Source organism: Solenopsis invicta, chromosome 9 (assembly GCF_016802725.1).
Source record: "Solenopsis invicta isolate M01_SB chromosome 9, UNIL_Sinv_3.0, whole genome shotgun sequence".
Taxonomy (NCBI): Eukaryota; Metazoa; Arthropoda; class Insecta; order Hymenoptera; family Formicidae; genus Solenopsis; species Solenopsis invicta.
This window is the reverse complement of record NC_052672.1, coordinates 4453331-4525419: the sequence shown is the minus strand read 5'-3', so window position 1 is coordinate 4525419 and position 72089 is coordinate 4453331. Positions and strand designations below refer to the sequence as shown.

The window sequence follows — 72089 nt, the reverse complement described above, 5'->3', positions numbered from 1 at the left end:
GATCCGAATAGATTCCACATCGTTAACAAATCGATTGGAACAATTGAGACAATATCTACAAAAAACAAAAAGTATGTGCCACTTTTTTGCAGTCGCAAATAAAGATACATGTCAAAATCTATACGAGAGTACAAAAGATGACTATGAAGAAATAAATAAAGAGCTAATAAAAATAAATTCCATGTGCGAATCGTCAGAAATAAGAAAAAGAGGCCTAGTTGACGGAATAGGCACAATAGCCAAGTCTTTATTTGGCACAATGGATTCCAACGATGAAAAAATTATTAACGAACAATTAACCGCATTACATGACGAACAACAAAAGGCACAACATGCAGTAAAAAATCAAATTAAAATACTGCAACAAACAATAGCTCATATGGATAATACGGAAGAAATAATACAAAAAAACGAAAATCTCGCAAACGCGACAAAAAATCTAAGGGAACACCTAATAACCAATGAACGTCAAAGTAATATTCACGAACATTTTATCACAATCAACGCGATCGTAGCAGACTTAAACCGCGACATAAAAGATACACTAGATTATTTAACCACAATAAAACAAGGGATCTTACATCCCAGATTAGCACCGATAAAAAATATAATAGAAAATCTAAAAGAAGCGAGCTTATAATTGCCGGAAGGACTCTACTTCCCATTCCGCATTAACAAAAATAAATGGTTCGAGATAGAAAAAGTAATAACTATAAGCGCGTACTGCGACACTAACAATATATTCTCGATATTAGAATTTCCATTAATATCACATCCAAAATATAAAATATTAAATATAATTTCGTTACCTGTACCGGAAAGCGAAAATATATCTACGATCATCAAGATAAAGAATCCATTAATAGCGATAAGCTCCGAGCAACGCGCGTACATAACACTTTCGCATAATGATCTACAAGCGTGTAAACTTACTAACACTGATTATTTATGCAAACAAAATTTCCAAATACAAAGAATAAATAACAACCCAATTTGTGAGGTAAACATATATATAGAAAATAAAATTCAAAAAAAAAATTGCGAGATAAAGCAAATCATAACAAGTAACATCATGTGGATACCTCTAAAAAATCCACATGCATGGTTATACTCATCGCCAACGAAACAATATATTAATATAAATTGTAAAGACCACGGACAAATAAAACAAGAAATTGAAAATACTGGTAAAATAAAATTAAGAAATAATTGTGAAATTATAAGTCATGAAATAATACTAAAATCACCAAAAGTAATGAATGAAACGAGAATAGAATCATATCTACCAGAATACAATATCTCACTACCAAGAGATAATTTAAATATATCTCAAGCGATACAAATACAGAAAATCAATACAAAACATTCAGAATTGAAAAATCTACAAACAGATTTACAAGAATTGAATGATGACATGAATAAAAATAATAATACGTATTTTCAATCAAAACATTTTATTTATCCAATGGCAACCAGTGGCTCTACCATGATAATAGTCACAATAATTGTTATAAGCCTAATAATATACGTTATAAGGAAAAAGAAACGGAGTAACTCCGAGAAACGTGTAACAATAGAATTAAAAGATAACGATGAACCAAAATCAATTTTCAAACGTAACAGAAGTGCACGTTTCTAACTTAATAATTTTGCCTCTTTTTTAGAAAACTCCGTTTTCTTTTCTGACGGGGGAGGGGTATACAGAAAAACTCCTTTCCTTCGTTTTTCTTTCCCAACGGGGGAAGAGTGTTGTAGCCTAAGCTAACACCAGTGCATAGCAACAAAAAGCGATTTCGTTGCTATGCATATATTCGCTAAACGCGAAAGTAACGGATCGTCTTTCGAGACTTCCTCTCGAAAGACGTGCAGAAAACGCGACAACGACGGAAGACAAGATAGTCTTTCGCCGGATGCCGCACCGCCGCCGATTCAGCATATAGCCGACCTGCATTTTAGCGTCAGCAATATTGGAGGATAAAAAGGGCCTCCGAATCGGGAAACGGCGGAGAATAATTCGAACAACCGCTAGAGCAACATCACGGCCGTGCGTAACTTATACGTCGAGCCGTGAAGCGATAAGAAGATACCGCGCACCGCAGCCCGTAGTAACAGGGCATCTAAGTGTAAGCAACCACTGTATAAGAAGAAGTATTGAGAATAAATCTACATTATATTGCGACAAGAAAGGTGTTTCTTGATTGGCAACCCGTCTGAGCTGCTGCCTTCCCGTGAGTTCTAACTCTTTGGGCAAAAGCGAATCCCGAAATACCTACCGACGTGCCTGGACCACCACCGGGCACAACAATATGAAAATAAAAAAAAAGGAAGTGATTGTAGAATACCATTTTGTTTGTGCAATGTTAAAAGCAATAAGAAACCACGTAAATTATTCAATTGCCGGTGATATTAGGGTAGCATTTATATGACTTATTAATGCAATTAAAAACAAACAATGATATTGCCAATGTAATTTAACATTTAATGTGATTTTAAGCTTACCTTATCAACACATTTTCTGCAATGCTTTGACATGAATCTAAAAGATGATTTTAAATAATCCATAATGCAAAAAAAGAAATAAAAAAGTTATATTAAGGAGTATATTAAAGTTATCACAAATAAAATTATTTTGTAAAAAGTTTTTTATTAATTGTTAATGTTTTCTTTATTACAAATTCTTTTTATTTTTTTATATTTTTTTTATGCACATTATTTTCTACGATATCTTTATTCATTTTTCTTAGTCTTATATTTGTGTACGTACCAAGCACGCGATTACAGCATTAAGAAAAATATAATTTATTTTCTGTAATATTATATTGGTTAATTTGTCGAATATTCTATCTTCCTTACTAAAGAAATTGCCATGAAATTTTAAAAATTCTTCCATAATTTGTGCTGCTTTTAAAAAATCTGTAGATGGATAGATGAGATTTCCTCTGGATAATGTTCCTATCCAATCATTAGATACTGAAGGTAATTCTGATAAATCTTTTGTTGGAACTCCTAAATTAGTATAACTATTTCTAAATTTATGTGCTACATGGCCAGTTATGTACAACAATGCATTTTTTTTCTATAATTTCTTGATTTACAGCTTGTTCAAAATCGTCGAATAATTATAACTCCTCATAATTACTTAAGTCATGTGTTAAAATAAGGAATAATTAATAATTAATAAATTAGATTTTTATTCAGCTCTGAGAGCTTTCAGAAAGGTTTTAACTTTTCACATTTCATGTGCAGCACTTCTGGAAAGATTCTGCAACATTTTATATGAAATGTTGCAACAAAAATGTTTCTATCAGTAAATTTTAAAATTAATCAAGCTTTTTAAAATTTCACTGATAAATTTTTCTGATAATATTTCAGATTTGAAATATTTTCGGTAACCTTTCCATATATTTCTGCAAGATTTCAAGTGGAAATTTTCCTATTCCAGAAATCTTTCTAAAACTTTGTAGAGATGTTTTGAAACTTTTCTGAAATATTAAATTTTTTTCAAGTGTGAAAAAAATTCAAAAATTTAGAAATTTAGAAATACAGAAATTCTGAAATTTCTGAGACATCTGTGAAATATTTTAGTGCTGTATGGATCTATTCGTGTTGCTACAAAAATTTTTGCACTTTAAAGAAATTAAAGAAATTTAATGTTGAATGCAAATGCGGTTTACAACATTTGAAAGCGTAAATCTTTACCTTTAATTTGCGTTTTTGTTGAGCGTTGTACGATTTTTTTTCACTGAGTTATTCAGCACTAAAGCATTCAGTTTCTTTTTTCAATTTTGAATAATTTGGTGAATAAAAAGCGTACAATGCTCAACAAGTACGCAGATTAAAGATGAAGATTCACGCTTTCGAGCGCATTTGTGTGCAATTTTTAATTCATAAATATTGTGTGCTATCTGGGTACTTAAAACGTGAAAATTTGCTTTTTATGAGCTGGTGTATTATATAAAATATATATAAATAAAATAATAAATATACCAATTATATGAACTAACCTGAATCAATTTTAAAAGAATTGTCATCTTGTTTACCGATGGCATCAAGCCACTGTTGTTTACATGTAATGTTTTTTTGGAAATCCAAAGAATGTTACTCCTTTCGTGCAGGGTCGGATTAGCTCCCAAGCCTAATTTAGGCTATTGTCTAGGGGCGGCAAATTTAGAAGGACGGCATTTTGTAAAACAGTTTTTTTTAAACTTATTTTGTAGTGGCTGACGCAATCAACTAAAATTTTTTACATAAAATAATATAAGAAGAAAGCAGAATTTGCAGAATATAAAATTTGATTAATTTAAGTTACACTTGAGGCTTGAATAAAAACAGCAAAGATTTAATCTAGGAGATGTCTAGTGCGGCATAAGTCTTAATTCGCCCTTGCTTTCATGTTACTTTTATAAGTGCGATTTATACAATTTTTTACACAACACGATGGCATAGTTACTGTAAATGAAGAATAATATGTAGCAAATATATATATATATATATATTGCGACCGCACTCACGAGCGTGGTGCAACTATGTTAATTACTCGTGACGCTGTTTAGGTAGCAAAGGGGTTCGCAAAGCCGCTCACATCAAATGCGCGAGATTAGACGGTACGATTGGGCGCCAAGCACGAGCGAGCGTGCCACTCTTATTTGACGACGTTACCGATTTACAGATCCCGGTAGGGTGGAACGCGAAAATACTCGTTACGGGCAATAACGGGCTGTCTTAACCGATAGCTCAGTCACGGAATTGGCAGAGGGGGTGGTTCGCTGCGGGCGGGACGTTAGCAGAGAGAGCAAGGGAGCTTAAATAGAACACACCAATGGTACAGAAAAATTAATCATATATTTCGGCCAATATCTGACATCGACTCACTGAGTCCCGCAACAATGTCTCGCGATCCGAGCGCGGTCGGAAAGTCCCACGCGGTCGTCGGTACGAGCTCTCCGAACGGAGAGAGTCAAAACTCCATTCTAATTAGCGGCGGACAACACGCCGTGCACACTCGAAACTCTACACACGCACTCTCAGTTCACGCAAAATTAGGTGGCGATTCGGTACGAAACATGCGGTCGGAAATACGCGATCGCCAAGCAGAAACACATACAAACGCTACGACGGATGACACACAAGAATCTTACACAATTAGCGCGACTTAGCTGTGGTGTCGGCGACGCTCTCAATAAACGGAACCGAAAAGACTCAAGACGCGACTTGATCGGATGAGGCGCACGACGACTGAGCACGCAGACAGCACGCGATCACAGGCGTGTTCCCATTCCGGCGGAAAATTTTACGGCGACCGTTAACTAATGCAGCTACCGCACGCGCGACTTATCCGACCGGCGAAATCGGTGGCTTTACACCAGTCTCGTTCGTCTCACCACGGCTGGCCTTGCTCCCAAACTCGTCCTCACGCGGGGGTGCAACTCGTCTTCGAAGACTTCCGTCGTCTCGGCTCGGGATGGTGCACACGCGACGATCCACAGCAAAGTGATCGATAGCGCGAGGAAATTCGGCAGGCGGCACGCAGGATCTCTCGCCCCACGCACGGGGGTTCGTCGCGCCGTGCTATTGGTTCTGCTTCATTACGCGGTCCTCGCGACCCTCTAATTAGGCTGTCGCGCCGCGACGCGCGATTTGAGGTAGGTCGGTGTCTTTGGGCAGCTCGCGATTTTTCCCGAGGCCGGACGGCTATCCCTACGGACTCTTCGGTGTCCGGCGCTTCCGCACTCGGGACCAAGTCGGGAACATTTTCTCGCAGCTCCTCGTTCGGGGTCTCCCACGCGATGATCTGCGGGGAGTGTCGACGTCCCCTACGTCGGACCTTTCCTCTTTGCGTCCTGTAATATTCAGCGGCCTTACTGTTGCGCGACGATACGGAGAATGTAACTAAATGAAGCGAGATCACTTGTCGTGCGCGCTACTGCGATCCTGCGCACGGTCCGGAAGATTTCAAGTGGCGGTAGGTCCTCCTCCTTGCAGTCTGCTGGCCGGGTGAGACTTCGTCGATACAAAAAAATGAATATCCGCTAGCCGCCGATCCGCAAAACGTCGCTAAAATTAACGACGGACAAACACACGCACGCAAAACAGAGACGCGAAATTATAAGCGCACGCGCCGACACGTTCGTCTCTGAGCCGAGAGGACGTAGAGCCGCAGCGTGCGCTCCTCGTTCAGATCTTATGATCCCTGTGACGGACAGCCAAACGGGATGTCACGTCACAATATATATATATATATATATATATATATATACATACACAGGGTGTCCGGGAATTAGGGAACCTACCGCTTTGAGAATATAGAGGAGATGGAAAGGGACAAAAAAGCCTTATACCATTTTGCGATATTCGCAATAACTATCGAGTTATAAAATAAAATGTCTAAACCAATGTGCAGTGACACCGCGCCATCGCGCCTAACTCGTAGGCAACGGCGCGCGGCGGGACAGATAACGCGTTGTTGTTTGAATTTGCACGGCGCGACGGTCTGAATCCGCCGCACCGCGTGTACATACACTGCAAAAATCAAATGTGTTATTTATCAAATGTGTAAGGAAAAGCTTCAGCTAAAATAACACATTTGATTTTTGCAGTGTATGTACATGCGGTGAGACGAATTCAGACCGTCACGTCGTGCCAATTCAGACAATAACGCGTCACTTTTACCGCCGCACGCCGTTACCTACGAGCTAGGCGCGATGGCGTGGCATCACCGCACATTGGCTTAGACGTTTTATTTTATAAATCAATAATTATAGCGAATATCGCAAAATGGTATAAGATTGTTTTGTCCCTTTTATCTCCTTTATATTCTCAAAGTGGTAGGTTTCCTAATTTCCGGACACACTGTATATATATGTATATATATGTATGCATATATATATATATATGTGTGTGTGTGTGTGTGTGTGTGTGTGTGTGTGTGTATATTGATATGCTAATTTGCATATACACTTAGATACACTTACAAGTAATAAAAACAATTATTGCAAAAATTATTGCAATATTGCACGAGAGCGGTCTTCTAACCAAAATAAAAAAAAAATTATAATATTTGTATCTCATGAAAATAGCCATTAATAGCTATATTGCTTTCCGCATTTCGGGCAACTCTTTGATTGATCGAAAAGCAGGTTTTATTTTCGTTCACTGCGCATCTCGGGAATGCTTCACTTTGTATTCTTACATCATGGTTCTATCCATTTAGATGCATCGGAAAAATCGGGGAAAGTTAAACAAATTATAAACATTGAAAAAAAAAACAAAAGCGACGGCGGCAGGCTCCACGGCTACGCGGCAACGTGCGACATGACACGACAAGACGACACGCAACACGGAACCATGGCGACGCAAATAACAAAAAAAGAAGTAAATTAAATACGTCATGCCTTGACCACAACTACGAAAAGACTTTTTAAACAGTTTTAGTGGTCCTTACAAATAAAATTTACTGACAAGTTTGCGATGAATGTTACAACGCGGAGCACGCATTAGGACGGATAGATTATTATTAAAAATTTCTAGTTAGCAACAATTCGGGAAATTACACATTTAATAGTACGATATCTGAAGAACATTTTAATATAATATTTATGGAAGTCCTAATTTTTTTGAAGATCGATACAGTGTGGCAAGTGATCTTGGCAAATAATTTTTTTCAATAAGTTACAGATAGTATTAAATTCCGATACGCATATTTTAGTAGTAGGATGTCTAGCAATCAGTTTAGTATACGATTTAGAATTTATTGCTAACTGTAACTTGTTGAAAATAATAAATTTGTGCGTGGAAACCGCGCGCCGCGCATAAAAAGATAGCTTTTTACAAGTTACGATTAGCAACAAATTCGGAAACGCATTTATTTTAGTAGTAGGATTTCTGATTATATCATTTGAATATATAATACATGCAAGCACCAAATTATTTAGAGATCAGATGACGGATGATATAGCGCGGCCGCGCGTGCTCCATACATAATGATATTTATGAAACAATTTTATATTTTGTATTTATTTTGATCTTATATAAGAGCAATAAATTAGGACAAAATTCCAGTATACTTGTTTTTTTCTAGAGGCTACTGTATATTTTTTTAGGTATGGGGGAGTTTAGTTTGCTATTAAACTGCACCCCCTCATTTTTTTTTATTGTTGCTAAACGACTTGAGCAAAAATATCCTGACTAGGGTAACAAATTAGCACCTCTATTAAGAGATAAATTTATTGCATTCTCTTATGTTTGGAACACAATAAAATACATTAAATAATACTTTTAACACATTTAAATAACGAAAATGGCAATACCGGTCAAAAAGTTTATAGTGCTAAATGATTTTTTAGGTAAATTTATAAATTTTTCCAATTGCGCGCAATATATTTATTAGAAAATACAGTTTTTGAGAAGAACTCTGAATATATCACCAAATTGAATTGCTAATCAATTTAATAATTTTTTATGCTTACATGTATACGATCTCCTCTTATCTCGAAAAATTATGTAGCTTGCAGTTTGAGGAAGCTTATAAATTTTTATAAATTAGAAATATTATAAACATAAACATTTATTTTACTTAAAGAATTATTAGTGAGCACTAAGAACTCTCTACTAGTATTGCCATTTTTGTTATTTCAAAGTGTTGATACACTTTCATTAGATTTGTTTGTACAATACTTTTAGTTTTTTAAATTTAGAATATAATTATATTAATATTATTATATCAATATATATTATTACATCAGTTTATATATCATATAAACAAATGATTATAGCAAAAATAAATTATATTTAAATTGAACAAGACTGTCTTCTACGATTACAGCTAGGTATTCGTATTTGTATTGTTTGTGTATGTAAAAGCACACAAACAATACAAGCACGAAGATTTAGCTGTGACCATAGAAGGTATTCTTGTTCAACTTGTATTGATACAGCAACAATCAAAATATCTCTCTACTTTAAAAGTCACGCTGCCTTGGAAAGCGTTTTAACTCATAGTTGATTATTGCGAGAAATACTCGTATCATCACAGCCTCAGTGGTTGAGTTGGCTAAGACACCCGTACCGGAGATTCGAGAGGTCCCAGGTTTGAACCCTGGCTGAGGTGATATTTTTCTTTATCGTCCCATTTCAATGTTTCCAGATAGGTTTTAACGACCTGAGCAACATGTGGCCGAGCGTTGTCGTGCAGCAACATCACTTTTTCGTGTCTTTGCTCGTATTGTGGCCGTTTTTCCTGCAATGCTCGGCTCAAACGCATTAGTTGTGTTCGGTAGCGAGCTCCTGTGATGGTTTCACCCGGTTGCAACAGCTCATAATAAATCACGCCGAGCTGGTCCCACCAAATACACAGCATGAGCTTCGAGTCATGGATGTTTGGCTTGGCCGTCGATGTTGATGCATGGCCCCACGATTTTTTTCGCTTTGGATTATCATAATGGATCCACTTTTCATCGCCGGTTACAATACGATGCAGAAAACCCTTCCGTTTTTGCCGTTGGAGCAGCTGTTCGCACGCGAAAAAACGCCGTTCGACGTTTCTCGGCTTTAATTCGTATGGCACCCAGTGTCCATGCTTTTGGATCATTCCCATGGTTTTCAAACGATGTGAAATAGCTTGTTGAGTCACGCCCAATGAATCTGCAAGCTCCTGTTGCGTTTGAGATGAATCTTCATTCAGTAATGTTTCCAATTGTGCGTCTTCAAACTTTTTCACCTGTCCGGGACGCTCCTTGTCTTCTACGCCGAAATCACCACTTTTGAAGCGTTGGAACCATTCTCGACACGTTCTTTCACTAATGGAAGCCTCACCATAAGTTTTTACAATCATTCGACGCGCCTCAGCCGCAGATTTTTTCGAATTGAAGGCAAAAAGCAAAACTTCCCGCAAATGACGCTTATTGGGCACAAATTTCGACATTTTCGATCACAAAAAATATATAATGCCGATAAAAATTCACAACTGCAATGATAAGGAATTGTTGCCAGATGCCCAACCTTACATTTAAAATTTTTGATCTAACGTTTGGCGCCAGCATTTACCGCTGGCGCCATCTACTGGAAAACGGCTGTTTTCAATTTGTACTCCTAATATTATGTATTTTCTGCAATCCTAACATATACAGTAGATTGATAAAAAAGATCTGTTTTAAAAGATCTATGTTGTGCAAGGAATCTAATACAGCATTCGTTTCTGCCAATTCACGGTATTGTACAATTTTTTTATTTGTATGAAGTACAATTTTCTCTAGCCGGAAATTTTTGACTACAATAGTAAACTCCATGCTTGGAATGGAATTTAGTATTTCTCGTTATCTCATTTAGATCTGATATAAAATTTGATTTACGATCTTGTCGATCTAGCAGTCTTTTCATAACCTTCATATATCATGACGTCCATTGTATCCCCGAATGATACTCGGTTTTCGACTATGTTAAGAAATATCTGCACTTCCAAAACTTAGTCTTCCCCGTTCTCGCGGTCTCGGAACTTTTTGTTGATCTTCACTATCACTTAAAAAAATAAATTTTTTAAATAAACTTGAAATAAATATTAAATAAAATTCAATCAAATGGAAATATTGTAAAAATATCCTATGGCCCTTTGTCCTTATCTCTGTTTGATTTTCATTTCAACTTGGTACTTTGTTTGATTCAAGTGCGTGCGTTTTGTTCGGATTTCAAATTTGTTTGTGATTCCAAAATATCTTCCTCGAAAGGTGAATTATTTGTTTTATCCGTTGTATTTTAAGTATTGTTTGTTGTGTTTTAAGTATTGTTTTCATTGATGTAATATTCCGTAAATTACACATTATCATTTTTCTGCGCATAAAAAAATTTAATATCTACATTTTACCGAGCCATACCCTTTTTATACACTGAGAAAAAAAGTTAACTTAAAAAAATATCAATTCATTCAATTAAATTCAGCGGTCACGGGCTGTCAAGTAAACATTTGTTGATTCAAAGAAATGCGTGTTGAGATAAGTACAGATATTCATTCGAATTATTACCGTGTATTTGACTCAAGTAAATAATACTTGAATTAAATAATTGATAAACAACTAAACGCATTTAGTTCAGTTAACAACTTTTTTTCTTAATGTACATACGTATAGCCTGGCAAGGAACAGTCGTGTAGAGAAACTTGACATTGAGGTATTCCCCGAGATTTTATGCGCTTGGATTCATGCTCGAAGCGTTTACTACTATTTTATCTTTATCATTTATTGGGCAAAAACAAAGATAAAATGATGCTAATAGCGTTTTGAACACGAATTGGACCGTAAGTCACTGGACTTAACTAATACGTAAATGTTTAAAACGTAGGAGGTATAACGTAATAAAATCCCAATCCTGTATAATGAAGTTGCTTGATAATACGATATATCGTAGATAACAACTTTGATCCTTAGATATCTTCGCAGGGCTATTAGTTTTGCAAGAAAAAGAGAAAACAGAACACAAACAAATTTTAATAAATACGTAAGTGCGATAAAACTGCTACATTCAGATAATTTTTATGCGAGAACAAAGCATACAAGATGCAAAGTATAAATTTGTTAAAGAAATCATGAAAAGAAAAATAATATACTTGGAAAACGCTAAAACAATAAAAATTCTTCAACGACTCACTAGAAACAGCTTCCACGCGGAGATGTAAGTGTATCTCGATTCTCGCGTGATCTCTTGCGGCACACTTTGACTCGTTTTGACTCGGCTTCTTAACTTCCACGAGGTCGAAACTGGTCGAAATCAAACTCAAAATGGCGATTGAAAAAATTGCATCACGCCGTAAAGAGCTTCGCACATGAAATGCATAACAGCGTAAGCGTAGCATAAGGCTTCTGAACCAATGGGAATTTTATGTAAATCAATGGCGACTTTATGCTGCATGCTGGTCCATCGCACATAATGGTGCGAGAACCTTAAGGGTCTAAGGATAAGGACAAAAAAAAATGATTCTATCTAAATAGATCACATTATACATATTTTTATATAATATGTGTACATAATTAGACACAATTATATATTTTTATACATAAGTTGATCAAATTTTTAATGAGTTTATTTTTGTGATAAATATGAAAAATCCATTTATATTTTTATGAATGGAAGATTATTTATTTATAACATTTTATTAGATTACATAAACAATATTATACAGGGTGTCCCATTTTAAAAAACGCACCTCGATAATTCTTCAATGAAGCATTTTCAGTAAAAATGTTTCAGGCAAAAGTTGCATGGTTTCGAGAGGGACATAAGATGGTGTCATTAATTTAACCTTGAATAGTTGCTTGAAGTTCACGTGAAGGTCACTTTCAATTTTTTTAATAGAACTGCCTATTTTTTGACATATTCTTGTAGCTTATCTCGAGGCTTTTCTAAAATACTATAATTAAATGTTTTTTCGTTAAGTATTTTTCGAGTTATAGGACTTGAAAGTTACAGTACCGTCAGCATTAGCATTACTCAAGGTGTACCACGTGGAGGTAGCTCGGTCGGATTTACACCTCTTTTGTGTTTGAAGAAAGATCGGAGAATGATTTAACCAGTCAAGATAAGATTGATCCGTGATCCAACCAGTCAAGGTAAGATCGGTGATCCAGTCAAGACAAGATTGATCGGTGATCCAACCAGTCAAGGTAAGATCGGAACTTGTCTGATTTGGAGATCTGAGGCACCATTCAACATGTCTTCCAAGTCCAATAAACTTACGTGGGAAGAGACGGTGTAGAAACTGTCGGACTCTCCAACTCTTATGAGGTAGTGCGCCATCATGTTGGAACATGCGTTGTCTTGTCATTAGGTCTACGTCTTCCAAGAGGCCTGGCAATTTATGTTCAAGGAATGCAAATAGTTCGCTGAATTAACGTTTTCGTCAAAAAAGAAGTGTCCAATTAAGTAACCATTTACAATACCACACCACACTACAAGACTCCAACGATGTTGGTGATCAATTGGACGATGCCAATGTGGGTTAGGACCAATAATGATTGTTGTGTTGGTCGGTTTAGTTGGCCTGTATTATGGAAAGTAGCTTCATCTGAGAATATAATAAATCTAAAAAATTGTTGATCCTGCCGTAACATAGCCTGAGTCCAATTACAAAATTCAAGTCTTCGACGATAATCATTAGGTGTCAGTATCTGAGTCAATGTTATGTGATATGGATGGAATGTATGCAAGGTCAAAAATCTCTGAGCTGTGCTTCTTGGAATACCAAATTGTTTTTCAATATCTTGTAGTGGATTACGTGGATTCAAATGTACCACAGCTAACACAAAAAGGGCTTGGGGGTCATCACGCTTAGGGACATTAATACGACGTCGTTGTCTTTTTACATTAGGACGCTGTGTTTCACGTTTGATATCGGCAATCACTCGATCATTAGGATGACATCTATCGATGGAAGGAAAACGATTATGATACATTCGAGCAGCTGCGACAATAACTGCGACGACATTCTCCAAGAATTAAGAGAATATCAACAATTTCGTTCCTTGTGTAGTCTGGCATTGCTGAAGTTACGAAATAAATGAAGAATTTTTTCTAAGTTCAATTTTCACTGAATTTGTGCTGTTAGAAGGGAGAGCCCAGATTCAATTTGAAGAGATATTATGACTTCTATGGATTATTGTTCCACACTGAGGTAACAACATTAGTTATTTGAATAGTAACCCCTTATTTCGACAGCGAGAATGGGAAGACAAATTTTGCATTCAAATATATAATTAACTTCTACGATACAACACAATAAACAACTGGGCAATCTCCACGTGGTACACCTTGAGTAATGCTATGCCGGCGCGGCGGTCCTTTTGCCTCTCACTATTTTCTGTGTGTCAGAACACGATTCATTGTTAGAACGCTTATGTACCGGCGGGTCCCGATAGCGCACATCCCGATAGCACACAAACAATAGCACACTCACAATGGCAGATGCCTAGAGATTTTCCGTAGATTGGTTAGATAGGTCAAGATGATTGGTTGGTGTGCTATCGGGATGTGTGCTATCGAAACCCTCCCCTTATGTACAGGTAACGAAAGATTTTTTTTTATTATTTCAATTTTATTTTTTTTTTGCTGTTTTAATTTAATTTTGTTGTGTTTTTTATTTTCATTTTTTTTTATCTAACGTTCTAACAATGAATCGTGTTCTGACACATTTACAGAAAATAGTGAGAGGCAAGGGGACTCACTCTAATCAAGCACCCCGAAGAGATGTAAATCCGACCGTGCGACTTCCGCGCGATACATCTCGTGTAACGCTAACACCGGCGGTTATAAACAATTAATATTTTTAACATGTTTAATTCATTTCGCATAACTAGCAATAAATGTCAGAAGTTGATTTTATTGTATTTTGAAAGTCGCATGTCGAGTTACTGCCTATTCAAGTAATTTTTAGAGTTTTTGTCCACCATATTGGATCCGCCATATTGAATTTTGAAAATCTGATTTCAGATTCGGATTCAGCGACTTAAAAAACCAATATATTAAAAAGATCGAACAGTTCAAAAATATAGTTTTACAAGGTGTTTCACGCGCAATGTCAAATGACCGCGGCAATATAGAGGTTATTTACCCCCAAACTATTTATAAAAAAAAAAAAAAAAAAAATACATGTTTCTTAATTAGCTTTCCTTTTGAAGTTTTAATAGATTTCACTTTGATCAGATCAAAATTGATTTTTTGCAGCAAAAAATTGCTCACTTTAGGGGCTAGTTGGCTAATTTTCACTTTCCCTCCAACATATCTAGGCCGATTTTCGTTTTCTATCAAAAGATATTTTTATACCAAAAATCATTAAGATCGCTTCACTGATCTCAAAGATATCGCAATTTTTCCATTTTACCCCCTATTTTGGGTATCGTTTTACCCCCTAAATATGTTTTTCCGCCACTAAAAATAATATGTACTCGTATTTCTTAGTTTTTCTTATATTATAACATCGAAATTTCAGAAAAATCGGAGAGTGACACTTCCGTAGGTTTACTTGTTAGAAGTGTTTGAAGCAAGGATTTGAGATACTTAATATGAACATAAAGTTTGCTTTTACAATAAACCATATTTTAAAAGCACGTTTTCATTTCTGATTCTCACATTGTATTTTTAAATTTATAATATACGTAATACTTAATATTCATTAATGTATAATACTTTAAATGCATTACAATATTTTGATAAAATTAAAAAGAAAGAAATAAAATACGCAAATGAAGACGGAAAATATGTTTTAAACATTTTAAATTAAAGTTAATGCTCTATAGCTTTCTTGATCCTCTTTTTATTTTTACAATTTTTTGTGTTATGATACACATATACATATTCAGCAGAAAAAGCAGCTTTGCAACGGTTGTAAGATTCTTTAATATTATTGATTTAGACATTTAGAACCAACCAGAACAAGGTGGGAAAACCAATCGGATTAAAGAATCTTACAATAATTGCAAAGCGGCTTTTTCTGTTGAATGCAATCATTCACAACGGACAGTGCCACAAGTTCCACTGCTCCAGCGCTGTGAATGGCTGGTAATCAATCGTAATGTGATTAAAAGACTTTCTTTTTCAAAACAGTATTGCATTACAAAAAGAACGTGAAGATTTACACTTGTACATAACATGAAAGAATGCATTAAAATGAATATAAAACTTTAACTAGGATTATAATATTTTCATTTATATTATATTTATATTCAACTTTAATATTTTTATTTATATCTTCAAAACTATTTTGTTGTAAATCTTCATTTTTGTTGGATACAATTTTATTATTTTCATTTTCATTAAAATTGAAGTCGTTATCTCTATTCATTTTTGAATATTCAGAATTTGCAACATCTTCATCATCGTCATTATCATCCATGTCAATTTCTTGTGCTGCTTCTAGATATCGAGATATCTCCAAACTTTCTTTTTCTATTACAAGTTGCCTGTAATGACTTAAGTGTATTTTGTGTGTATGTCCCATGAAGTTTACAAGAGAGTTTACAACACTTCACTTTCTGATAAATTATAATAAATATACATTGTCGCAATATGTTTTCGCAATAGTTGCAATAGTTGTCGCTTCAGTTGCACGTACGTGAGCAAATGATCTGCAAAAGTTCTACTGCAAAGTAGAACTATTTGTATTTAGGTATTATTGCATCTTATATCACAATATCTTTTTTTTAGACTCTTATCATCGGTGATATCATTTGCTCATTTTACCTATTCAATATTGCAAACAAAATTGAGCTGACATTAATAATATGTAAATATTGATATGTAATATTGATTTTTTTTTAGATAATATAAATTTTTACATAGATTCTTGTGCACTAAATAAAATATACATTTTTTTATAACTATATATATGCAATATAAAAGCTTGGAAAAGAAAAGGAGAGTGCAATCTTTAAGGAAGATTTCGATATCATTCACGGGTTGTTTTATTTTTTCTTTTTCTTATGTATTTTTTTAAACAAAAAATTATAATGATGCTACACTCAAAGGAAAAAATTGCTATAATGGAACTAAGTTCACAATTTTCTTATAATATTTTTTGCCCAGACTCTTCGTAGTTGACCTTGACCATTAAACCTTCTTTAAGCCAGCCTTCAATCGCAGGAGAATTATTGTCACTTTTTAATTTCTTGATCGACTTTGTTTCGTCATCATTGAATCTTCGGTTTTTCATCTTTTTCACTAATTGATTTGAAATCGATTTATTCTGATCATACATTTCATTTGATCGATAATTCCTTCATAAGCTTTGTAACCTTTAATAAAAGTCCTCTCTATTTCTCCAGCTCTACGATGATTGATTACTTGCACTAACGTCAACGTTGCTTTTGCAAGTAAATCAAAATTCATAAGAAAACTCTTTTAAAAAATTATAAACTCTTCGGCGTTTATCTTGCAAGAAATTATAAACCTTGATAATATCTGATTTTGAAGGGAGAACAACTTTTTTACGTCTTTTATTTTGATTCATTGTTTCAGCAATCGTTTTAGTAACATGTGTTGCAAAATCTTCAGGAAATACTTTTAAGAAATCTTCGGCGAGTAATTTTAACTTTTCTGCCATTTTAACTCAAATATTTTATTACACTTTTTGGTAAGCTTGAGTTGGTACATGAGCGCAAGTTTATCTGTTGCGTATTCATGAAACTACTCTTTCGTATGGTTTTACCTCCTGGCTTCTATCTTTCTGATAACTAGGTAATAGAGTGTGCTACGCTCGAAACGTTTAAGAATTCCTTTTTTGAACGCTTTTCAGGAAGCTAGCATGGGGCCCTTTTCATGATCGAACCCCTTTCTTGCTTGTTTCGTAAGTCGACCTGTGGCGGCCAGCAGTGTGACATCGTTCTAATTCATTCACAACTGTTTAACAGGATTTCTTAAATATGGTTTTCCACAACGCTTTTCTTTTTCTTTAATAAACTTGCATTTTATTTCTGTAATTTGTTCATTCGTGTTATTAATAATACACTTTATCTGTAAGCCACATTTGCATGTACCATACATGTATCGTGATTCTCCATTAATTTATATCGTTTAAAATGGTCCAACAGATCCACTTTCAGCAATCGAAGCTACTGAAATCGTTATGGTTCTGAAGGACTTTGTTTGCGCGATTTGAGCTGAGATCAAATCTATAAGCTTTATATTAAAGCTTGTGTTGCGTAGAGCTTCGGGGAAGACGTCTGCTTATTCTAGCAGAATATGCCATATTCTTGGTTTCATTACAACGGTTTCCTAAAGGTAGTGTTACGTCGCGGCAATCTCAACCGTGGCGTGTGCCAGGTAGAGGAACGCAACCGCGGCAAGAGTAAGGTGCGAATAGACGTTAAAATTTCTCTTTTAATAATTGCTAATCGCACGCAGTGGGTTTACCTTAAATTAATTCAGATTGGATACGGTTTGTCTGATATAGCGAGAAAGGTAGATTTGAGGTTCTCGTGTATATTTTCATCCTCGCGTTCAAGGAATTCCAAAAAGTAAGTCAAATCGACGGGGCACGTCCCGCATTCGCGTGTTACCCGCGAAGTAGTTAATGAGCCCTGACAGAGGAGATTTCCGCAACTAGTTGTAAATCACCGATGTGAATAGAATGTCTAAGTCTCTTTTGGTAGGCGGTGGCGATAGTCGGAGGAAAGTTCAAATAGCAGGCCTTGCAGATGATATTGTGTGGGTCAATACGATGCCTGAAGAAAATGCTTTGCACGCAGCGGGCGGTCGCCACCCAATCGTAGTAGGCAGCGATGCGACTATCGGAATTTGCCTGCCGGGGCTGAGTACGAGAAGTACGCGGACACATACTTAACTAGGTCTCGCGGACAGATCTAGATTATTATGATATCCGACATGCATGGTTATTTATAATCATTTATTAAAAGATAGCGAGAAAATCTGTGAGTTTCTATATAACGAAAGAGAAAGTGGTCCGGCCGGGGTAACGCACGACTGACGCAGGAAATGGTAACAATAGCTCCTTTGTGAAGGGACGAACAATGCCGGCGACTGTTCGCGACGACCAGCTTCTTACCTGATATAGTCAAGCTTCGGGGATCTAGGTATGACTGAGTATGTCTCGTAGCATCCGCTGGCTGATTTCCGTTGATCCATGAATTGCTGAGTGCGGCGTATGATCTTTGAATTGCTGGATGCGCTGTATTGGAAAATATTTATCGTTCCGCACAGGAAGTTAAATGATCGTGACTCGAGTAATTTCTATTAACCTATTGTATTTATCAATAACAACTACGATTACATAAAATATCGCTACGTTACTCTAGATCCTTTACTTGGATAAAAATTCAATTAATAAAATTAGTAAAGCGCTAACACGATGAGTTAGAGGTTGAGTTTGAAATTAAAATCGAGAAATAGAAAATATTCAACGTGCCATGTTCAGTGGGAAAAACTTAATCTTCGTCACTGTGTTTTCGTTTATTTATTTGTTTTGAGAGTTATCACTTACAGTGCGTTTCTTATACTATATTATCGCGTTACACTATCACGTTAACGACAGTTGCGCGGTCCGAGTATTCTCGCTGAGCGAGAGGGCTACGACGCCGTGCGACGATCGCCCTTTTTGTTATTGGTTCGGGAGCGTATTTCGCCCCGAGCTCGTATTAGAGGTACGATTTTTCGCTTGGTTATCGAATGGTCGAGCTCGCGGAGGCACGGCAGGGAGAGCGATGCTTGGACGTTATCGCGACGAAATCAGACTAGAAAAAGGTGTCGGAGAGCCTTCCAGACCCTTATTTATTAATTTAGGAATCGCCACGTTCTCGCCCCACTTGGTTCTGATTTCCGAGATCCTCGCCCCGATTGGGCGATTCGGATGTTCGGCTTCCAAGCGCAGCGAATAAAGACGATCGGCCGACGAACGATTGCCGACGGTCCCAGGACTAGTGACGCCGATATTGTCACAGGGCAATTATTTACAACCGCCCTGCAATTGTAATATCGGCGTCGCATCGTCCAGACGATGTTTATGGCTGGGTGATAACCGCGTGCAACCCGGAAAGGTTCGAACCCGTCCAAGCTTCGCTTCTTTGTTTATTTGTGTCCCTTTTTTGCTGCTTTGTTATGCCGCGTCATCCGACCGTCGCCTATTCGATGTGATGCACGTATTGCATCCGCATGTGTGTGCGCGATGTGCATTTCGCGTCGTTACATGCCACGTACACGAAGAGCGCGGCGCGACGCGTCTTCACATGTCCGACTCTGGCGTAGAAGTGAAGTTGCGCTGGCGGAGGTGCGCGCAGACACCTAGCGTCGCCACGCGGTCAGGCTTGCCCAAGCCTGTGGCCAGTAGTGCCAGAGATGCCCTGCACTTGCACATGCGCGTTTGTTTACAACTGAGAGAGCAGTACTGTAATTATAGGTAACGCTGTGGGGGATATGAGGTTTGCGCGCTTGAGTCATTAGTTAGAATATCTTTTTGTTATAATTTAACCACACAATTAAATATTTTAATTTAATTATATTATATTACTAAGAGTTATGTTTTTATATATTATGTCCATAATTCTATTTTTCTTTGGGGTGACTAAAGATGCCAGTTTCACGAACGGTTTAGATACTTTACTGGCGCTACTAACTCTGCACATGCGCGAGTGCGGGGCATCTTTGGCATCATTGCCTGTGGCATGCGCATTGGATGGGGTAGGAGGAAGACACTTGCATTCCGTTTTCCCAAGTACAGTCCAAGCTATAAGTTTATGCTTAAAATCGTCGTTACAACTTTGCAAAAATTGAGGCGGGAAATCGGTGGATGTAATAGTAGAAAACCTAATAGATTGTTGTTAGGTCCCTTCTGCTTGGAGATCTAAACGATACGGATCTGGGCGTGCGACGCTTATGGCAGCGCGCACGGCCTGACTGAGGACTCCTAAACAAGGTATTTCCTTATACAGGTTGTGATTGCCTTGATCTATAGCGTCGTGAAATCCACCATGCCCATTTACCACAAATGCAGGAAGATCTGGAAACAATGGATAGAGTCGTTCGTTAGTTATTGTTCGAACGACAGCAAGCATCCTAAGCAGTAGAATTGGTTCGGGTATGGAAAATTCTCTTGATTCGGCGATCATTAAAAGATCTCTCTTATCAGAGAGTTGTTGTGGGTTGATTTTAGACATGATAGTTTTGCACATTTCCAAATTTTTTCAGTAAATAGTTATTGCTACGTACCAGGCTGTAATACTGTATATTGTCACGTTGAAAGAGATCAACCTTTTATCTTTTTGTCTGTATGTTTTATAAATTATCATCGCATTTAAATCAGTATTTGGCATGGTAACAGTAAATGTAAATACACCATCAGCATTACTTATAGTCATATCAGAATTATTTATCGTGAAATCATTTCTTGTTGAATCATTTCTTGAAACACTAGTAATGCTCGATCATTCTTGAATAGGATATTTAATATCGACCGACTAATGAGAGAAAATGAAACTGATGACAGAAAGATGGTCAGTTGATTGATCTCTTACGCCATATTTATTGTACGAAACAAAAGTATACTGTCACGTCATGGTGGTTCGCGGCGCTGTTGAACGGACTTGGAGTCCGCCGGACCTTAAGCGCATAAAGCGCTAGAGGAAAAAACCGATTGGAGTTGTCCAAGGATGGAGTGAAAGTGCAGCCCCTGCCTTATTAACCAGGCTCGGCGCGCTGCTTTTGGCAAAATTCAAACCTTATTCTGATCGTGATGCTGCGTGTAGGGGATTGTCCTTTGGAAACACAATTATTGTGGCGTCTTCTTTTTCATAAGGATTTTCGCTCGTTTTGTTGATGTGATTTAAGAAATCGGAAAGCACTCCGGGGCAAAAACGGCAGTTGCGAATGGGCCTTACCACAGCAAGAGTAGTACCACAGAGGTGACACTCTTTGTAAAGAGAAGAATCACCTAAATGTATATAATGCTTCTGCTTATGAACATAACGATCCCGGATTACGACTCCTAGTATGAAACACTTGATATAAACATACTGGTTATAATCAACGCGATCCTGATAAATATTAGAAAGCGCGTGGAATTCACCCTATAACAGTATTGCGAAGGTTGTACAAGAGTGGCGGGGAGGACCCCGCCACTTGGTGTCTAATGTGTAAAGAGCGTCAAGTCTCATCTTTATTGTCTGGCATTATGGAAATTGTAGAGTTAGACTTTGACTGTACGACCGGACTCAAGCGTGGGCAGGCAGAAACGCACGCACGTGTTTCGTGTTAAGGGTTCGAGAGTCTGACCTGTACCTTTGTTTTATGGCCGGCAACTCTTTTTTTATTACAGGTGGCGCGATATTTTTCCGGTGGGTCGCGCTTCGATGTAGGAAATTGGAAAGTTTCTATCGCGCGTTTTGGTAACCAAATTTTCTGATGGAAGAAATTATTAATTTTCTTATCTTCATGAAGATCTTCTGCAGTTTGCGGTAGCGTCTCTGGGGGACTGCGCTTCTGTCCTTCATTTGTGTAGGCCTCATGTCGGGATGAACGTGAGGACGATAATGTTGGAGAGATTTTACACTCGAGTTAAAATCGCGTATCCGATTTACTTACGAATTACGCACCGCCAGACTTGTACAGGAAGTCAAGGAAAATGAGGGGAATTAAGAAATGCCTTCTGTTACATAACATATAATTTATTCTAAATACTAATACTATTGTTCAGCTAAAGTTACAATTTTTTATCTAAAGGATGTTACGTCGATATGGCTTAGTAATTATTTAGAACGCAATTAACTCTACAAGCTAGCCAATTAGAACGAAGATTGACAAAACAATAGGAAGATTGATTAACGGTAAAATTAAGTTCGATAAGGAATTAGCCAATTGGATTATGAGTTAGTAGAATGTAGAGATGATGAGATTATACTGAGGGATTACTTACAATTCTAGAAATAAAATTGGAAATAGTAGAATCGCGCACCACGCCGTTTTGGAATTGGAACGCTCTTGAAAAATGGCGCGTTCGTACGCGAAGGAGTTTGGCGAAGAACTGATGCGGAGGGAAGCGTGGGTTGCGCGAAGTTAAGCGGTTATAGTTCTCACGCTTCCTCTAGGAATTGAATTGAACATGAAAATATAAGCATATTAGCTTTACGTTTTTAATAGGTTCTGAAAATTTATTAGGTTTAAATTTATGAAATTTAAAGCAATAAGGATTAGCTCTTGTTAGTTTCTCTTCTATTGCAAAGTCTAACCAAACCTGAAAAGAATAATTTCATACTAAAAATGCCGCGTCTAGTACAATTAATCTCATAAGTATTGCACGGAAGCTTTCCTTATGGAAATTCTCTAGGTTGTAAACTGGGACAGGTTAGCTTTCTTTATTTTGTTTGAGGCCCAAGTTAGGACACCTATCTTGGCCCAACTTTGGATTATCACCCTTTTTTTTAAGGGCCTGTATTGGTTTTTAAACTTGGGCCAATACAAAAATTTGAGTCTGAGTCCATTTTTCTTTTAGTTTCAAAAATAAAAAAAAATTTTTTTAGTTTTTTTAACAGATCTTACTATCCTTATAGCTTATATCTGCATTTACTGTTTTGCATATAAGATTTTATTTCATTAATGACAATTGCGCATTATTTTACAATTTTTGAAAACGCGTCGCCTGGATTCGAACCCAAGATCTTTGGTACCATAATCTAATACGCTGACACAGCTAATTTGTAATAAATTAAACGTACATTTGAAATATCATTAATAAAAAGTTATATTTGAATTAAAGCTGATTTGAACAGGAAGGAACTTGCTTGTTGAGTATTGCGCGAACACTCTCACTAGCCCTTTGTTTACCTTTAGATATTTTAAAAGTGAACTACATAAACTATATAAATAATTAAATCTGTTCTTGCCATGCTCAAATCAGTAAAGATAGTTAAAAAATAACAATTGGAAATAGTGCTGGAGTATGAAAAAAAGTTTTAACGTTAAAAGCACGTTGTAAAAATCGATTTTGGAACTAATTGTTATAAACAAATTATTAAAAATTGACTGTAGAGGAAAACTAATTGCGCCAATCGATTCTACGGGAAAAATTACTAAAGAAACAGTTATGACGCTTCTTGATTGTTATTAACAAATGAGTTGCAAAATTGATTTCTGCAACGTGCTTTTTATGTCAATAATATTTTTTTATATTCCGAGTTTATTTCAAATCGTTATTTTTCAGCCATCTTTGCTTGTCTGATCGTGAACTTTAATACGTTAAAATCAAAAGTAATTTTTTCTCTGTAAAAAAATGATTTTTTTAGATTTACAAAATGATTTAATTAAATTTTGCTTATTTTTAAAAGAAATTTTTATTTAAAGATACTTTTTAAGTATAATTATCTTGGAATAAAAGTAATATCCAAACTGACAATGAGTACTTTACGGGCTACAACTAAGCAAGCCTAAATATGACTGTCTCTAAAAAAATTTAAACCAAACTAGGCCCTATACGGGCTGCAACTGGGCAACCCTACGTACAATTGTCTTGGGAGAAAAATTTAAACCAAATTGGGCTCTATACGGGTTGTAATTGGGCAGCTTAAGTTATATACTATCCTAACTGGGTCCTAAATGGGCTTGAGTTTAGCAAACTTTATTTTGGATGCCTCAGTAATGCCTATACGAGGCCAGTACTAACTTATGGAATAAATTTTTATACGGGTCGTAGCAATATTTCTACAGCATTGCAACATTGCATATTGTAAAGATATTTGGTCTCGAGTAACCCAAGCAGCGAGCCTTTTCTTTCTATAAATTTTCAAAACATGCTATGGAAAGCTTTTGCTACATGTTAAACTATACAAAAGTAGACTCCGTAAACTAAGAGTTTTTTTGCTCAAATTGTCTTAATTACACTGAAAATTTGATGAAAAGTATCACTTTTAGTTTCTATTTTATGCCTGAAAAATTATTATTTATGACTTTTTCTGTCTAAAAGTAATCACTATTTCACTTTTTCTGAGTCACTATCTTGATGGCAGCATTGGTTATCGTTGAACGTAGCATTTATATTTTTAGATGACGCGACCTATTTGTATGTATGGATTGTATGTATGGATTTTATTGGCAAACAAATAGGGAAGGCAAAATGAGATACAAAAGAAGCTGAAGGCAAAACATCGAAGACACCACTGATGCGTCCCAGGAACGATACACTATTGATTGACTTTATTTCATCATCATTGGATCTTTTCGGTTTTTCGTTTTCTTCACTAATTGATTTATTTGAAACCGATTTACTTTCATCATCTTCACATTTTGCTTCTCTTGTTTTATTTCAAGTACAGGAAGAAACTTTGGCTTTGGTTTTAGCTTTATATCAAGAATCAATGGTGTATCGTTCCTGGGACGCATCAGTGGTGTCTTAGATGTTTCGCCTTCAGCTTCTTTTGTATCTCGTTTTGCCTTCCCTATTTGTTTGCCAATAAAATTCATCAGTCGCTCCTCGTCGTCCTTGTTCATTTTTTTCTTTCTTGTTATTCTCTTCTGTGCAGCGAGAGTCTCAGGATTTCTATCGATACATTTATGTATCGATAAAGATCCTGAGACTCTCGCTGCACAGGAGAAAAAAGCAAAAAAGGCAAAAATAGACAAGGACGACGAGGAGCGGCTAATGGATTTTATTGGCAAACAAATAGAGAAGGCAAAACGAGATACAAAAGAAGCTGAAGGCGAAACATCTAAGACACCACTGATGCGTCCCAGGAACAATACACTATTGATTGACTTTATTTCATCATCATGGATCTTTTAGGTTTTTCGTTTTCTTCACTAATTGTTTTATTTGAAACGGATTTACTTTCATCATCTTCACTTTTTACTTCTCTTGTTTTATTTCAAGTACAGGAAGAAACTTTGGCTTTGGTTTTAGCTTTATATCAAGAATCAATGGTGTATCGTTCCTGGGACGCATCAGTGGTGTCTTAGATGTTTCGCCTTCAGCTTCTTTTGTATCTCGTTTTGCCTTCCCTATTTGTTTGCCAATAAAGTTCATCAGTCGTTCCTCGTCGTCCTTGTTCATTTTTTTCTTTCTTGTTATTCTCTTCTCTGCAGCGAGAGTCTCAGGATTTCTATCGATACATTTATGTATCGATAAAGATCCTGAGATTCTCGCTGCACAGGAGAAAAAAGCAAAAAAGGCAAAAATAAAAAGGACGACGAGGAGCGACTAATGGATTTTATTGGCAAACAAATAGAGAAGGCAAAACGAGATACAAAAGAAGCTGAAGGCGAAACATCTAAGACACCACTGATGCGTCCCAGGAACGATACACTATTGATTGACTTTATTTCATCATCATTGGATCTTTTCGGTTTTTCGTTTTCTTCACTAATTGATTTATTTGAAACCGATTTACTTTCATCATCTTCACTTTTTACTTCTCTTGTTTTATTTCAAGTACTGGAAGAAACTTGGCTTTGGTTTTAGCTTTATATCAAGAATCAATGGTGTATCGTTCCTGGGACTCATCAGTGGTGTCTTAGATGTTTCGCCTTCAGCTTCTTTTCTATCTCGTTTTGCCTTCCCTATTTGTTTGCCAATAAAATTCATCAGTCGCTCCTCGTCGTCCTTGTTCATTTTTTTCTTTCTTGTTATTCTCTTCTCTGCAGCGAGAGTCTCAGGATTTCTATCGATACATTTATGTATCGATAAAGATCCTGAGACTCTCGCTGCACAGGAGAAAAAAGCAAAAAAGGCAAAAATAGACAAGGACGACGAGGAGCGACTAATGGATTTTATTGGCAAACAAATAGAGAAGGCAAAACGAGATACAAAAGAAGCTGAAGGCGAAACATCTAAGACACCACTGATGTGTCCCAGGAACGATACACTATTGATTAACTTTATTTCATCATCATTGGATCTTTTCGGTTTTTCGTTTTCGTCACTAATTGATTTATTTGAAACCGATTTACTTTCATCATCTTCACTTTTTACTTCTCTTGTTTTATTTCAAGTACAGGAAGAAACTTTGGCTTTGGTTTTAGCTTTATATCAAGAATCAATGGTGTATCGTTCCAGGGACGCATCAGTGGTGTCTTAGATGTTTCGCCTTCAGCTTCTTTTGTATCTCGTTTTGCCTTCCCTATTTGTTTGCCAATAAAATTCATCAGTCGCTCCTCGTCGTCCTTGTTCATTTTTTTCTTTCTTGTTATTCTCTTCTCTGCAGCGAGAGTCTCAGGATTTCTATCGATACATTTATGTATCGATAAAGATCCTGAGACTCTCGCTGCACAGGAGAAAAAAGCAAAAAAGGCAAAAATAGACAAGGACGACGAGGAGCGACAAATGGATTTTATTGGCAAACAAATAGAGAAGGCAAAACGAGATACAAAAGAAGCTGAAGGCGAAACATCTAAGACACCACTGATGCGTCCCAGGAACGATACACTATTGATTGACTTTATTTCATCATCATTGGATCTTTTCGGTTTTTCGTTTTCTTCACTAATTGATTTATTTGAAACCGATTTACTTTCATCATCTTCACTTTTTACTTCTCTTGTTTTATTTCAAGTACAGGAAGAAACTTTGGCTTTGGTTTTAGCTTTATATCAAGAATCAATGGTGTATCGTTCCTGGGACTCATCAGTGGTGTCTTAGATGTTTCGCCTTCAGCTTCTTTTGTATCTAGTTTTGCCTTCCCTATTTGTTTGCCAATAAAATTCATCAGTCGCTCCTCGTCGTCCTTGTTCATTTTTTTTCTTTCTTGTTATTCTCTTCTCTGCAGCGAGAGTCTCAGGATTTCTATCGATACATTTATGTATCGATAAAGATCCTGAGACTCTCGCTGCACAGGAGAAAAAAGCAAAAAAGGCAAAAATAGACAAGGACGACGAGGAGCGACTAATGGATTTTATTGGCAAACAAATAGAGAAGGCAAAACGAGATACAAAAGAAGCTGAAGGCGAAACATCTAAGACACCACTGATGCGTCCCAGGAACGATACACTATTGATTAACTTTATTTCATCATCATAGGATCTTTTCGGTTTTTCGTTTTCGTCACTAATTGATTTATTTGAAACCGATTTATTTTCATCATCTTCACTTTTTACTTCTCTTGTTTTATTTCAAGTACAGGAAGAAACTTTGGCTTTGGTTTTAGCTTTATATCAAGAATCAATGGTGTATCGTTCCTGGGACGCATCAGTGGTGTCTTAGATGTTTCGCCTTCAGCTTCTTTTGTATCTCGTTTTGCCTTCTCTATTTGTTTGCCAATAAAATTCATCAGTCGCTCCTCGTCGTCTTTGTTCATTTTTTTCTTTCTTGTTATTCTCTTCTCTGCAGCGAGAGTCTCAGGATTTCTATCGATACATTTATGTATCGATAAAGATCCTGAGACTCTCGCTGCACAGGAGTAAAAAGCAAAAAAGGCAAAAATAGACAAGGACGACGAGGAGCGACTAATGGATTTTATTGGCAAACAAATAGAGAAGGCAAAACGAGATACAAAAGAAGCTGAAGGCGAAACATCTAAGACACCACTGATGCGTCCCAGGAACGATACACTATTGATTAACTTTATTTCATCATCATTGGATCTTTTCGGTTTTTCGTTTTCGTCACTAATTGATTTATTTGAAACCGATTTACTTTCATCATCTTCACTTTTTACTTCTCTTGTTTTATTTCAAGTACAGGAAGAAACTTTGGCTTTGGTTTTAGCTTTATATCAAGAATCAATGGTGTATCGTTCCTGGGACGCATCAGTGGTGTCTTAGATGTTTCGCCTTCAGCTTCTTTTGTATCTCGTTTTGCCTTACCTATTTGTTTGCCAATAAAATTCATCAGTCGCTCCTCGTCGTCCTTGTTCATTTTTTTCTTTCTTGTTATTCTCTTCTCTGCAGCGAGAGTCTCAGGATTTCTATCGATACATTTATGTATCGATAAAGATCCTGAGACTCTCGCTGCACAGGAGAAAAAAGCAAAAAATACAAAAATAGATAAGGACGACGAGGAGCGACTAATGGATTTTATTGGCAAACAAATAGAGAAGGCAAAACGAGATACAAAAGAAGCTGAAGGCGAAACATCTAAGACACCACTGATGCGTTCCAGGAACGATACACTATTGATTGACTTTATTTCATCATCATTGGATCTTTTCAGTTTTTCGTTTTCTTCACTAATTGATTTATTTGAAACCGATTTACTTTTATCATCTTCACTTTTTACTTCTCTTGTTTTATTTCAAGTACAGGAAGAAACTTTGGCTTTGGTTTTAGCTTTATATCAAGAATCAATGGTGTATCGTTCCTGGGACGCATCAGTGGTGTCTTAGATGTTTCGCTTTCAGCTTCTTTTGTATCTCGTTTTGCCTTCCCTATTTGTTTGCCAATAAAATTCATCAGTCGCTCCTCGTCGTCCTTGTTCATTTTTTTCTTTCTTGTTATTCTCTTCTCTGCAGCGAGAGTCTCAGGATTTCTATCGATACATTTATGTATCGATAAAGATCCTGAGACTCTCGCTGCACAGGAGTAAAAAGCAAAAAAGGCAAAAATAGACAAGGACGACGAGGAGCGACTAATGGATTTTATTGGCAAACAAATAGAGAAGGCAAAACGAGATACAAAAGAAGCTGAAGGCGAAACATCTAAGACACCACTGATGCGTCCCAGGAACGATACACTATTGATTAACTTTATTTCATCATCATTGGATCTTTTCGGTTTTTCGTTTTCGTCACTAATTGATTTATTTGAAACCGATTTACTTTCATCTTCACTTTTTACTTCTCTTGTTTTATTTCAAGTACAGGAAGAAACTTTGGCTTTGGTTTTAGCTTTATATCAAGAATCAATGGTGTATCGTTCCTGGGACGCATCAGTGGTGTCTTAGATGTTTCGCCTTCAGCTTCTTTTGTATCTCGTTTTGCCTTCCCTATTTGTTTGCCAATAAAATTCATCAGTCGCTCCTCGTCGTCCTTGTTCATTTTTTTCTTTCTTGTTATTCTCTTCTCTGCAGCGAGAGTCTCAGGATTTCTATCGATACATTTATGTATCGATAAAGATCCTGAGACTCTCGCTGCACAGGAGAAAAAAGCAAAAAAGGCAAAAATAGACAAGGACGACGAGGAGCGGCTAATGGATTTTATTGGCAAACAAATAGAGAAGGCAAAACGAGATACAAAAGAAGCTGAAGGCGAAACATCTAAGACACCACTGATGCGTTCCAGGAACGATACACTATTGATTGACTTTATTTCATCATCATTGGATCTTTTCAGTTTTTCGTTTTCTTCACTAATTGATTTATTTGAAACCGATTTACTTTTATCATCTTCACTTTTTACTTCTCTTGTTTTATTTCAAGTACAGGAAGAAACTTTGGCTTTGGTTTTAGCTTTATATCAAGAATCAATGGTGTATCGTTCCTGGGACGCATCAGTGGTGTCTTAGATGTTTCGCCTTCAGCTTCTTTTGTATCTCGTTTTGCCTTCCCTATTTGTTTGCCAATAAAATTCATCAGTCGCTCCTCGTCGTCCTTGTTCATTTTTTTCTTTCTTGTTATTCTCTTCTCTGCAGCGAGAGTCTCAGGATTTCTATCGATACATTTATGTATCGATAAAGATCCTGAGACTCTCGCTGCACAGGAGTAAAAAGCAAAAAAGGCAAAAATAGACAAGGACGACGAGGAGCGACTAATGGATTTTATTGGCAAACAAATAGAGAAGGCAAAACGAGATACAAAAGAAGCTGAAGGCGAAACATCTAAGACACCACTGATGCGTCCCAGGAACGATACACTATTGATTAACTTTATTTCATCATCATTGGATCTTTTCGGTTTTTCGTTTTCGTCACTAATTGATTTATTTGAAACCGATTTACTTTCATCTTCACTTTTTACTTCTCTTGTTTTATTTCAAGTACAGGAAGAAACTTTGGCCTTGGTTTTAGTTTTATATCAAGAATCAATGGTGTATCGTTCCTGGGACGCATCAGTGGTGTCTTAGATGTTTCGCCTTCAGCTTCTTTTGTATCTCGTTTTGCCTTCCCTATTTGTTTGCCAATAAAATTCATCAGTCGCTCCTCGTCGTCCTTGTTCATTTTTTTCTTTCTTGTTATTCTCTTCTCTGCAGCGAGAGTCTCAGGATTTCTATCGATACATTTATGTATCGATAAAGATCCTGAGACTCTCGCTGCACAGGAGAAAAAAGCAAAAAAGGCAAAAATAGACAAGGACGACGAGGAGCGACTAATGGATTTTATTGGCAAACAAATAGAGAAGGCAAAACGAGATACAAAAGAAGCTGAAGGCGAAACATCTAAGACACCACTGATGCGTCCCAGGAACGATACACTATTGATTGACTTTATTTCATCATCATTGGATCTTTTCGGTTTTTCGTTTTCTTCACTAATTGATTTATTTGAAACCGATTTACTTTCATCATCTTCACTTTTTACTTCTCTTGTTTTATTTCAAGTACAGGAAGAAACTTTGGCTTTGGTTTTAGCTTTATATCAAGAATCAATGGTGTATCGTTCCTGGGACGCATCAGTGGTCTTAGATGTTTCGCCTTCAGCTTTTTTTGTATCTCGTTTTGCCTTCCCTATTTGTTTGCCAATAAAATTCATCATTCGCTCCTCGTCGTCCTTGTTCATTTTTTTCTTTCTTGTTATTCTCTTCTCTGCAGCGAGAGTCTCAGGATTTCTATCGATACATTTATGTATCGATAAAGATCCTGAGACTCTCGCTGCACAGGAGAAAAGAGCAAAAAAGGCAAAAATAGACAAGGACGACGAGGAGTGACTAATAGATTTTATTGGCAAACAAATAGAGATGGCAAAACGAGATACAAAAGAAGCTGAAGGCGAAACATCTAAGACACCACTGATGCGTCCCAGGAACGATACACCATTGATTCTTGATGTAAAACTAAAACCAAAGCCAAAGTTGCTTCCTGTACTTGAAATAAAACAAGAGAAGTAAAAGTGAAGATGATGAGATTAAATCGGTTTCAAATAAATCAATTAATGAAGAAAACGAAAAACCAAAAGATCCAATGATGATGAAACAAAGTCAATCAAGAAATTAAAAAGTGGCAATAATTCTTCTGCGACTGAAGGATAGCTCAGGGAAGGTTTAATGGTTAAGGTAACCACGAAGAGTCTGTACGAAAAATATTATAAAGCTAAAGGTGTCGTTCAATCAGTTGGAATAGACAGTTTTGTTGGTAAAGTAAAATTGAAGTTACCGGAAAAGATAACGGACATATTATATGGCTAGATCAAGAATATTTGGAGACAGTGATTTCTGCGATAGGTAAAGGAGTTGTATTTCTTCGAAAAATCAAGGCACGGAACAACAGCGGTTATTCCGGCATTCTAATTGTGATGCAGTTTTCAAATAACTTTTACTTGATTTTGAGAAATTTATTGATATTTATTGTCGTCGGATGTAAGGCTTACATTAATCTCTCGTTAAATATTTATAATCATGGTTTTACTGATATCGCGGAAAAATGTGAGTACACCGGATTGTATTCATTTTACATTGGGTTCTTCGTTTTCTCCTTCTATTTGTTCTTCACTGTTCTTCTAAAAATTTCTGGCTTTTCTTGTCTGATGCTCTCGATTATGTAGATCGCGAATACTGATTTGATGTTGTTTTGCTGAACACAAAGCTTCTCTAGCTAATGCATGAAATTCTGCTTAAGTCTGCTTACAAAAATTACGATTGTTAGAAGCGTCTAAGCATTATCAGAATTTTGCAAAAATGTTTTTTAGCTCACAACTTATTATCTTGATTTTAACTGACAGCAAGATTTAATTCACAAGAATTATCTTCTAGAACAAAATTTTTTCCTGACAGTCTACTTAAAGCATCTGCATGTCCCATTCTAGTATCTGATCTGTGTTCCGTCAAATAATCGTTCTTTGACAACTCCAGTATCTATTGACTTATATGCGGTGATATCTCTTTTCTGATGGTCGCAAAGCTTGTCAGTAGTTTGCCATTCTCATTTGTGTTCTCATGCAGGGAGTGTTTTTCTATGATTCTTACGTACGTATTGTTGTTATCTCCCTATCTTAGCGTTTGTTTCTCATGATTATTTTTACATCGTTCCTCAGTGTTGCTTTATTTTTCCAGTGTCCTTCCCTAATATATAGGTGCTTTGTACTCTTTAGGATATTAATTTATGAAACAATATTAATCTATGAATTCTCGATATTCAAAAATCAAAAGAAATTAACTGAGTAAATGTGAAAAATCATGCACTACTTCTTTTATAGATATACTATTATTAAATCCGGTTATAATATCAATATTCCTGTAATATAATTTCTACTCTAAACGAATAATCACTTCGTGGGATGCAAAATAATAAATTCAGGTGTAAACGACCGTTTAGTGAGCGGAAATAAGATGTATTTACTTTACAAAAGTTTTCTAACAAAGTTTACAAATGGAGCACATACATGTTTTGAATTATATAATTATAAAATTTATATAATACAATTTGTATAAATATCAGATACATAAGTGTAATGAGTATTTCACCGAATTTGCTGAGTACTTACAATTTTTTGGCTGTCGATAGTTACGCGAATTTAAAAAATAATAACTCACAAATATGAAACACAAAATACACTGAACAAATTTCTTTTATCAGACGTAAATGTATTATAAGGATAATAGTTATTTAATAATTACTTAATATCTGTTATATCACTTCGTCTGGTGAGACGATTTTTCGGAAACTGCTGTTGGAATAATAGGGTCCACAATATAATAGGCAGTCAAGATTAGGACAAGCGGGAAATCCGGTGGACGATTCTTTTTTTTTAATATACACTACTCAAAAAAAAAAATAGGGAACACTTTCCAGACACCAAAAATTAGGCTATCTTCAAATGACTGTAACTCGGTGAAAAATCATCGTAGATAAAAAATAAAAAAAGCATTTTGAAGCTTGAAGATCGAGCTTTAACGCTCTACCAGCAGATTTTCAAAATTCTTTTAACTTCCTTGTCTTATGCAGTAAAAAAGCACACCTTGTTTTGTTCGTTAAAATTTCGTATTTTTGACACTTTGCAGCTCGACCAACAAATTTTTTTCGACTAATTCAAGTAAAGCTCCATAAATTACAACATTTTACCTATAAAATGCTTTTCTTAAAATTTGTCTACGATTTTTTTTGACCGAGTTACGCAACTTTGAAGCTAAACCTGCATTTTTTACAAATGATATCCGTACTCCGTGATAAATCATCGTAGACAAAAAATCAAAAAACCATTTTAAAGCTCGAAGTTTCAGTTTTAACATGCTATTAATGGTTTTCAAAAATTTTCTCAATTTTTTAGTATTATGAAAAAAGATACACTGTTTTTTCCTTAAAAAGATACACTGTTTTTTCCTTAAAATTACGTATTTTTAACAGCCTGTAGCTCAATAAAAAATTTTTTCTCGACAAATTCAATGCAAGTGCCATAAAGTATGACATTTTCTCTACAAAATGCTTTTTTTTAAATTTTTTTTACGATTTTTTTTGACCGAGTTACAAGACTTCGAAAAAATATATTTTTTACAGTACATTTTTCCGAAAAATGACGTCTACCACCAACATTAGCATTACCCAATGTGCACCACATAGAGGTTGCCGGTCGGATTTTTGCACATCCTGTGTGTGTGTGTGTGTGTGTGTGTGTGTGTGTGTCACAGCAGGGATAAGGAGCCCACAGTTCGTCACTTCTGCAGTATTTAACGACTCCAAACCCTCTCTACTGTATATGTGTGTGTGTGTGTATCACAGCAGAGATAAGGACCCCGCAGTTCGTTACTTCTGCAGTATTTAATGACTCCAAACTCTCTCTGCTGTGTGTGTGTATGCGCGCGCGCGCATTAGTGTTGAATAGTGTGTATTTCCTCCTCTCTGATCAATTACTGCTTGCAAGCGTTCTCGCATATTTATACATCTTGCAATACGATCTTGCAGAATGTTGTGCCAAATTTCCGTTAAAATTTCTCCTAATTTTTCTAAATTTCGCGGCTATTCCTCGCGACGCCTTAATCGTCGTTCCATTTCATCCCAAATGTGCTCGATTGGATTTAAGTCCGGGCTATTGGTGGGATGATTTAACAGTCTAATTGCGTGTCGTTGAAAAAAACGTCGCGTTATATTCGCCGAGGTCGAGCGTTGTCCTGCATGAAAATAAAGTTTCGACAGGTTCGATTTAATAGCAAAACGTGTGGTCGTAGAATATCGTTGATATAACGAACACACACGAAATACACACTATTGAACACTCATGCGCGCGCGCGCGCGCGCACACACACACACACACACGCACACACACACACACACACACACACACACACAGTAAAGAGGGTTTGAAGTCGTTAAATACTGCAAAAGTGACGAACTGTGGGCTCCTTATCTCTGCCGTGACACACACGCGCGCGCGTGCGCACACACACGCACACACATACGCAAACACACACACGATGTGCAAAAATCCGACCGGCAACCTCCACGTGTTGCACATTGGGTAGTGCTATATCGGCGGTAGACGTCATTTTTCGGAAAAATGTACTGTAAAAAATGTCTTTCGTTGAAGTCTTGTAACTCGGTCAAAAAAAATCGTAAAAAAAATTAAAAAAAAGCATTTTCTAGAGAAAATGTCATATTTTATGGCACTTGTATTGGATTTGTCGAGAAAAAATTTTTTATTGAGCTACAGGCTGTTGAAAATACGTAATTTTAAGGAAAAAACAGTGTATCTTTTTGGGGCATAGTACTAAGAAATTGAGAAAATTTTTGAAAACTATTAATAGCTTGTTAAAGCTGAAACTTCGAGCTTTAAAATGGTTTTTTGATTTTTTGTCTACGATGATTTTTCATGGATTACGGATATCATTTGTAAAAAATGCAGGTTTAGCTTCAAAGTTGCGTAACTCGGTCAAAAAGAATCGTAGAGAAATTTTAAAAAAAGCATTTTGTAGGTAAAATGTTGTAGTTTATGAAGCTTTACTTGAATTATTTGGAAAAAATTTGTTGGTCGAGCTGCAAAGTGTCAAAAATACGAAATTTTAACGAACAAAACAAGATGTGCTTTTTTACTGCATAAGACAAGGAAGTTAAAAGAAATTTGAAAATCTGCTAGTAGAGCGTTAAAGCTCGATCTTCAAGCTTTAAAATGCTTTTTTTATTTTTTATCTACGATAATTTTTCATCGAGTTACAGACATTTGAATATAGCCTAATTTTTGGTGTGTGGAAAGTGTTCCTTAGTTTTTTTTTTGAGTAGTGTATAATCAGTACAAAATTACCTTTTCAAAAAAAGGTAAAAAAAAGGTGCCAATTTATGTGTGTGCGCGCGCACCTTATCTATAATTTTTTTTTTAAACTCAAGTGGTACTATTTTTTAATTCAACCTAAATGTATTTTTTTCCAAAAAATGTATGAAATCTTTAAATTGCGCCAATTATAAAGAGAATATATTGCTGTTTGAAATAACTGTTGTACTACTTTTAACGAATAAAATGCAAGTGATAGTATATTTATTTTTTAAGTAAAACCCAAGTAGCGGTATCTTTAATTCTTTTTTAATAAAATTCAAGTGATACTGTGTCTGTGTATTTTTATTGAAACATTTTCTGTTCTAACCTAAGTGGATGTACTTAATTTAAAAAAGTTTCAGTGAAATATGTAACATTTAATCTCAAAGAATTAAACAGAAATGAGAATGTTTTATTATAATAAAAAATTTTTAAACTACAAAAAATTGGCGCTGCTAAATGTCTAACTATAATCTAAATAAAATGTTGTAAAACAGCAGCGCCAATTTTTGTAGTTTAAAAATTTTTTATTATAATAGAACATTCTCATTTCTGTTTAATTCTTTGAGATTAAATGTTACATATTTCATTGAAAATTTTTTAAATTAAGTACATCCACTTAGGTTAGAACAGAAAAATGTTTCAATAAAAATACACAGATACAGTATCACTTGAATTTTATTAAAAAAGAATTAAAGATACCGCTACTTGGGTTTTACTTAAAAAATAAAAATACTATCACTTGCATTTTATTCGTTAAAAGTAGTACAACAGTTATTTCAAACAGCAATAGATTCTCTTTATAATTGGCGCAATTTAAAGATTTCATACATTTTTTGGAAAAAAATACATTTAGGTTGAATTAAAAAATAGTACCACTTGAGTTTTTAAAAAAAATTATAGATAAGGTGCGCGCGCACACACATAAATTGGCACCTTTTTTTTACCTTTTTTTGAAAAGGTAATTTTGAACTGATATCACGCGTTTTTGTAGTGTTAAGGAATATATATATTTTTTGTGATGCCATGATTTCAACTTACAAGTAAGATTATAATGTGTGTGTGTACACACACACACACACACACACACACACACACACACACGCGCGCGCGCGCGCAATATATACATACATACATATATATATATACACCAAGCAAATCAAAAACTGCTTACGTGAATATAATTAACCTCAACTCCCATCCACAATAAATAATATATCTCTTGTATAGACAAGATTATATATTATGCACTTTTTTCAGCCGAATTCGTTTGTCTCGTACAAAAACGTGTTGAATAAGTGTATTATTAATAAATATATACAGTTAAAAATATATATTTTGCATTAACTAGAATCAATATTATATTATACTCCTACGAATGCTACGTATAAAATTTTTCAAGTGTCATAAGATATGATTGACAAAGTGCATATGAATATGATAATGAAACATAGCTAATTAGATTGCATGAGCCTTATTAAATTTATTTTTATCTTTCTATCTTTCTCCAATGCATATTTTTTCCACCAAAAATGTGATTTGCTTTTTCTCAGGTCTACCTCTAAGTCATACTTTTTTAACTCTAGCATAATGTAAATGTATATTTTGAATGAATTGATGTTTGAAACAAGTGTCAAATGATTGAATAAAGATATAAAAATATGTGTAATTTTACAAGTTGAGTCTCAGAGGTCTCAACGCTACGTATTCTCTCTGGTTTTAGAAATTTGTAACTAGATTAATTAATAAGTATGGTAACTACATTTTGAATCCTGTTTATTAAAGTTAATAAAGTTAAGTGTAGCTCTTACAATATATATATTGAGTTCACTAAACTAGTTAAAATAATACATGATATTAAATATGCTCGCTGTGTTACAAAATAAATGTTAATTTTAAATAAATAATATGTGTTAATCTCGCTGTTACCTGATATTTAATAATATTTCTGAGCGTCTTATAAAAGATATTTTTTCTTATAAAAGATAATTCATTTTGTAACACAGCGAGCATATTTAATATCATGTATTATTTTAACTAGTTTTTAGTAAACTCTATATACATTGTAAAAGTTACACTTACTTTATTAACTTTTTTAATAAACAGGATTCTAAATGTACTTACCTTACTTATTAATTAATCCAATTACAAATTTCTGAAACCAGAAGGTACACGCAGCGTTGAGGCCTCTAAGACTCAACTTGTAAAATTACACGTACACCAGGCATTGGAATCATTTTTATATCTTTATTCAATTATTTGATAATTCAATTATTTGACTTGTTTCAAACGTCATTAAAAATATACATTTACATTAAGGCTAGAATTAAAAAAGCATGACTTAGAGGCAGACCCGAGAAAGTAAACTACATTTTTGCTGAGAAAGGTAAATATGCATTGGAGAAAGATAGCAAGATAAAAATAGATTTAATAAGGTGCATCCGATCTAATTAACCTCGTTTCATTACCATATTCATGTGCACTTTGTAAATCATATCTTCTTATGACAGTCGAAAAATTTTATACGTAGCACTCGTAGGAGTATAATATATAATAATATTGACTCTAGTTAATGCAAAATATATATTTTTCAGTGCACATATTCATTAATAATAGGCTTATTCAACGCATTTTTGCACCACGCGAAAGAATTCGGCAGAAAAATGTGTCGTTTGCCCCGCAAACCGAGATATTATTGACGATTCAGGTTACAGGTTAGGAAACCTGTCATACGCGTAATCATGATCGCGGTCACGTGATGCACATCACATAGTGCATCACGTGACCGCATAGATGCTGATAGTGTAGTAGCGAGCGCCACACTGTGTCGAAAATGTGAAAGGGAGAATTCCTGAAGGCGACGACCAAGGAGACGTATCTTACAGAAAAATGTAGAGATTAGAATTTGCATCGCGATATCTCCGCTTGTACGGCACGGAGAGAAAAAATAAAAACACTTTTATATATGCAATTTTTCCCAAGCTATCAAATGAGACGACTTTGAACTTGATCGGTTCAGCCGTTGCTGAGATCTAATAATCTCGTTATGCTTGAACTCGCTGACTCGCGTAAAAGAGGCTTCGGTCTTTCTCGCTTTTTTTTTTTGAATTGGCACGAGACGCGACCGCGCCTCTTGATGGTAATAATCTCTAATTACACTATGCTTTAAATATATGTTTAAAATCACGATTTATTTGCCCAATATCCTTTCTGTCGTGTCTATGTTGAGGTAAAAAATATTTAATTTTATAACATATAATTATTTACATGTATAAAACGATGATATTAATTTTTTATTACATAAATTTTCGTACGTTTGTTTGAAAGTATTGCAATTATTAAATTTTGACACAAAAATCTTCGAACGATGTCAACTTGTCGCTTTAGTGCACATAATACGTTAAGTAAATTTGAAGCCGAAAGCGACCTAGAATAATGCACGAATCTGAATAGTTTTTGACTTGAGAATTCAATTTATTGATTCGACCGGAAAAATTACGAGCTGCTGATCGGAAAAATTTCTCAAAATGTCGCGACGAAGAAATTTCCATTCAATTCGATTCTTTGGAAGATAATTAAATTAATTTAAGAATCATACATAAAAGAAAGAAAACGTACATAGAAGAAAGCGACGTACTGTGACAGGTTGCGAATCGAATTCACATATTTTACATACACAAATTTTAAATTTGTATAATTTATATAATTCGTATAAATATAATTCGTATTAATATCATATACTTGTGTTTGTATAAATATCAGATAAGTGCATTTGACCGCTTTTACTAAGATATAATTTTTTGGCTATCGACAGTTACGCGAATTTCAAAAATTATCACTCACGGAAAATATCGAACACGACATGCACTGAAAAACTTTCTTCTAACAGACGTAAATGTGTAGAAGTACAATAGTTACTAGAGAAGGGGGGGGGGGTAAATCGGACCCTATTCCAAATCGGATCGTTTTAATTTAAATGAATACGGTTAAGCAGATTTGTGTGCCATTTATAATGTAAAGTCCTTATAAAACACCGAACATGTGATAGCAGTTTGACAGTTTTCTGTCACATCATTTACAGAATATAGACGCGAATATGTATTTTCAACCATCGTGCGAAAATTAAAAAAAAAAAGAAAATCCTTGTAAATCATTATTTAAAAGGTGTTAAAAATTTGAAAGATAATTGATTTAAGATAATTAAAGAGTGTAGAATTAAAAATATCAATTATTTTGTGATCTCTTTTTCGATTTATTGTAAAAATTGTTTCAAAGTTCGAAAGGACTTGTGTCCAAATCGGACTTTTACGTCGGAATTGCAATCCGTTTGTAGCACTAGTAATCGGCCGACCAAATCTGGTCCTAGAAATGTTAAATTAGTAAAGTGTTATGAGTCATCAGACTTGGAATAATTAAATTTTATTAATTTCAACTCTAATTATATAATAACGCCTTACAGAGAGCAAAAACTGCAGCTAGGTCTGATTTACCCCACTCTCCCCTATCCGTTATTTCATTTCGTCTAAACGATGAGAAGACTTTTCTGAATATTCTTGATTCTACAGAAATATCTTTGTGAAGTTTATTTAACTCAATTTTGTACTTGTATATATTACTTATAGTTATAAATCTTTAAATTTTGTAATTTTTTTACAATTTTATGCGCGACCTTAAATCTTCTCATCCTTTGTGTGATACATTAAACCCTAGTGAGTTTAATTGTTGCAAAACCATCGTGTAATATCGATATCGTGAATGATTGCTTCCCTCTTAATCTAAAGTTAATACTTTAGTACGTTATAGTTCTTGTCTCACTGATTAAAAGTCTATTTAAGCACAAAGCTAAAAAATAGCTAGTTTTTTGTTAAAGATATTTAAAATATGGGTGAGGGAAGACTAATGTGTTTTTACTTACTCTAAATGCACATTAATATTTAATATTAAATAATATTACGTTGTATTGTTAAATTGGAAGGCATTGCCGTTATAATAATATGTTATGATTTCTTTTCAGATGAATAAATAAATAGATGAATTCTTTCCAGAAAATTTATCTATAGAAAAAAGTAAAAGAACTTATGACGGTCATGTTTTCTTGATTTAACGGTACAATGTAATATTGTTTAACCGATTTACCTGAAGAATACCTGAATCTTAGGTTAAAAAGTTTCATAAACATTTGTCAGTTTGTTGATCTTTGGGATTATTTTTTCTTTTTATCATTGGTGACTATAAGTAACACTACAAAATATAATTACAAAATTAAGTAAAAGTATATATATTTTTATAAAATAAAAGTATATTTGTTTATGCCAATAGTCCGTGGGACAGGACAGCCCTCTCGGACTGGGAGGTTCTGGGTGTGTTACGGCGTTTGGGCCTCCCCGGCTGTTAGGGGCACCTTCCATTCAGTTGATTTATTCTAAATGAAGAAGGCCCCTGTCATATTTCTTAGCATGAATGGAAACGTACGCGGTGGCACATTGTTCCATGTTCTTTGGAGATGAATGAGGACTGACGTATCTCAGCTAAATCCTCGATGGTCGTATTTAGCTTCCGGGATGTCGCCCCGCTCAGGGGGCGGGATGTCGGTGGTCGTGCGATCCCAAGCTCATCTTCCAACTCAGTAAGTTGGTTACGCTCGATAGCTCGCGCTTCTTAACACGGGAGTGGCGTATGATTCAAAGTCTGGCATCATGCCAGCTATTCCTGATTGGCCGAGGTGGCTTGAGGGAGTTTTAATGGATAGACGTTGCCAAAGCTCGCGGCTGCCATTAGCATCGTTAGTTGCACTCTTTCATAAATCACAAAGGTCTAACTAGTCCCAAGTCTGGAAGATTTTCTCCTTCAGGATATCTTTTAAAATCTATTACTTAATACTTCAAGTGATTTGGTTAAATAATATTACATTATAACGTTAAATCAGGAAACATGACTGTCATGAGTTCTTTTGTTTTTTTTTCTTGTGTTTGATTACTCATTACAGTTCTTTCCTTTAGTATAGTTGATGAATTTTCTGGAAAACTTGTGCTTATGTTACTTGATTTCACGATGCAATCTAATATTATTTAATATGCAATAATATTAGTAATTATTTTTTACTAATATGCAATAATGTTAGTGGTATGCTAGTATTTAGCTTTTAAAGCTAAATAGTAGCGTACTTCTCCCTTCTCATTTTTCTAACATATACACACATGCACGGGTAAAAAGACATATATAAAATATTTTCATGTGTACATATAAAAAAAAACTAGCCATTTTTGAGCTTGTGTTTGAATGAATTTCACCAAAGGCCAAGAATTCTTGGTTTTGTGTGGGGTCCTTTATTGAAACGATTGAAAAGGGAACAATTATTTATGATACTACATGATGGGCTTTGCAAGCGCAACAACAAATAAACTTATCAGGATTCAAAGTGTCACATGAATGGATGAGAAGATTTTGCTATTGTACGAATAATACTAATAATTATAATCAGAACAGAGATTTCTACGGCGAATTCTGTATTTGGTCGAATAAATGGCTTGTTATACAATTTGAAATTTGAATTCTACGGTGTATTCCGTATTTGATCCGATAAATTTGACGCAATCATAATCGAAATGAAATTTTTATCGTTAATACTGTATGTGGCATCGCGTTACCAGATTGTTCGCCTTATATTTTCCACTTTTTCCACCGTTAATGTGAAATGAATTATGAACTGTACCTCTCTTTGCTCATCGTTGACCTTGCATCACTCGTGAAAATGTTGTTTATTTATACTTGGTTTTGATTCACCATGCATCAATTCATTGAATGGGTTCTAACTTTTTCTCCTCTTCGAGGAATCTTTTTGAAATGACGTCTTTGGTGTCATCGTCGTCTTCCCCATACGACGATATATCGCGTAATTTACTAACCGTACATCGAAATTAATTCGCGTGTATTACTTTTCGTAGCTTGCAAGTTCGTAAGTTTTCTTTTTTTTAATTTAATCTCTTCGCGTTTCCACCGCATTCGAAACCGTTCATATGTCTCGACTTTGTTGTTTCGATCGTGTCTAGCAATCGGATTAAATATCGTCTTTCTTTGACCGTCGTTGGTCTTATTTCACGCGCTATGTCCGCGCTAAAATGGTTTTTTAATAGAACAATTTCATCATCTTGGATCATCGGTGGATCAAGCGTTTTTGCCCGTTGATAAACGTACACCGCGTATTGGGCCATCGACTGGAATTTATCCGGCTCGTATCGTCCGGTATAAAGATTTTGTTGGAATTGCGTTTAAAAGTCTTAGCTCCAATAGTTTTCGACGGATGCATATTTTGCGGTCTCGATGTCCGGTGGACTGATTATTATCAATCATTCCGCCACTCGTCCCTTCAACACTCTGTTGAATTGATTGAGTTGGCGAAGATTTTAAACATTACAAAATTTATAACAAGAAAAGCATTATGTTGATATAATTGTTAAAAGTAAACACTTTAATTATTATTAGATGTTTGGAATGTTTAATCATAAGGAGTATTAAATTTAAATTTATGAAATTTAAAGCAATGAGGATAAACTCCTGCTAGTTTTTCTTCGATTGCAATGTCTAATCAAAACCTGAAAAGAATAATTTTATATTGAAATTTATGCAGTATCTAGTACAATCCCATAAGTATTGCATTGAAGCTTGTAGCAATATTTTTACAGCAGTGCAACATTGCATATTACAAAGATATTTGGCTTTGAGTGACCCGGGCAGCGAGCCATTCCTTCCCTTTGAGGTGCATTCCAAAATCGTAGGAAAGTGTGTTTGCAGAGAAAAAAAGGAGACGAAAATAAACTGCGCGACGGACGAATTGAATCGTAGAATTGGGTTTTTGAACGTAATTTTTTTTTTTAATATTTAGAAAGTTTATATGCATATGTTTTATAGAAAAAAAGTGCTTTTTTTTCGTAATATTAACGGAGATGTAGATTTTATAAAATATTACTTTAAACTCATAGCCGATGACGCGCCGATCACGCCCGAAGTTACCCGAGCCGTCTGTGACGTCACAATGTTACATACTGTATACGATATCTGTTGAGATTTTGAGTTTTTAATAGAAATGGCAACAATTAAAACGTATAGAACGTGTTTCGTCCCTCTCTGTGGTAGTACAACAAAAAGTACACCAAATAAAGTGTTCGCGACAGTGCCACAAGACGTGAACCTTCGTAAAAAATGGTTTAATGCCGTTCGGAGAGATAACCTAAAAAACAGCAAATCGAACTTCTTTTGCTGTGAAGACCATTTCAATGTAAGTTTTTGCAGCCTAAGTATATGTTAAATTGTTAAATTATTATTTTTTTGATAGGATTTCATCTATTAATAATTTAACCTAATTTCGTAACTGCATCAAAAATGTTTTATATTTATAGCTGCGAGAGGATATGGAAAATTATCAGTATCACATGATGATGGGAGGTCCAGTAAAAATTAAAAAAAACGTTATTCCACATAAATTCGAATGCCAGCCCGACCGTAAACGTAGAACATGCTCAACTCCACGTATAGTAGCAGAAAAACGACAAAGACGAGCGGAAATAAACGAGATCCTTACAGAAACATTCGAGTCTTCTTCGACAAATGCTGCAGATGCATCGGAACAGAATATAAGGGATTTCAATATAACTGCTGCCCTAAATAAGCCTGCGATAAATGAACTCGGTCTCAAATCTCGAGCTGAACAAACTTTCACTGTGTGTGAAATACAAGAAGTAGCGGATACAAGAAGAGACGTCGGAATACAGACTTCCATGATGCAGCACAGTGTTGGCGTACAGGTCAAGATTCGACCACATTATCGTAGCGTTTATACAACGTGCAACATTCCAGTATCGACTGTCAATGAATGTTGTTCCCCGATTAAATTACCCATTTGTACGAATGTTGCAACTTCTCCGACAAAACCTATTATTTCTAAGATGTCCTATGCAAATGACACCATATCGACAAGCACTACAACTACATCGATAGATATAAGTAGTTCTCATGATTATTATATGTTTAGCGACCAAACGAGTCTCGATAATCCTAGTAGCCCAAATAAATATAAACGTGACATATTAAATGTAACAAACTATTTCATAAGTACCAACATGAAAGCGTACCTAGGGATTCCAAACGAATGGAAATCACTGTTGCATCTTTTGAGCACGAAAGGTAATGTAAGTATCCAAAATATACAGTTATGTTTAATGAAGATCAGAAGACAAGATACGTTAGAACGACTGGCTGAACAATTCTGTATGAGTCCTAGTAATGCAAGTATAGTTTTCAACAAAACTGTTCCAATACTCAGTCACTTACTAAAAACTTTGATTTTCTTCCCAAATCCTGACTTAGTTAAAAAAACTTTGCCTATTCCTTTTCGGAGCTCGTACAATCATGTCCAGTCCATAGTAGATGCTCTGGAAATACAAATCGAAAAACCGATCCCGTAAATCAAGCCTTGACTTGGTCTGAATATAAAAAATGTAACACGATAAAGTATTTGATATCTTGTGGACCGGATGGCTTTATCAATTTCATTTCTACTGGATATGGAGGTAGAATATCAGATGTATTATTGTTTGAGAAGTGTGGTATACTAGATCAGCTTCCTGAAAAATGTGCTGTTATGGCGGATCGAGGTTTTAAAAATATTAAATCTTTATTAGCAGAAAAACATTGCAAGTTAATAAAACCACCAAGCGTATCGTCTACACATAAACCTACGAAATCTGAGGTTTTGGAAACCAAGCGCATTGCTAGCTTACGGATCCACGTAGAACGTGTCATTGGGAGATTGCGTGAATTCGATTTTCTAAAGCCACATGCTGTTATAAACCATAGTATGTTATCTTACACTGATGACATTATCGTGATTGCCTCGGCGTTAATAAATTTACATTCACCAATAATAAAAAAATAGTATGACAAGTGGGTAATAATTCTGAATATATTATATATTTTGTTACATATACAGTTTTATACATTAATACCTTACTTCTGTACAGAAGATAATAACAATGGAAATATATTTCTTTCCCAAAACAGCATTGCCTTTTTGACTAAATCCTGTGCTACATCTACATCGTATGCAAGCCACTGCATGTGCACTTTTTTTGTATTTTCAAAGGCCGAATCAGCCACACAAAATAATCCTTTTTTCTTTCCTGTGGCTAACATTTGTAATTGCATTTGTGCTACGCACTTAGGATTGATAATTTTATCTTTCGACAAGAATCTTTCCAACGCTTTTTCATTCGAAGGACATTTTATTTCTACAATGTATTCGTTGGTCATACCATCAGGTGATGCACCAAGAGCTGGATAATTTGGTGATAGATACAGTCCAGCACTCTTAATTCGTGTATCTAGTTCGCGCTCTACTTCTATCAGCACCAGTTTTTCCAAGTCCTTTCCTCGTAACATTGCACTTGTTTCATGCACCTTACTCGCCCCTGTTACCTGTTTAACAAACGACCCACTATCTGTTGTACAATGTGCTGCTTCGTACAGCTTAGAAGCTGTAATTCTCCCGTATCGGAGTTCGTACCACAGTGGGCAATCACTCTGGTTTCGTGTCAATTTTTCAGCTTCATCGCATAAGACTTGAGTCATCTCAGAACTGGCAAAAGTAAGAAAATTTCCTGATATCAGACCTCCATTTAAGTGAAATTTTAAAAGGAGTCTGTGCAACGATAAATTATTTGTTTTCAGACATTTCAAGTCAACCTGTAGTCGTGAAATTTGACAGTTAATTTGTTTACTTTCTGCCAGTTCTAGAACGTCGTGTAAGAAAGTGCTATTATCGGGAATGGATGTTCGTTTTAGTTTATGTACTTTCTGAATGCCTAAATCTTTGACTTCGACATATTTGAGTGCTGTTCCTACACCTGACAAACGAGATTTTTTCCAATAGCATGCTATTTCTGTAGGCGCAGGGTCTTCGCTCCTTCGATGTACCCACATGACAACTGCTAAAGCATGTTTACATCCACCTGTAATGTAAGACAAATTTTAAGGAACGCATGGCAATGAGAACAGGTAAAAACGCATCACTTTTTATTGCATATATTCATAGATACCTGTTGCTGCTGCGCAATCATGACACTGAACGTCTATGATTTTCTCTGTTGCTTCATTAATGATTAATGTTGTTGAATATGCTTTGCTCCGAACCCTATGTTCAGGACATACTCGACATTTCACAATGCAGAGGTCTCCTTCACGTTTTACTTGGACATAACCTACAGCTGCATCTCCATAGCTCTCACGACAGTTCCTTTAAATAATTTACGATAAAAATCTCGTAGTAATGTTATTTGGAATGAGCAGTTACACATTGAAACGTAATTATTACAAACGTATACTTACAATGAAGCTTTGGCACAACGTATTTCTGGAGCATTGAAACGATCATCATCTTTGAGAAATTCTAACACCGCAAACATGTTAATTTGCGGCAAATTATTGCTATTTGCTTTCACGAAGCCTTGTTCACACATTCTCCGTTGAAATTCGGCTAAATGATCAAATTTATTATAAGTCGTTTCGGAGAGCTTATTTTATACACATCGTATCCAGTCTTCGCGGCGTGACCATGTAACATCGTGACGTCACGAGCCCGTACGCCAATCGCGTAGCGTTTCATAATCACGTGACAAAACTTGAATTTTTACGTCGATAAAATTATTAATAATAATTTACAGGTTTACACAAAAAATTTTTTTTAAATATTTTTGTGCTTTGGTGTTATTAATACACGTTTACATATAAAAAAATATATATATAATTTTTTTTCAACAACCCAATTAGGGCCTGCGCACAATAGAGGAATAACGTCAAATATTACATTTTGGTAATAAGAATTAGCAATTACCTCATTTCAAACCAATAATATGTAGAATTAAAATTCAAAATGAAAATAAATATGACGATTCTCCGCAGGAAAGAGCTGATACGATGCAACGACCTGTAAAATGTCTCGGATGATCCCAATTGCCTACAAATCGATTGCCTACAGCGTCGATAGCCAACATCCCAATTGCCTACAAGATGAACTGCACACAAGTAATACTGCCTACAGTTTCAATTGCGCACAAGTAAAAAGTTAAAGGACGAATGTACGATTGCACACATGTAATATTGCCTACAAGGCGAACTGCACACAAGTAATACTGCCTACAGATCGATTGCCTACAGTTTCAATTGCGCACAAATAAAAAATTAAAGGACGAATGTACGAATGCACACATGTAATATTGCCTACAAGGCGAACTGCACACAAGTAATACTGCCTACAGATCGATTGCCTACAGTCTCAATTGCGCACAAGTAAAAAATTAAAGGACGAATGTACGATTGCACACATGTAATATTGCCTACAAGGCGAACTGCACACACGACAATATTTCGCACAAGACAAATTGCACACAAGTAATACTGCCTACAGATCGATTGCCTACAGTCTCAATTGCGCACAAGTAAAAAGTTAAAGACCGACTGCACGATTGCACACATGTAATATTGCCTACAAGGCGAACTGCACACAAGTAATACTGCATACAGATCGATACAAGCCTTATTGCGTACAAATAAAAAATGAAATATTAACGTCAGAAGCAAATATTTTATAGCAAAGTACATTAAAATAAAATGTTATTTTTTGTATACATTGATTATTTTCTATAAGTAACTAATGTAATCAAAATATTACTTAGCAAGAAGTTCTTAAAAAATGAAGTAAAATAATTATTTGTAAATCTTTATTTTAAATAATAGTTTTTGAAATATAGGATTTCTTTCTTCGTGTGCCTTACGCTTGTAATCAGCGCGTAAGAGTGATCTCTTTTGCGTATATCACTAGATATAAGAGTTTAAAGCTAACCAATCACAAACTGCGTTTAAACTTTAGACGGTCACATGTTTGAGTTGCGTGTGTGTACAGTACAGTAGCACTGTCCTGGAGAAAGTGAAAAAATAGCCAATGAGAGAAAGCCATCTAATTCTATTGGCTATTTTGCTACTTTCATATACAAAAGTTATTTGAAAGTTTTCAAGAATAGAGCCCCAGATGCTTTACCGCTCATTGAACGGCTAAGACTGTGTTTCGTTTTTACTGGCAGTACTGAAAATTTATAGTTCACGTCACATATGCTATACATTTTCAGTATTGGCAGTCAATATCGGAACACAGCCTATGTAGCATTTGAAGATGATTGGTTCATACCTTTGAATCCGACCAATCATCTTAAATTGTTATTTAGCCGCTCAGAGAACGGTTGCGCGTCTAGATGCACACAATATTTATTTTATTTAATTGAGAATGAGAACCGCCTTTTCAGTTTTAACTGGATCTTCGTGCTGTTTTTATTTTTTAAGTGATATTATAAACCCATTCACACTTGACGTACCTGCGCACTGATTATTTTCAGATCTACCACATAATTCAGATCTAAGTCAAAGAAGAATGAGTAATATCACGAATTAAATTAAATTAAATTAATTTTAATAATTTAACGATGCTACTCATTCTCATATGACTTAGATCTGGATTATGTGATAGATCTGGAAATAATCAGTGCGCAGGTTTGTCAAGTGTGAATGGATTTATAAAATCACTTAAAAAATAAAAACAGCATGAGGATCTAGCTAAGACCGAAAAGGCGGTTCTCATTCTCTATTTATATTATACAAAAATTGGTCAAACACCTTACTGTATTTTATTTAACTTTGTAACTTTCTTGCTCGTTGAGAGAAAAAATAAATTAATGAAAGAATAACATTTTTATTTAGTATCTACATTTTCTATATAAAGTAGAACCATTTATCACGATATGTATTCGTAATCAAGAATTTTATAATTAGCTAACTTATAAGCAAAAACATATATGCTATCATAGCAACGTACAAAATATTCAGAGAAATATGCCGTATTAACGCACACTTTCCAGTAGACCCGTCTGTTTAGTCTCTTCTCGCTTTTACGCAAACTATTTTCGGATAACATTTTTACGTAGTAATTACGCGGATACAATGCGTATATATTTCCCTACATAAGGGACATTTGTAATCTTCTATTTGCTGTTCGCAATCGCCGCAAATACAAAGATGGCCGCATGGTACAAATACATGGGTTGCAATTGTGTTCAAACATGTGCAGCAAACACCCCGATTATTTTCACTTGATATTGGGCCTGACAGAACGGGATGATACGGCAAATCATTTTGTTCTTCTTCAGCGAGGAAACCATAATCATCCGCCGGAATGTCAAAATCGTGTTCATCTGTCAACAGAAAAATTTGTTTCTTAAGGTTCGTCTACATCTACCGTAACGCTTTAATTGTAAGCGATCGTGATCGTAAGGTAAGAAGTTTTTCATTATAAATATTGTCTGTCTACAAAATCGCAATACGTTGTATTCATCAAAACAAGCGATAAGTTATTAATTCAGGAATGGGAAGTAACAGCAACAAATTATAATAAGTAACGCCATTATTCGTTTCTCTTTTTGTAATATAATTTGTAATATAATTTTTTATATAATTTGGTAATAAAAAACAATTTTCCATAAGAATAACGATAAGGCCCCGGTTGAAATAGTTACTTTCGATAATCAACTCGTTATCATTAAGCATTACTCGTTGAAAAATACTTGGAGCTTGACTCGTTATGTAACGAGTCAACTGACGATGAATTACTTTTTTCAATGAGTAATGCTTAATAACAACGAATTGTATAAATATACATACATACCTTCGTTTATCTCGTTTTCAAAAGTGGCATCTATTCTTGCAACTTCTTTCTCCGGTATATAACGTTCTGTCAACATAAGAAAAATTTATTATAGGAGAAGGGGATATTTTTGTGACTACTGTGAACATTACGACTATCTATTATCTCTGTTATTAGATAACAAATTCTAACAATTGCTTATGGAATTATTCGTTTGGTAACCCGCCGTTTTTTAGTCGCATTAATTTAACGAATATAATTGTTTAATATAAAACATTGATTATTAACAAAGTTATTTACTAAAATGAAAAAATGAATGCCACGTTACTCCTTTCTTCTCTATTAACTGATAATAATGAAATATGAGTGAATATATATATATATATATATATATATATATATATATATATATATATATATATATATATATATACCTTCATTTCTCACGTGATTTCCCTCATTAGGGTCGATCAATTGGTCCACTGATCTTCCACTTCCTTCAGCAATTGTATCAGTTTCTGAAATAATGATACATGCACGGGCTAGGAAAAACATTGTATTCTATTGCAATAGGTTTGTATATGTTATATATGAAAATGATTAAAAGATATTAAAGTTATAAAATATGTCACACGTTCTTAAATATAAAAAAATTGATTAATATTAATATAATATTAAATAATATTAATAAAAACATGTAGTATTAGTAACATATGCACACATACCATCATTTACTCGTATATTAATCCGCTCGTTTACAATGGATTCAACGCGTGCGATCGGTTCTTGAACCGTTTCTTCCTCAGTGTTTGCAGTCTCTAAAATAATAAATAAATCACAATGAATATACACAGCAGATTAGAGAAATGACACCATAACTATTATTGGAAGTTTTACAATATGAAATGTTAATTTAATAGCATTAAACAAACAGACTCATCGTTATTGCATGAATGATAAAAACATGTTACCTTCTACTTCGCGAATTAAATTTTGATTTATTCTCGCGAGTCTACCACGTCGTCCACGACGGCTAGGAGGCCTGCCACGACTCCTCTTTCCTTGATCCGCTGCTCTAGCATTTCGAATGATACTATTGTCTTCAGACGCAGCTGTTAAAGTAGAAAGTAAGTGAATAAGTAAATAGCATTAAACAAACAGAATTATCATTATTGCATAAATGATAAAAACATGTTACCTTCTACTTCGCGAATTAAATTTTGATTTATTCTCGCGAGTCTTCCACGTCGTCCACGACGGCTAGGAGGCCTGCCACGATTCCTCCTCTCTTGACCCGTCGCTCCAGCATTCTGAATAATACGACTGTCTTCAGACGCAGCTGTTAAAGTAAGAAGTAAGCGAATAAATAAATAAACTTCAATCAAATTTAAGAAATTAATTAAAAATAAAAAGTATATAATAAAATCGGAACAGAATCACGCGTCACCTTATATAAGCTTAATTTATAAGATTCTCTAGTAGCAGTTAAAATCAAAGTTTATAATTTGGAGGGTAAACTTTACCTGTAGCCGTACCACTTGCGGAGTTGTCGGAGTTATTTCCATCGATAGATTGGATTGATGGTGCAGGAGGAGGCTGCTCCACTGTAAATAATAAAAAGAACAATTAATAAAATGCAAGATGTTCAACAGAAAATAAAGAATTTTAAACAAAATGAAAGAAATAATAAAAAAAGTATACCGAGAGATAGCTTATAAAATGGACTTGTAAAAAATAGGACAATACAAAATAACATGTAGACACATCCCAGGTAGTTAGCTGATTTGTTGTTACTTTAGTGCTAAAATAACGCTTTTGACGATAAATAACGTCAGTTTGCTACTTGGGATGTAAAATTGACCCAAGTAGCAAACTGACGTTATTTATCGTCAAAAGCGTTATTTTAGCACTAAAGTAACAACAAATCAGCTAACTACCTGGGATGTGTCTACATGTTATTTTGTATTGTCCTATTTTTTACAAGTCCATTTTATAAGCTATCTCTCGGTATACTTTTTTTATTATTTCTTTCATTTTGTTTAAAATTCTTTATTTTCTGTTGAACATCTTGCATTTTATTAATTGTTCTTTTTATTATTTACAGTGGAACAGCCTCCTCCCCTGCACCATCAATCCAATCTATCGATGGAAATAACTCCGACAACTCCGCAAATGGTACGGCTACAGGTAAAGTTTACCCTCCAAATTATAAACTTTGATTTTAACTGCTACTAGAGAATCTTATAAATTAAGCTTATATAATGTGACGCGTGATTCTGTTCCGATTTTATTATATACTTTTTATTTTTAATTAATTTCTTAAATTTGATTAAACTTTATTTATTTATTCGCTTACTTCTTACTTTAACAGCTGCGTCTGAAGACAGTCGTATTATTCAGAATGCTGGAGCGACGGGTCAAGAGAGGGGGAATCGTGGCAGGCCTCCTAGCCGTCGTGGACGACGTGGTAGACTCGCGAGAATAAATCAAAATTTAATTCGCGAAGTAGAAGGTAACATGTTTTTATCATTCATGCAATAACGATGAGTCTGCTTGTTTAATGCTATTAAATTAACATTTCATATTGTAAAACTTCCAATAATAGTTATGGTGTCATTTCTCTAATCTGCTGTGTATATTCATTGTGATTTATTTATTATTTTAGAGACTGCAAACACTGAGGAAGAAACGGTTCAAGAACCGATCGCACGCGTTGAATCCATTGTAAACGAGCGGATTAATATACGAGTAAATGATGGTATGTGTGCATATGTTACTAATACTACATGTTTTTATTAATATTATTTAATATTATATTAATATTAATCAATTTTTTTATATTTAAGAACGTGTGACATATTTTATAACTTTAATATCTTTTAATCATTTTCATATATAACATATACAAACCTATTGCAATAGAATACAATGTTTTTCCTAGCCCGTGCATGTATCATTATTTCAGAAACTGATACAATTGCTGAAGGAAGTGGAAGATCAGTGGACCAATTGATCGACCCTAATGAGGGAAATCACGTGAGAAATGAAGGTATATATATATATATATATATTCACTCATATTTCATTATTATCAGTTAATAGAGAAGAAAGGAGTAACGTGGCATTCATTTTTTCATTTTAGTAAATAACTTTGTTAATAATCAATGTTTTATATTAAACAATTATATTCGTTAAATTAATGCGACTAAAAAACGGCGGGTTACCAAACGAATAATTCCATAAGCAATTGTTAGAATTTGTTATCTAATAACAGAGATAATAGATAGTCGTAATGTTCACAGTAGTCACAAAAATATCCCCTTCTCCTATAATAAATTTTTCTTATGTTGACAGAACGTTATATACCGGAGAAAGAAGTTGCAAGAATAGATGCCACTTTTGAAAACGAGATAAACGAAGGTATGTATGTATATTTATACAATTCGTTGTTATTAAGCATTACTCATTGAAAAAAGTAATTCATCGTCAGTTGACTCGTTACATAACGAGTCAAGCTCCAAGTATTTTTCAACGAGTAATGCTTAATGATAACGAGTTGATTATCGAAAGTAACTATTTCAATCGGGGCCTTATCGTTATTCTTATGGAAAATTGTTTTTTATTACCAAATTATATAAAAAATTATATTACAAATTATATTACAAAAAGAGAAACGAATAATGGCGTTACTTATTATAATTTGTTGCTGTTACTTCCCATTCCTGAATTAATAACTTATCGCTTGTTTTGATGAATACAACGTATTGCGATTTTGTAGACAGACAATATTTATAATGAAAAACTTCTTACCTTACGATCACGATCGCTTACAATTAAAGCGTTACGGTAGATGTAGACGAACCTTAAGAAACAAATTTTTCTGTTAACAGATGAACACGATTTTGACATTCCGGCGGATGATTATGGTTTCCTCGCTGAAGAAGAACAAAATGATTTGCCGTATCATCCCGTTCTGTCAGGCCCAATATCAAGTGAAAATAATCGGGGTGTTTGCTGCACATGTTTGAACACAATTGCAACCCATGTATTTGTACCATGCGGCCATCTTTGTATTTGCGGCGATTGCGAACAGCAAATAGAAGATTACAAATGTCCCTTATGTAGGGAAATATATACGCATTGTATCCGCGTAATTACTACGTAAAAATGTTATCCGAAAATAGTTTGCGTAAAAGCGAGAAGAGACTAAACAGACGGGTCTACTGGAAAGTGTGCGTTAATACGGCATATTTCTCTGAATATTTTGTACGTTGCTATGATAGCATATATGTTTTTGCTTATAAGTTAGCTAATTATAAAATTCTTGATTACGAATACATATCGTGATAAATGGTTCTACTTTATATAGAAAATGTAGATACTAAATAAAAATGTTATTCTTTCATTAATTTATTTTTTCTCTCAACGAGCAAGAAAGTTACAAAGTTAAATAAAATACAGTAAGGTGTTTGACCAATTTTTGTATAATATAAATAGAGAATGAGAACCGCCTTTTCGGTCTTAGCTAGATCCTCATGCTGTTTTTATTTTTTAAGTGATTTTATAAATCCATTCACACTTGACAAACCTGCGCACTGATTATTTCCAGATCTATCACATAATCCAGATCTAAGTCATATGAGAATGAGTAGCATCGTTAAATTATTAAAATTAATTTAATTTAATTTAATTCGTGATATTACTCATTCTTATTTGACTTAGATCTGAATTATGTGGTAGATCTGAAAATAATCAGTGCGCAGGTACGTCAAGTGTGAATGGGTTTATAAAATCACTTAAAAAATAAAAACAGCACGAAGATCCAGTTAAAACCGAAAAGGCGGTTCTCATTCTCAATTAAATAAAATAAATATTGTGTGCATCTAGACGCGCAACCGTTCTCTGAGCGGCTAAATAACAATTTAAGATGATTGGTCGGATTCAAAGGTATGAACCAATCATCTTCAAATGCTACATAGGCTGTGTTCCGATATTGACTGCCAATACTGAAAATGTATAGCATATGTGACGTGAACTATAAATTTTCAGTACTGCCAGTAAAAACGAAACACAGTCTTAGCCGTTCAATGAGCGGTAAAGCATCTGGGGCCCTATTCTTGAAAACTTTCAAATAACTTTTGTATATGAAAGTAGCAAAATAGCCAATAGAATTAGATGGCTTTCTCTCATTGGCTATTTTTTCACTTTCTCCAGGACAGTGCTACTGTACTGTACACACACGCAACTCAAACATGTGACCGTCTAAAGTTTAAACGCAGTTTGTGATTGGTTAGCTTTAAACTCTTATATCTAGTGATATATGCAAAAGAGATCACTCTTACGCGCTGATTACAAGCGTAAGGCACACGAAGAAAGAAATCCTATATTTCAAAAACTATTATTTAAAATAAAGATTTACAAATAATTATTTTACTTCATTTTTTAAGAACTTCTTGCTAAGTAATATTTTGATTACATTAGTTACTTATAGAAAATAATCAATGTATACAAAAAATAACATTTTATTTTAATGTACTTTGCTATAAAATATTTGCTTCTGACGTTAATATTTCATTTTTTATTTGTACGCAATAAGGCTTGTATCGATCTGTAGGCAGTATTACTTGTGTGCAGTTCGCCTTGTAGGCAATATTACATGTGTGCAATCGTGCAGTCGGTCTTTAACTTTTTACTTGTGCGCAATTGAGACTGTAGGCAATCGATCTGTAGGCAGTATTACTTGTGTGCAATTTGTCTTGTGCGAAATATTGTCGTGTGTGCAGTTCGCCTTGTAGGCAATATTACATGTGTGCAATCGTACATTCGTCCTTTAATTTTTTATTTGTGCGCAATTGAAACTGTAGGCAATCGATCTGTAGGCAGTATTACTTGTGTGCAGTTCGCCTTGTAGGCAATATTACATGTGTGCAATCGTACATTCGTCCTTTAACTTTTTACTTGTGCGCAATTGAAACTGTAGGCAATCGATCTGTAGGCAGTATTACTTGTGTGCAGTTCGCCTTGTAGGCAATATTACATGTGTGCAATCGTACATTCGTCCTTTAATTTTTTATTTGTGCGCAATTGAAACTGTAGGCAATCGATCTGTAGGCAGTATTACTTGTGTGCAGTTCGCTTTGTAGGCAATATTACATGTGTGCAATCGTACATTCGTCCTTTAACTTTTTACTTGTGCGCAATTGAAACTGTAGGCAATCGATCTGTAGGCAGTATTACTTGTGTGCAGTTCGTCTTGTAGGCAATTGGGATGTTGGCTATCGACGCTGTAGGCAATCGATTTGTAGGCAATTGGAACCCTCTCAAATGTCTCAACGTACCAAAGTTATATCAATACTCTCGCTTCGAGAGTCAGTTGGTTCGAAATGTGAAAATATGTCACGTTGAAGATTAGAATTGAACGTAATATCTCGCATCTCATTTGCTTTTACATCTTACACGCAGATAGAGCGACGCACGTTTTACATATTTCGTATACATTTTATATACGAGTATAAGGATTCTACTGAAGTGTTAAATATTTTTTTCTACAATTTGTAAATCTCTCTCTCAAATTAAATAATATCGATTCTCAAATTAAATAATAATATTGATAATTAAAATTAATTACTCTGTTTTCGTTGAACGTAGCATTTGTATTTGTAGATGACGCGATCTATTTGTAAATAAAGATTTTTTGAATGTAGATCGAATGCACTATCTGTACTCCTGTGTAAAAGGGGACGCAGGCAATGCGTTGAGCCATCTCGCTCGTCACCGACGCGAAATTCATTATTGCATGAGAAAACATAAAGTCGATACACCAAAGTACACTGTCAATAAAATTAAAATAGAAGGATTACAAAAGTTGCGATAGTATTGTCAAATGTGTCTGAAACAGTGTTGCAACGAGAATGTCTTTAAATGTTATTAGACTTCCACGAGTTGCTCTTAATGCGATCTTCATTCCCAATTAATTTTTAAAATAATCAGTTAATTTACACAGTATTATAAATTATATAAGTATCACATACAAAGTTCATTCAAAAATTATATCTGCAATTGTTACTATAAATATCAGATTAGTGAGAAAGTTAAAGTTTTGGTTGATAAGATTTTTTTTTGAATATATTAATTTTGGTTTCATGATTACTTACTGGTGACTTCAATGTAGAATCATCATCACTCTGTTTGTGGCGTGATGCAAGATGTCATTATTTCCAATAAACAAAATTATTTCGTTCTTGAGTATCTTTTCAGTCTAAAATGTATAAAATTTACTTTTTCTTTGCAATCGCACATAGATATTCTAGTATCAACTGGCCTTTAACTTGATCTGGTTTGTCGAGATTTGCCATCCTAAGCAATTGAAGAATCAGTATGTTCTTAGAACGGAACTACTTGTTTATTTCTTTCTATGATTGAAATTTTTTTATCGTGTAGTTCATGTTCTCGTTCCTATCTTCTTCGGCGGAAGATATAATTTCAGAGTTTTCTCTTAATATTGGTTAGACTCCACCTGTGCGCGTGCGCGTTAAGAATTTTTATATTATCTTCATTCTTTTGAAAATTCGCTCTGGTATATCCAGCAGTTAGGATTCTATTATTCTAAGGGATGCCAGTATCTGACGATACAATCGCCTTGCTTGCTAAATTTTTAACACCTAAGCTTCTGTTCTTAATTGCCCTACGTTGTAAAGTTAAAGTTTTGGTTGATAAGATTTTTTTTTTGGAATATATTAATTTTGGTTTCATGATTACTTACTGGTGACTTCAATGTAGAATCATCATCACTCTGTGGCGTGATGCAAGATGTCATTATTTCCAATAAACAAAATTATTTTGTTCTTGAGTATCAGTTTAAAATGTATCAAATTTACTTTTTTTTTGCAATCGCACATAGATATTCTAGTATTAACAAGGGGTGAAGTAGTTACTTTTCTTATTTATTTTATTCGTAGTTTTTCTTTGCTGCGGAAATCATTTTGATTTTTAGTGTTATAATTAAGTACAGGAAAAGACTGATCATCTTAACTAACATTTTTAGTTTTAGCATTTTTTGTATTTATTGGGTTGTTCAAAAAGTTATTGCGTTTTTTTTCATTTTATTTTCAGGTGTGTTTATTTAATATATGTAATAAACATTAATCAATGATATAATGGCCGTTTTGTTCGATGACCTTCTGCCATCTCTTGGACAACTTCATAATACCACGTTCATAAAACTTCCTATCTTTCTCTGCAAAAAACTTGTCTAGGTGCTGTTTGATAAGGTCTTCAGAAGCAAACGTTTTACCATTCAAGAAATTTTGCAAGGAGCGAAAGAGATGGAAGTCTGATGGTGCAAGGTCTGGACTATACGGTGGATGTGGCAACACATCCCAATCAAGGTGCAACAATTTTTGCCGAGTGACCAAACTTGTGTGTTGTCTCGCATTGTCGTGGTGAAACACCACACTGTTACGATTGATCAGTTCGGGACGTTTCTGTGCGATGGCATCGCTTAATTTCTGTAGCTGCTCACAGTAGACATCGGAATTAATCGTTTTGTTCTTTGGAAGTAGCTCATAGAAGATTGGTCCCTTCCAATCCCACCAGATTGACAGCATCACCTTTTTTTGGTGGATCTCCGCCTTTGCTTGCCTTTCCGGTGCTTCACCTCGTCTACTCCAACTTTTTTTTCGGTTGACATTGTTGTAGACTATCCATTTTTCGTCGCCCGTGATCATACGCTTCAAGAACGGATCGTTTTCTTCGCGTTTGATGAGTTGATCGCAGACGCTTATGCGCTTTGTCAGATGAATTTCTTTCAACTCATGCGGTACCCAAACATCGAGCTTCTTTACAAAGCCTAGCGATTTCAAATGGCCATGAACACTTCCAGTGGATACTTTTAGAGCGATAGCAAGCTCTTGAACCGTTGAATGCTTATTTGCTTGCACCAATGCTTTTATTTCATCGTCATCAATCTTGGAAGGCCTACCGGAGCGATGAGCGTCTTTAACTGAAAAATCACCATCACGGAATCGGGCGAACCAGTCTGGCACTGGCGTTTTGCGACGATATTTCTGCCGTAAACTCGACGCAACGTTTCCCTTGCTTCAGTTGCTTTCTTTCCTTTTTTGAAGTAATAAAACAAAATATGGCGAATATGCTCTTTAAAATTCTCCATGTTTAAACCACAATTGAAAGCACAAAACTCGACCGAATCGCGTCAACTTTTTTTTTGGTTTTTAGGTTAAGTGTCAAGAACAAAACGCGCGTAAACATTTGACATTCATATCACGCTCATATATTAATAATCCTAGACAACGCCATCTATTGAAAAAAACGCAATGACTTTTTGAACAACCCAATAGTTTTGACTCTATGTAAGCCACCGATTTAAATTCATATTTCACTTAACTTAAATACTCTATCTTCCTGTTTTTAATCAATCTTTTCATAATCAACTGATTCGTGTTGCAATAGACTCTGACATAGTTTATCAATTTAAGTTTTTTAAATGGGGGCATTTGGTGTCTTCATGTGGATGATTACTCTGACAATCAGTGCATTTTACTGTGTCCATATTATTATTTATGTTAGCACTTTTTTTATTTGCACTTTATTTTTCTATATGCTCCTCATTTCTGCACGAGAAAATCGAATGACCCCATAGATATCTTTTGCATTTCCTTACCGGCATTATTATAATCGGGAAAACTTTAAATTTTACCCAATATATGAGGATGAATTCTGGGAACAAACCTTCAACATACGTGATTTTGATTGATGCTGAATCTTTTTGAATTTTGTTCACAATTTTGTTTTAAAATTCTAAAGATTTCTACTGGTGATTTATTAAAATCAATTACCTATTTAATTTTATTCATATCAAGATTCATGTCTATTCCTTTGATAACTCCTACCTACCTTATAGTTTGGTATATAAGCTACCTAGCGATCGTTATTCAGATTAATACTTGCTACACATTTGTCTGCTTTAGTTTAGTATTTGCAAATAATTTCAATTATTTTAGCTTCCGTCTTTCTAACCCTTAAGATGTATTGTAAATTTGCGTTGAATAACCGTTTTCCTATGTTCAATGAGTGAAAATTTCCTATATTGTCATCTTCATTGACTCGATATGGACTACATATAGGTAGCTATTAGATACTTTGTCTCTATTTAATTCTCACTGCTCTAAAATCGATTTTAATCTTGGAGATATGACGTTATTGGACTTCTCTTGATGTTTAATTGTAATTTCAGACTCTTTATATAGTGCTTACACTAACCTGGAACTTGGTCTCAAGGTCAATCAGCTTTGTTCTTCCTTCCAACTCGATAAGGTACAATATTTCTTTGAACTGAATACTTTTTAGTCATTTGCACGGGAATACTATCTTTGTTAAATGTAAGTGGATTCTCCAAAGAGAGATCCATTTCCTGATCATCTAAAGAAATCATTGCTTTATCTTGTTTTTGACTAACTCTTGCACTATCGAATGAATTTCGCTGATATTTGGTTTCACGGATACTAATGGATGAAGGACAAAGCATGAAGTGTGGTTTGATGAAGAAAAACAAAACAAAATATTTAAAATTTCTAGAGAAAGAGGGAATGAATTTAGCAATTGTGGTTAGTATTTTAAGTGGATCAGGCGTTAAAACTCCTAAAGCATTCAAAGACTTATATCATCTGTGGTTTCATGAAGAAGGATATAAAATAAAATATCCAAAATCTGTAGAGAAAGTGGGAATAAATCTAGCTAATGTATTCAGTATTTTAAGTGGATGAGGTACTAAAGGTTCTGAAGCATTCAAAGACTTTTATGATCTGTGGTTTGAAGAAAGATATAAAACAATAATTAAAATCTCTGGAGGAAGAGAGACTAAATCTACCTAATATATCCAGTATTTTAAATTGATCAGATGTTAAATGGAGCGTTCTAAAACACTCAAAGATTTATATAGTCATCTGATTTGATAAAAAAGGATATAAAATAAAATATCTAAAATTGCGAGAAGAAGTGGGAATAAATCTAACTAATATATTCAGTATTTTAAGTGAATCAGGCACTTAAGCTTCTAAAGCATTTAAAGATTTATATGATCGATGGTTTGTGAAAACTGATATAAAACAAAATATTTGAAATCTAGAGATAAAGGGAATAAGTCTAACTAATTTGTTCAGTATGTTAATTGGATCAGGCGCTAAAGATTCAAAAGCATTCAAAGACTTATATGATCTGTGGTTTGATGAAGAAGGACATAAAATAAAGTATTTAACATCTCTAGAGAAAGAGGAAATAAATCTAGCTAATGTGTCAACGGATTTCTGCTGTCAAAAGTGCAGACAACTTTTCGTATGCATGGTGCACTTGAACGGATTCATTCTTGCAGCCAAAATTAAATTGCATTAGTGTTGTGATTTTCTGATAACATTTAACACACTGAGAAAAAGATCATTATTTTTATAATTAATAACACAATTGTACAAAAATATGTGTTTTGATTTACATTTATCAAGTATTAATCTTTCTTATTAAGTTTTCAACTTGCTTTAATATATATACAGGATGGTTCGAAATCTGCATACGTTCTATATAGATTTGTTTAGTAGTTTGACAAATAATGTATAAAAAATGGATTTAATCCAATATTATGTAATATATAATAAAGATCCTAATTGCATTAATAATATTGCTTGCAAAGGATCTTTATCCAGATACTTTTCTATAATTTTTTTTTTGCTACTCGTAAAACATTTGAACTAAATAAATGCCAAGGTTCCGCAGTATCATTCATTAACTCTTTGGCTAATTCAGTACGGTAGACCATTGTTGAGCTTTTTCGCTATATTATCTTTTACTCGCTTTTCTTCCTGTTTCCTACTTTTAATTTTTTTTGTTTTTTCTTTTGGAGAGAACGAATCTCTGGGTCTAACTTTTTTCCCCTCAATTCTAGAACTATTGAGCAAATACGTTCTTGCTATTATTTTTTGGCATCTTGATTTAATATGTATTTCTTATGTATTGAAGAACAATGAATGACTTAAAACTGCGAGTTAGTAAATTATTGTATTTATTAGACGAATAATTAAGAGAGATAGATCAGGTATGTCTTTGTAAGATAAATGTATATTTGAAAAAACGTTTATTTTCTTTTTTTTGGATGGTATATTAAAGTAATTTATCCACGATATGGTACCTATAATCGTATTTTAATTAGCCCTCGGCTGGCAGACCAGCCGAGGGTTAAAAATCGCATATCGTTTAATTTCTGCTCATTAAAGAAAACCGCAATACGGATGTAATAAATTTTATTTATAAATGCCTTATACTAAACCGAACAAAAACATCTTTAACTAAACCTAATAATAACCTAATAACTTTGTGGTTAGTATTATTAAAATACCCCAATCAATACAAATAGTTTTTTGTTGAAGAAGCCAGGAAAAGGGCCGTTTAAGTCCTCTGCTTACGCCTGATCTTTCTTCGCTTTCGGTTTCTTTGCGTAGCCGAGTTCTTCTTATGTCTTTTTCTAAACAGTAAACAGTGCACGAGCGTGTGTTAAATCCATGTATAAGAAATCCATATTCTAGATTAAATTGGCAATGAGAGAAACGTCTTACGTCTTTTAAAAAGAGCCTGAATGTTATAAAATAAATTTTGATACTAGAAAAGAATGAGAAAAGCATGTAGAGAAATATAGAAGGGTTATGTAATTAAAAAAATTTATATTTTACTTGTACCACCGCGTATGATTATGTTCCATAAAAGCCATGTTTTTTATCCACATTCTCTGTTTTTCACTTTATTAAGGCTCCTGACTCCTCAGCCGAGAACTCCGCGTTGACGGTAGCGACATTTCGTCGCGGACAAAATTAGAACTAATACACGTGAAACGTGACAGATTGACGATGAAATGTTATCGTGCATGTCATTTTGTTATTATGTGTTTCATTGTAAAAACATGACTTGTCTCGTATTTACCAAATTCGTAAAAATGGACCGCGAGTAAAGTTTCTTTGAATTTTATACATAAAAGTACATTTTTCACTCCTTTTAATAGCTATCCGTGTGTTTTCCTGTCTGAATAGACGTCACTTTACGTGCTTTTTACGACTATTTACTGACTGCTAGGCGAAAAAAGGATAGTCGTGACCGATATTTAGAAGTGTTTTAAAGCCATCTGATTAGTCTGTTTTATCCAAATTGGCATTATTTAGAAATGGCACGTCGGACAAAATTATGTGCCCATGTGTTTTCCTGTTTCAATTGCTTCACTTTACATGCTTTTTACAACTATTTACTGATTGTTAGGCGGAAAAAGGATAGTCGTGACCGATATTTAGAAGTGTTTTAAAGTCATCTGCTTAGTTTGTTTTATCCAAATTGGCTTTATTTACAAATGGCATGTCGGACAAAATTACGTGTCATTTCACGCAATTTCTCGCTTCTGACGTCACGACTTCAATATGGCCGCGGCGAGTACTCAGGAGCCTTAAGTAATTCTTGAAGAACCTCAGCATCGTATGGCGGTGTTGGATAATGCGCTAATAGAGTATCTGAACATATACTGTAAATGATCCATGTCGATGGTACATAACATACGGCATGTTTTTATAATTTATGAATTTAATTAGTTGCCAGTTACACGATTGTTTGGACATGTTGATATGAATGCCGTCTCAATTGATTACATATGTGATAAAAAAGATTATTACAAATGTGAAATATCCTGGCAACCACTACGTTGATTAGATTTTGTTCAATACCTCGAAGTATTGAACAAATAAATGCAACGATTGCTTGCAAAGATTTTAGCCGAACAAGGAGGGTCGTAATCCCTCTTTCAATGGATTGTCTTAGTTTGACTTAGTTTTGTTTAATAATAAAATCTGTTTGACTTAGTTTTGTTTAATGATAAAATCTTTTTATCATTAAACAAAACTAAGTTTTGCAAATTTTCCTAGGTTTCTTCCTATCATCCATAACCTTAAAAAAATAAATTTTTTTTCTGCGAGTTTTTAATGAACCGATTTGAAATTTTAACTGGTGGTAGATATCATTCAGACACCGAATTTTTGTTTTCCATTTTGACAGGAAATTCTAATTTTACAAATCGAAAAAGATTTCAAATTGTAATATCTCGTCTCTCATAAGACTTGCTACCTCTATATTTTAATCATAGTTGCATTTTTATGCAAACTACCTCTTTGATTTATTTCAGAATTTTTTCTATGAAAACACCCTTAAATACCCCAAAAACTGCTTTTTTTCACCTTTTTCGGCTATTTTTCGTGGTTATTTTTGCTTGTAAAGACTATTTCGTGGTTCTGCTTTTTCTTATCATTTATATATTACTATCAGTCAGGCTGTAGGAGCGTTCAATTTCCTCCGGTCGTTTTGCAGGGAACATAAATCATAGATCGCGTACAAACGAAAGTGTGCGAAAAAACCCTTGCACGCGTTGCCCACCGGAAATATTAAACTTATGCGAAACGCAGGTGCAATTCAGAATACGAGGCGAACGTCGTCGCCGGAACTGCGTAATTGTGCGGCGGTGAAAACTCGATTGTAACTTCGCGGTATCCTGAAATTAAATGACGGCAATTAATATGTTCTCTCTGAAGAATGCGGGAAAAGTGTTTCAGAGTCGCTTTAACGCGGTCGAAAAATATCGGCACTCAATATCAGCCATTTGTTACGTTTTTATGCTTTCAATTATGTCACAACTGCGCATTACGTTTTCGTGTGAAATCAGCGATTGCTTGCTATTACGTTCTCAGATGACGTAGCTAGTCAAAAATTTGTGTACAATATTTTTATAATCAAGAATACGTTTTTAATATTTCAAGAATTAGCAAATTTGATCAGATTTTTCTACGAAAATAATGTTATCCAAATATATCAATGTAAATATGTAAATCAACGAAGAACGAAAGTCCTACATTAGAAAGTATCACTAAATTTAATTCTGAGAAGCATATTGTTTGAAGCGTCAGCTATTAATTCACATTCAATGTGTGAACTTTTGTCAAAAATCTTTCATTATTTCTATGTTTATTCTTGTTTTTTCTTTAATCATTTTTCGCCTTTTTGCTTCAATAACATATTTGGGATCACGGATAGACAAATTTCTTTCCTGCCTAAGATCAAGTAATTCTGGTAATACGCATTGTTCATAAAATTACACTAGTTTATTAACCATTTTTTATATCCAGAAGGTATAATCTCTTACAATTTCTTCCATTTTTAATCCTAATGGTGTCCATAGCACGAATATACAGTACTATCGCTGCGTTATGTGTAATTGCCCTTGTATTTGATAACATATGTGACTGCGATTCATCCTTTTATCTTTTACATTCTTATACAATGATCGCAGAATAGAAATATTTTTTGCAATCGCATTTTCTGGTGTTAGGAATTGTGCTACAGAAGGACATTTGATTTTGATAATTCCCTCTTCTTCCATTAATCCATCTGGTGAAGCGCCTAAAAATGATATTTTGGAATCTAAATAAACCGCAACGCTTAATTGTAATGTTCAGTATATTTTCGAAGCTTGTACGTGCAATTTTCTCGTGATGAGCCCCATATTTAACAGATTCTACATTAAGTTCTCGTGGGTGTTTATTAATTTTACTCTTGATATGCAAGAAGTACTTTCTCTCATTTTACACACATGGCCGAAATGAGAAGCAGTTATCATTTTTGTGTGATAATATTGCCATATTCCGCTTGCCGTTTGTTCCTTCGTTTCTTCTATTGCTGTTTGCTTCATCTGCAAATCAAGTAGTATGTGCATATGTTGTGCTCTTTTCAATTCTATTTCTTCTGATGTAGCATCAGGTTTTTCAGTTTTTGGACTATAATCCTTGTCTGTCGCAGAACGTTTTAATTTCACCGATTTTTTTTGTACTATGTACGAGTTTTGCACTTTTTTTAAATTTTCAAATTCCACAGCTACTTTTCCACAGCTACTTTTCCCACAGCTACTCTCCTGTTTCATTCCCAGAGTATAACTTACAATTAGGTGACTTATTGGTTCACCAGTATTAAATGTGACAGCAGAAATATTACAACGCGCTTTGTATGATCCTCTTACACCGAAATTTATTTTTTTTTCTACCTGTATATTTTGCTATTACAGAATTAAAAGTTTTAACTCTGATACTGTTTTTATCCAGCAATAAACTTTTGGCATTTCAACTTAAATATTTCATTACATTTTGCAGTTTTTCATGTAATCCCAATTTTTTTAGTTGTGGAATATAATTTTCTTCATTTTCTTTCTGCGATTTATCGCAAAAGTATCCAATTTTTGTACATTTATTATGCTCGCCAAAAACATAACTTATTTAATACATTGTTAAGATCTATTTTTAGAGACACAATTTTTTCTAGCATACTGCTCTGCTCTTCCAAACGGTGTTTCACAGCTTTTGTCACAGCTGTTGTGAACTCGTAGTATAGGATTCGTAGTACACGATACGTAACTCGAAGTATACAATTTTTAATGACATCTTAATTTTTCCAAACGTCTTCTTGCTTTAGCTATCTCTTTTATTTTTGTTGACAAATTGCGCAATGTGGGTTAGCTTATTGCGTCAGAAATGAACAAACGCTTCCACAAATGAACGAACGCTTATGTGCACGTGTTTTTTAATAAAATTACTTCTTGGTACAAGTGTAATTGCGTAAGTGTATGATCTATATTATCTTTGGTTTTGACTCAGGCGGCGCCCGTAGGCGTCTAAAAAAGTCAGTCAGTTGCCGAATAGATTGCGTATCAGTTGGTCTTTCTTCTTCTTCCTCTTTTCGCGTTTCTCTATGGAGAGGAAACGCCCTGGCGTACTAGGACGTGGAGAACGAGGCGATGGAGCGACTGGAAGGACGACAACACTCCTGAGCCTCGACGGAGTGCCAGTGGTAGATGTAGGCGACGTCTGTGTCTCCTGACTCCTCGTGCGGACTGCGGTGAACCGGCGTCGAGGGTCGTCGTGCGGGTGTAACTCGATCTGCCGTAGCTCCCAGGGAAGGAACGCTACACCTTGATCGAGTATCGAGACATCCTGGCGATCGTCGGGGCAGATGCACCCTGGACAATCGGGATGCGGGTATGGATCGGGACGGTCCCGTCGAAGACGTCGACGAGGCAGTTTGATGTGCCACGAAGCTCTTTGACCAAAAAGACTGATGGCCCTGAAGGGAGCGCACCTCAGATTACACCAAGGTAGAGAGCCCCCGGAAGGGAGCGCACCTCTAGATACACCAAGATAGAGGGCCCGGAAAGGAGCGCACCTCTAATGACGATTCTCGTGCCCAGAAGAAGCTCAGCCTCGATCGGAGGATGCGTGATTGACGGGTTGCGGTCGCGTATTATATGCGCGCGGTGGATGCATTTGACTCCCGAGAAAGCAGCCAGCTAGCGGCAGCGCCTGAACTAGCGCCGGCGCTCGCGTCCACGCTGGCGTCCGCGGCTTGCCTACGCGCTCGCGCGCGCGCGTATGTGGCAGATTTTTGTTCGCCACACGCAATAAATGATTGCGACATTAAATCTTTTCTATAAATGTATTGGATTTGCCTGTGTTATTTTCTTTTACCACTCTTTACATGAAATGCGTCGACATTATCATCTGTGATGTAATTTTCTTCTTTAGATTCACTGTGATTTTCTAATCCTTTTCATTTAATTTTATTGCCAATATATTTTGGTGTGCCAATTTCGTGCTTACCCATTGTTAACCTTCACACTTGGCTTAGATTAAAGCCTGCAATAAGATTGTCATTAAGCATTTATCTTTAAAACTTTATACGCTGCTGTTTTCCTCTGCTATACATGTAGAATAAATTAATTTGCACTTTTCTTTGTTAGTTTTAAACCCTTTTACGATTGTAAAAGGATCTGCTTCCGTGCTAGTAGAACTGCAGTTTCGGCCCTAATTTTTATAACATTTATGAGTAGTAGGTTCTTTTTTCAGCTTCACTACTTTTGCACATATTGAACAATGTTTATTTCTTACACACATATGCAGTATTTTGCTCGTTCTTGCAACACATATTGTGTCTACACTAGATAAAGTATCATATTTTTCTGGTGTGTATTATCTTTTCATCCTGCTTTCACCTAATACAGTTATATGCGGTATTTTATTTACTGTTTCATTGCGTTGTAATGCCAGTTCACGTTCTTTGGCTGTAGCATTCATGCTTTTTTAGTAGCTTTTATTAATGCTTTTGTAACGGTTTCATTCACTTTTGCGCTTTTTTTTTCTTTGACATACTTGGAATATTCATTGCAATTAAGCTTTCTTCTAATTATGTATATCCCGTACTAGTTAAAATACAGCCAGCCTCTGTTTCTGTATTTATATCTATACTTTCATTCGAAGGTGGTTCACTCCTCACATAACTTAATAAATTGCACATTGGACATTTAAAAGAAAATTTATTCTTTAAACCGTATGTACGAGAACCTATAATTATTAAATCCCGAAAATTACATTCAACTCCGTGACAGTGCTTATCGAAGTTTTTATATAAACTTTCAAATACAAACCGTATCTACCACACATTTTTCAAACGCACTACCACTCTTTACATGAAATGCATCGACATTATCATCTGTGATGTAATTTTCTTCTTTAGATTTACTGTCATTTTTTCATTCTTTTCATATTTCATTTAATTTTATCGAGTTTAATTTAGTGTTCTTTGGTGTGCTAACTTTGTGCTTACCTATTGTTTCCCACTTGGCTCAGATTAAAGCCTGCAATAAAATTGTCATTAAGCATTTATCCTTAAAATCTAATTTTATCATAAATTTAAAAATATAGCGAGTGACTATAAATTGCTTGTAAATGTAAATTGTTAATTCTAGAATAGTATCAAATATAAATTGGAACATTACAGATTGAATTCAATAGTATACTTAATTTCGCACTTTTTTCTTTTATGTTAGTAATTACTTTATTTTTGTTTAAAAAGATCTAGATTTTAAATATGTAACGCTGGTGGTTTTCGTGCGCCTCGGTGGGAATCAGGATACGGTCGCGGATGAGCTTGCCGGATTGGCCGAGTTCGGTGGAGATAATCGCACTCGAAGTAGATGGTAAAAGACTAGATCTTTATTTAGTGTTTCAAGTGAACAGATGTTTCATTGGCGTGAATGCCTCACAACAAGTGGATTTAGCTTATAGCGAGAACGTAATTGGCTCGCGGTTGTCGTGAGATCCAACCGCCTCCGAGTGGTCCTAAACGCTAGTTCTAATGAACAAAATGGTAGAGCGCCGCTCGGGGTATCGGAACGATGAGTATTTGTTATAAAGAGAATGCGAAAATAAAAACAATGGGGATCGTAATAATAGTAGTAGGGACGCAAGTAGTAATAACATGAGTAGGGATTATAATAAGGGGAACACGCATTGACGCGATAGTAGAGATTAAAGTGAATGCGCGGTTTGTTTAAGCGGATACGGTGTCCGGAGTGATCAGGGAGGCGCGGACCGCGGGGTCGGAACGACGGTGACGGGTTCGCGTCTCGCCCGAGCCGCCTCGTGCAAAATGAGGCGAGGATATCGTCAAAGCGCGGATGCCCTGACGATGCTCTAGGTTACACAAGTGAGTCTTCCTTGAGAAAAAAGGGGTGGGGGGCAGCTGATTGGCCAGGAACCCCTCGACGAAGATGCTCGTCGCAGCTGGTGCTGTAATTCGCCGAGGCTCGGCTACGGAACTCGGCGAAGATGCTCGCCGTGATTGGTTGCGGAGACGGTGTTCGGACGCTTTGGGAGTAGCCGAGGATTCTCGTCCGGTCGGTACAACGAGGATTCTCGTCGAGGGTTCTGGATGAGGCGAGTATTCTCGTCCTCCTGGGAGTTGGAATCGCGGTCGAGGATTCTCGACCTGTCAGGTTCGATGGACCGGGAAGATCTGCTCCGGTGTTCCCACTGCTGGCTTATATATCCGAACGCGCGGTTGGACGGACCAATCCGCGCGCTCGGTCGGCGGGCTCGGAGTGGGAAGATCTGCTCCGGTGTTCCCACTGCCGCGTGCTCGCGACAGGAGGTTAGCTTGGTGCGCGCACGTGGGTCTCGCCGGTGTTCGGTGGACGGAGCGGATTGCGCGTGAGGTGAAAGGGCATTTTGTTACAAATATTTTATAACATATTATGAAATTATAAATATCACTTTATGGCCTAGTATTTTAGGGATAAATTAACAATAAAAATTACTTACAGGTTAAAAGTGAGAACGATGTCAAATACTACGCTAGAGTGCGTCATTGTATAATCTTTAAACTTTAAGTGTTTACTATGATGCGAATATGGGTAATTCTTTATCACGTAGTTTGTAATTATTTAAAACTGTTGAAGAATCAAGCCAAGATAATGCAGATTCTCATGCAATTGTAACAGGTATGCTACCAAGCACCGATGCCACCTACTTGACCCACAATAATTGCTATTGGTCTAGTTTCCACCGAGGCATTAATCTGCATCCAATTCGGTGTAGAACCAAATTGAAGTCGATAGAAACGGACGGGTTCCGATAGCGCACGGTGCGAAAGCCCACGAACCAATCATCTTGACTTATCTAACTTAACCTACGGAAAATCACTATGCATCGGCCGTTTGAGTGGCTTGTGTGCTATCGGGACCCGCCGGATGGAAACATGTCGGATTCAGGTCAGTTCAGGGCCACTTGCACCAACGCCGATTAACTTAATCGGTTGATTTTTCTATCGGAATTGACCAATCGCATTATCCTTAAGTAAAATTGATCAATCACTGTTTACACTTAATCGGCAGTTAAGTTAATCGGCGTTGGTGCAAGTGGCTCTTACTCTCACTTCAATCCACAAGTTCTAGTGGAGTGCACACCCCGAGCATACGCTTGGGGTGGTGATAAACGCGGTAAGGGGTAATAAAGTACAAACTCGGCTTGACGTTATGTGTAAACATGCCGAATATTCCGAATATTTCCGAGTCTAAGACCGGTATTCATAGTCGATTCTTACGTATATTTAAGACTGTCTTAAGTATCATCTTAAGATGATGATAACTAATCCGAGAGCTGTATTAGTATTTTAAGATATTACTTAAGATGGTCTTGAAGTAAGAATCGACTATGAATACCGAAGTTGTTCTCTGGTCCATAAGCTATATGCGTTTTCCTTTTATGACAATTATCACACCCTCTTTTGTCCAAGATATCAGTTTACGCTCGGTCTAGTTTTCTAAGTCTATGATGGAATGGCAGCAAATTGAACCCGGTGGAAACGGTTGCAACTAGTTAAAACTGAGCCAACCTGTATTTATCTCATTTCATGTTTGCGGGTGCTGGGTGCTGTAAATATGTTAGAAATGTTAGAAATCGCATATAATTTATCATAGAAATTTAATAAAAACCTATAGGTTCAAATAAAATTCTATAAAATTATTCTATTTATATATATATATATATATATATATATATATATATATATATATATATATATATATAATATATATATATATATATAGGGAGAGTCCCAGATGCGCACAAAACCAGTCGGACACCGCATAGTT

The 72089-nt window shown here is 35.2% G+C and overlaps 2 protein-coding genes, 1 long non-coding RNA gene and 1 pseudogene across 3 annotated transcripts; 2 read left to right on the top strand and 2 right to left on the bottom strand.

Annotated features, from left to right (window-relative positions):
- The first annotated feature begins 38824 nt into the window (after positions 1-38824).
- LOC105203321 lies at positions 38825-45843 on the top strand. The gene is made up of 2 exons (XM_039453254.1): positions 38825-44065; positions 44187-45843. Exons 1-2 carry the CDS (start codon positions 43874-43876, stop codon positions 45249-45251), a joined length of 1257 nt encoding a protein of 418 aa, XP_039309188.1. The 5' UTR covers positions 38825-43873; the 3' UTR covers positions 45252-45843.
- Positions 45628-47538, bottom strand: LOC120356780. The gene is made up of 3 exons (XM_039453252.1): positions 47170-47538; positions 46881-47077; positions 45628-46793 (listed from the first exon to the last, which is right to left on the bottom strand). The coding sequence occupies exons 1-3, from the start codon at positions 47298-47300 to the stop codon at positions 45793-45795; spliced, it is 1329 nt and encodes a 442-aa protein (XP_039309186.1). The 5' UTR covers positions 47301-47538; the 3' UTR covers positions 45628-45792.
- Positions 47539-47570: 32 nt separating this feature from the next.
- On the top strand, positions 47571-48467 carry LOC120358613. Its single transcript, XR_005575497.1, has 2 exons — positions 47571-47653; positions 47743-48467. It is a non-coding gene; the product is annotated as an uncharacterized LOC120358613 (long non-coding RNA).
- A 10175-nt stretch (positions 48468-58642) lies between these two features.
- LOC120358612 lies at positions 58643-59699 on the bottom strand (annotated as a pseudogene).
- Between the last annotated feature and the right edge of the window lie 12390 nt (positions 59700-72089).

What these genes read in the sequence shown, in the direction of transcription:
- LOC120356780 (XM_039453252.1), bottom strand. Translation starts at nt 47,300, where the DNA reads ATGTGTGAACAAGGCTTCGTGAAAGCAAATAGCAATAATTTGCCGCAA. An exon ending in CGTTGTGCCAAAGCTTCATT is followed by an intron (nt 47,078 to 47,169) that starts GTAAGTATACGT and finishes AATTATTTAAAG; the next exon opens with GAACTGTCGTGAGAGCTATG. An exon ending in TGATTGCGCAGCAGCAACAG is followed by an intron (nt 46,794 to 46,880) that starts GTATCTATGAAT and finishes CTTACATTACAG; the next exon opens with GTGGATGTAAACATGCTTTA.
- LOC105203321 (XM_039453254.1), top strand. Translation starts at nt 43,874, where the DNA reads ATGGCAACAATTAAAACGTATAGAACGTGTTTCGTCCCTCTCTGTGGT. An exon ending in GCTGTGAAGACCATTTCAAT is followed by an intron (nt 44,066 to 44,186) that starts GTAAGTTTTTGC and finishes TTATATTTATAG; the next exon opens with CTGCGAGAGGATATGGAAAA.